The sequence below is a fragment of the Ochotona curzoniae genome, unplaced genomic scaffold, assembly GCF_017591425.1.
Source record: "Ochotona curzoniae isolate NIBS_2020 unplaced genomic scaffold, NIBS_Ocur_1.0 contig_2321, whole genome shotgun sequence".
In the NCBI taxonomy this organism is placed as follows: domain Eukaryota; kingdom Metazoa; phylum Chordata; class Mammalia; order Lagomorpha; family Ochotonidae; genus Ochotona; species Ochotona curzoniae.
The window spans coordinates 7,118,953-7,185,378 of record NW_024465421.1 but is presented as its reverse complement, the minus strand read 5'-3'; the positions used below and the strand labels follow the sequence as shown (position 1 = coordinate 7,185,378).

General features: G+C 57.0%; 7 protein-coding genes across 7 annotated transcripts in view; 2 read left to right on the top strand and 5 right to left on the bottom strand.

Annotated features, from left to right (window-relative positions):
* SERPINE1 (serpin family E member 1) overlaps positions 1 to 7,367 on the top strand; it is a 12,189-nt gene extending 4,822 nt beyond the window's left edge. The window contains exons 2-9 of the mRNA XM_040972874.1: positions 2,434 to 2,705; positions 3,204 to 3,437; positions 4,205 to 4,399; positions 5,001 to 5,199; positions 6,226 to 6,326; positions 6,439 to 6,525; positions 6,910 to 6,993; positions 7,237 to 7,367. Of these exons, the coding sequence (XP_040828808.1) occupies positions 2,434 to 2,705; positions 3,204 to 3,437; positions 4,205 to 4,399; positions 5,001 to 5,199; positions 6,226 to 6,326; positions 6,439 to 6,525; positions 6,910 to 6,993; positions 7,237 to 7,274 (1,210 nt within the window). The 3' untranslated portion in view covers positions 7,275 to 7,367. The remainder of the gene's footprint in view (positions 1 to 2,433; positions 2,706 to 3,203; positions 3,438 to 4,204; positions 4,400 to 5,000; positions 5,200 to 6,225; positions 6,327 to 6,438; positions 6,526 to 6,909; positions 6,994 to 7,236) is intronic.
* An 8,162-nt stretch (positions 7,368 to 15,529) lies between these two features.
* AP1S1 (adaptor related protein complex 1 subunit sigma 1) lies at positions 15,530 to 21,183 on the top strand. Its single transcript, XM_040972872.1, has 5 exons — positions 15,530 to 15,598; positions 17,099 to 17,277; positions 17,889 to 17,997; positions 19,334 to 19,471; positions 20,402 to 21,183. Exons 1-5 carry the CDS (start codon positions 15,596 to 15,598, stop codon positions 20,447 to 20,449), a joined length of 477 nt encoding a protein of 158 aa, XP_040828806.1. The 5' UTR covers positions 15,530 to 15,595; the 3' UTR covers positions 20,450 to 21,183.
* A 992-nt stretch (positions 21,184 to 22,175) lies between these two features.
* VGF (VGF nerve growth factor inducible) lies at positions 22,176 to 24,037 on the bottom strand. Its single transcript, XM_040973820.1, has one exon. It carries the CDS (start codon positions 24,018 to 24,020, stop codon positions 22,176 to 22,178), a length of 1,845 nt encoding a protein of 614 aa, XP_040829754.1. The 5' UTR covers positions 24,021 to 24,037.
* Positions 24,038 to 42,106: 18,069 nt separating this feature from the next.
* On the bottom strand, positions 42,107 to 44,907 carry LOC121151953 (2-acylglycerol O-acyltransferase 3-like). Its single transcript, XM_040973818.1, has 7 exons — positions 44,727 to 44,907; positions 44,092 to 44,199; positions 43,928 to 43,998; positions 43,475 to 43,679; positions 43,102 to 43,276; positions 42,415 to 42,617; positions 42,107 to 42,324 (listed from the first exon to the last, which is right to left on the bottom strand). The coding sequence occupies exons 1-7, from the start codon at positions 44,833 to 44,835 to the stop codon at positions 42,170 to 42,172; spliced, it is 1,026 nt and encodes a 341-aa protein (XP_040829752.1). The 5' UTR covers positions 44,836 to 44,907; the 3' UTR covers positions 42,107 to 42,169.
* Positions 44,908 to 49,835: 4,928 nt separating this feature from the next.
* Positions 49,836 to 52,444, bottom strand: LOC121151954 (2-acylglycerol O-acyltransferase 3-like). The gene is made up of 7 exons (XM_040973819.1): positions 52,264 to 52,444; positions 51,984 to 52,088; positions 51,834 to 51,904; positions 51,394 to 51,598; positions 50,993 to 51,167; positions 50,306 to 50,508; positions 49,836 to 50,215 (listed from the first exon to the last, which is right to left on the bottom strand). The coding sequence occupies exons 1-7, from the start codon at positions 52,370 to 52,372 to the stop codon at positions 50,061 to 50,063; spliced, it is 1,023 nt and encodes a 340-aa protein (XP_040829753.1). The 5' UTR covers positions 52,373 to 52,444; the 3' UTR covers positions 49,836 to 50,060.
* Positions 52,445 to 59,274: 6,830 nt separating this feature from the next.
* On the bottom strand, positions 59,275 to 61,666 carry LOC121151846 (2-acylglycerol O-acyltransferase 3-like). The gene is made up of 8 exons (XM_040973699.1): positions 61,558 to 61,666; positions 61,490 to 61,498; positions 61,286 to 61,384; positions 61,135 to 61,205; positions 60,683 to 60,887; positions 60,261 to 60,435; positions 59,523 to 59,723; positions 59,275 to 59,431 (listed from the first exon to the last, which is right to left on the bottom strand). The coding sequence occupies exons 1-8, from the start codon at positions 61,664 to 61,666 to the stop codon at positions 59,275 to 59,277; spliced, it is 1,026 nt and encodes a 341-aa protein (XP_040829633.1).
* A 2,084-nt stretch (positions 61,667 to 63,750) lies between these two features.
* On the bottom strand, positions 63,751 to 66,163 carry LOC121151845 (2-acylglycerol O-acyltransferase 3-like). Its single transcript, XM_040973698.1, has 7 exons — positions 66,055 to 66,163; positions 65,737 to 65,844; positions 65,586 to 65,656; positions 65,146 to 65,350; positions 64,723 to 64,897; positions 63,996 to 64,198; positions 63,751 to 63,905 (listed from the first exon to the last, which is right to left on the bottom strand). Exons 1-7 carry the CDS (start codon positions 66,161 to 66,163, stop codon positions 63,751 to 63,753), a joined length of 1,026 nt encoding a protein of 341 aa, XP_040829632.1.
* Positions 66,164 to 66,426: the final 263 nt, after the last annotated feature.

The following is a 66,426-nucleotide window of genomic DNA, read 5'->3' as shown; positions in this document are numbered from 1 at the left end:
GATCCTAGCTTCGGATCGGCATAGCACCAACCATTGTGGTCACTTGGGGAGTGTATCATCGGATGGAAGATTTTTTCCCTCTGTCTCTCCTTCTCCCTGTATATCTGACTTTCCAATTAAAAAAAAAATCTCTTAAAAAAAAGCTGTATTTATTTTTATTGGAAAGGCAGATCAGATTTACAGAGAGAAGAGACAAAGCTCCTCCATCTGCTGGTTGACTCCCCAAATGGCCACAATGTCCCGAGCTGAGTGGATCAGAAGCCAGAAGCCAGGAGCCAAGAGCTTCTTCCTGGTCCCCCATATGAGTACAGGGTCCTAAGGCTTTGGGCCATCCTTTACTGCTTTCCCAGGCCACAAGCAGGGAGCTGGATGGGAAGTGGAGCAGCTGGGACACAAACTGACATCTATGTGGGATTCTGGAGCTTGCAAGGTGAGGATTTAGCCATTGAACCATTGTCTGGGGCCCATCCAAGGCTCTTCTAAGCCTTGCCCAGTCCCTGTGCCCCTCGGCCCCAGAGGGTGGAGGGAGGGAGGGAGGCCTTGCAGGTGTTGCTGGGGGAGGAGCTGAGCTGGGGCTTCTGTCCTCCATCCTCTCCCTCACCGCACATCCACTCTTAGGAAAGACGAAACACAACCCTGACGGAGGGAAAAGACACGTGCCCTTGGCTGCTATGGGAGGTGCTGGCTCTCCTGTGTCACGCGGCAGCGGGAATATCCATGATCCCAACTTTCCAAGGAGGTTTCCCTCTCTTTCCCAGCCACGCCCCTCCCCGCCCCCACCCGGGTTAAACAAAGACAGGAGGCAGCCTCAAAAAAAAAAAAAAAAAACAAATCCTAGGAAAGCTGTGGGGCTGTGGTTACCTTGGTATCTGTTTACTGAACAAATCCAAAACAAACATCTCAACACCCACGGGTGCTTCCTGTGGCCGTCTCCATGGATACGCCCAGTGGAATCCCAGCACCGACACAAAGCACAGATGTGAGGACCCCCAGGTCAACAGCACCATGCCCTCTCCCATCCCCCTACACAGGAGCCTTTCAGCACACCCTCACATGCCCCTCAAGCTCCACTCCATTCACACTGGCCCCATTGCCCGGGACATACCTGATCCTGCCAGACCCCAAATGTCATGTGTGCTCACTGCCAACCAGCGGCCACCCTCTCCAGAGCTCAGGCCCCCACCAAGAACTCAGCCCTGGCAGGGCCACCACCCCACTCAGCACATCTCAAACCCCAGCCAGACAGGGCTGTGGGCAACGGAGAACCCTCAGAGGGCACTCAGGGAGCCTGAACGCCATGTGCCACACAGCCCCAGAGGGCAAGCCACCAGAAGACAGTGGCCCAGGAGGAGACAGTCAGCTCTGTGTTGGGCTGGCATCCGAGACAATCAAAACTCAGATGGTGGCATGGCACATTCCATGCCCTTGGGCTGGAGGTTGGAGGTGCGAGCTGAGCTGAGCTGAGCTGAGCATGAGGATCTGTTAGCCTGGACCCTGTGTGTTTGGTCAACCTGTCAACGTGCCGGGCAGGCAGGACCTCCTGCTGACAGGGCATCCAAAGACAGGCAAAGGTGATCGAATTGAGGGAGGGCCTCAATTGAGCAAACCCAGGGGGCATGCGGGAGGGAGGGGGGTGGCCTGACGTTCCCCGAGGCCTCTTGCACACGTACACACAGGCCTCCACAAGCCAGAGGAAGGAGGCGTCCCCCTCCCCCCGCAGGCAGGCGGGTGGGGTGGGGGGAGGCAGGGGCCGGCTGGCCGTTGCTCAGACACTTCCACAGCCAGCACGTGGGCGGGGCCACACCATGAGTTCATCTAACTTCCTGCCCGCATCTGGTATAAAGGCAGGCAGCTGGCCCCAGGAGCAGCACAGCTAGGGCTGGCTGCAAGGCCCAGAGCAGAGCACGGAGAGGACCAGGACTGAGGCAGCCACTCCCCCTAGTCTTCCAGCTTTGCCAAGACTCCCGGGACAGTCTGTTGCAGCAAGGCGACTTTGAGAACTTCAGGTAGGGGAAGAGCAAACTCCCATCTCTGACTTCTCTCCAGCATCTCCACTGTCTGTGAGATCCCTGCACCCCATTTTTTCCCTCTCCTTCCCTTCCTTGCAGGGAGCAGGTGGGACTAGGGTGGGAGCCTCAGGTACCAGGACTTCTGGTGACTCCTGCTTTTCCCATATTCCTTGAGTGACACACACGCTGTGGGAACGTTGCAAATCTTCATGCAAACCCACAGACGTGGGAGCGTCTATCTCCACTGAGGGAAGGGGGCTACACCTGGGCAGCTTCCAGCAGATGGAGATGGGATGGAGTGGACAGTGACTTCCGGAACCAGAGCCCGGGGGCACGGCCAGGGTGTGCTCTGCCCCGCTCTCCCTCCCCCTTGCTGCTCCTCCTAGAACCGACCTCACCTCAGACCCCTTCCCGCTTGCTCTAGGATGCAGATGTGTCCGGTGCTCGCCTGCCTGGCCCTGGGCTTGGCTGTCCTCTCTACTGAAGGAACCGCCTCACACTCACACCAGTCCCAGGTGGCTGAACTGGCAGCAGACTTCGGGGTGAAAGTGTTTCGGCAGGTGGCACAGGCCACTGAAGACCGCAACGTGGTTTTCTCACCCTATGGGGTGGCCTCGGTGCTGGCCATGCTGCAGCTGACCGCGGCGGGCGAAACCCAGCAGCAGCTCCAAGAGGCCATGGGATTCAAAGTTGATGGTGAGACATGGGGCAGGGCAGGAGGTGTGAAGTCACGTGGTCTTCAGAGAGCCGGCTGACTCAGGCTGTACTAGGTGAACCCCTGGCCCTATTGCAGGGGCCACCGCCTCTTCTCTCAGGTCCTCACAGGCTGTACCAGCCCACGGATTTGCCCCTTAATGCTTGTGTGACTTCAGTGCCAGTATAACTCAGTTTCTTCAGAACAGGGGCACACCCACACACACACAGCTACCCTAGGATGCTATGTGGAGAAGAAATAGAGAGATACATATAGGTGACAGGGGTGGGAGGGAGGACTTAAGGGCCCATCATTTCAGAACTGAGAAAACAATGGTTGAACCCAAAGAAAATGTCAAGAGTTGAGACTGTTGAGGGAAGCCTAGATGGGCAGGGAAGGGACAAGGGTTTGGAATCCAGGATGGGGAAGACTCATCATTGGGGGTGGGGTGAGCACGGCTGGGGGCCCTCATGTGACCCATCCTCCTTGCCCCTGTCCAGAGCAGAGCACGGCCCCCGCCCTGCGTCGCCTACACCAGGCGCTCATGGGCCCCTGGAACAAGGACGAGGTCAGCACCACAGACGCCATCTTTGTGCAGCGCGACCTGAAGTTGGTGCCGGGCTTCATGCGGCACTTCTTCAGGCTGTTCCGGACCACGGTCAAGCAGGTGGACTTTTCTGAAGTGTCGCGGGCCAGATTCATCATCAATGACTGGGTGAAGAGACACACGAAAGGTGAGCATGCTGGGAAAGCAGGTGCGTGTGCCCAAGGGCCTGTACTCCGAGGGGCACTTGGAAACAAATCCACATGCCGCAAACTCTTCCTTCCAACCTCCCTCCTCTGTAGAAGGCCAAGTGTACTTGGCCATAGTGGTTGGCATTAGGTGTTCTCCAAACCATCTCCAAGAAATGTTTTGAGATTAAAATATGTGTGTGTGGGGGGGGCTATTTACTATTTATGTGAAAAGCAGAGTTACAGAGGAAGACCAAATGGCCACGACAGCCCCAAGGCTGATCCAGGCCAAATCTAGGAACCTGCTACTCCATCTGGGTCTCCCACAAGGGGGCAGAGAGCCAAGCACTTGTGGCCATCTTCTGCTGCCTTCCCAGACACATTACCAAGGAGAGGGATTGGAAGTGGAGAAGCTAGAACTTGAACCAGCACCCATTTGGGATGCTGGTATGACAGGCAACAGCCTAACCTACAGTACCACTGTGCCTGCCCCACACTTAAAAACAATAGCAGTGAACAGGACCCTTAGAACAGCTCTTAGGACCCTTCAAGAATGCTTTTTTAAGGGGGCAAAGCCAGGGTGAGATTTCCAGCTCTGGTTCCAGACAGGGGCTGGAAGGTGCCCCGAGACCCTTGGTGGAGAGCAACTAGACTCACTTTGATCCCATCTGCGCCCTGCTGGATACCTCCCTCCTGCATCCCTTTGAGAACTGGGGGCTGGAGTTGTCACACATATCTGACCGCCCCTCCCTCCCTTGGTGCTCCCCAGGCATGATCAGTGACTTGCTCGGGGAAGGGGCTGTGGACCAGCTGACGCGCCTGGTGCTGGTGAACGCCCTCTACTTCAACGGCCAGTGGAAGATGCCCTTCCCGAAGGCTGGCACCCACCGCCGCCTCTTCCACAAGTCAGACGGCAGCACCGTCTCGGTGCCCATGATGGCGCAGACCAACAAGTTCAACTATAGTAAGTGCCAGCCCTCCCACCCCCGCCTTGTCCCTGGGGTCTCCTGGGGAACATCCAACCTGCTGCCCTCTGCACCACCAGCAAGTGGAGAGAGAGCAATCCTACAACACATCCTGGTTTCCCAAGGGGGAGAGTCCAGGCCAGGGGAGCAGAAGCAAGGAGCTTGATCTTCCTGCTGCCCCACCTCTGTCTGCCTGCTGGACCCTTTCCAGCACTATACTGGAAAGCACAATCCCCAGGCTGTGGTGAAAGCTGAGATACTGGAATACTTGGCATTGGCAGTGGGGGAGGCAAAAGGGCACAGGGTCTCCAGGACTTGGGCTGTCTTCTGCTGCTTTCCCAAGCCATAAACATGGAGTTGGATGGGAAGCGGAGCATTCAGGAGATGAACCGGCACCCATATAGTGTCCCGGCGCTTGAAGACAGAGGATTAGCCAGTTGAACCATGGTGCCATCCCCAAAGGGGGGGCCAAAGGGCATAGGGATGCCGGAGAGGGTTGGGGTTTGGGGCTCCCAGGCAGGGTAAGGAGGACCCAGGGCTGGGGTTCAAAGCTGCCAGTACCAGAGCTGCTTCTCATGTGCCACCTTGGTGTCCTGCCAGCCGAGTTCCTCACCCCGGATGGCCACTACTATGACATCCTGGAGCTGCCCTACCATGGGGATACCCTGAGCATGCTCATTGCCGTTCCCTACCAGAAAGAGGTGCCTCTCTCAGCCATCACCAACATCCTGACTGCCCAGCTCATCAGTCAATGGAAAGGCAACATGACCAGAGTGCCCCGCCTCCTGGTTCTGCCCAAGTAAGCCACACTCCCTTTGTGACACCCTCTCTCCCAGCTCCAACCTCAGGCATTGCCCTAGGGTTGAATTTTCCAGCTTTTGCAGTGACCCCTGCAGGGAGGGGTGTGTGTGTGTGTGTGTGTGTGTGTGTGTGTGTGTGTGTCTGTGTGTGTGTGTGTGAGAGAGAGAGAGAGAGAGAGAAAGAGAGAGCATGTACTCTGCCCTGGGTTTAATTAGCTTAATCACAATCATCCTTGTACCTGGAGAATTTTCTAGACAGACAACCCCTCTGCAGAATACTCCCCCACTTGGCGACAGGCAGAGGGGGGCAGCGACTCGTCCACATCCACACTCATACTTGCTTTGCCCTCCCACACTATCTCCCATCCCTGAACTGCAGTGACCCAAGGAATTGCTTTCGCGTGCGCCAGCCCCGCCCAAGGCTTCCAGCTGGGGCACCAACATTTTTGAGCAGCTATTAAAAATCTTGATACACACACACACACACACAATCAAAGGAGTGGATAAGGTATGGGTCATTGGAGGATTTCAGACACCCAAGGGTCCTGCTCCACTTACCCCCAAACTGGCAGAGGGCTTGGGAGAAGGGGAGGAGCTCAGCGGTTGGCTGCTCCACCCCACCTCTGCCATAAAGATGGAGGTAATTAGCTGGGCCCTGGGAGGAGGCAGACAGCCCCCCCCGAGCATCTCTTTCAGTGCTAGCTCTCAGACCCACCACCTACAGCCCAGAGATGTGTTCAATCTTCCCAGCAGGACAACATGCCCCCGGCCACACTGTATCCAATTATGCCAAAATGCCTGCCCCCTTCAAGGAGAGCAATTAGTCAGACTCCAGAAGTGGTGGGAGTGGACAGGGAGGACAGGGGAGGCTGCACACACATGCTTGTGAATGCTAGAAACTTCCAGCACAGAGAGACGCATTGCCAACAGATGTCACGGAAGCAGGCTGTAGGTCCCCGCCAGTGTCCTGTCCCCTGCAGGAGGCAGGCGCTGAGCTTTAGCTGTTTGCCCCCTGTTGTCTGCAGGTTCTCCCTGGAGAGTGAAGTGGACCTCAGGGGTGCCCTGCAGAACCTGGGCGTGACAGACATGTTCAGGCTGGGACAAGCAGACTTCACACGTCTTTCAGGTGAGAGAGAGGCCTTAGCCTGGGTGGCCATGGGCGGGGAGGAGGAGGGGACACCCAAGGCTGAGTCTCAAGGGCAGGACTTAACATCTTCCCGGATCCACCTCTATTTCAGACCAAGAGCCTCTCCACGTGTCCCAGGCTCTGCAGAAAGTCAAGATCGAAGTGAATGAGAGCGGCACTGTGGCGTCTTCCTCCACAGGTGAGTCCTCACTCCTGCCCAGGGCTTCCCAGAAGGGCCCCAAGCGGGCCCAGACCTGGCGTGGACACTGGCACCCTCCTGATCCACACCGGCCTCTCACTCCTGGGGTCAAGAACAAGAGCTGCACCCACCCCTACCCCTCCTGTTCCTCAGCTTTTGCTGGGGCCCTGGGGTTCCTGCATGGGAGCCCTGAGTTGCCCCCAGGGTGGGGAATGAGCCTGAATTTGCTTCCCAGCAAATCCCAATGACACTAGTGGTGAGGGATGGTTTCTGAGCTCTGAAGACACTCATCCTGGGGCCTCCTGAGGGCCAGCTATGGTCACTGCCCACTGGCCCTCCTCACCCACCAGGCCTTGGCCTCCGACACAATCCCTTCTCTTGCAGCCATCTTTGTCACAGCTCGCATGGCCCCCGAGGAGATCATCATGGACAGGCCCTTCCTGTTTGTGGTTCGGCATAATCCCACAGGTGAGCCCTGAACCCTGCCACGTTCCCTGGCCCCATGCCCATCTTTTCACCACCAGAGGACTCTGGGTAGGGACCCCGGACTCAGCCCCTGCCCACAGCATTCAGTGAGGAGGCACAGCTCCGTGATCCACGGCCAAGTCCCTGGCCAGCTTGTGCACAGGGGCAGCCGCCAAGACCTCAGTCAGCTGGCTCGTGCATATGCTCAGAGCTTTGCCACCTCACCCCTGGGTTTCCCTTTCACAGGCGCCATCCTTTTCCTGGGCCAAGTAATGGAACTCTGACGGGGGAAGAGGAGCCCTCGGCTGGGACAGAACTGGGGCTGCATCAGAGAAGACTTGCTGGAGCAGAGGCTGTTTGTTGAAGGACTCTTTCTGGGGAAAAAAAAAAAGCCAGGCGTCTCTCTTTAAAACAAAATGACAGCAACAACACGGAATCTTTTCCACCTGCTTCCCCAGGCCTCGGCCTCTGACAGCGGCGCAAGCCAGGCTTCCTGCTAGCAGCCTGGATGCCCGCCCCAAGCCCAAGTCCCTGAGTCTCCAAGGAGACCAGCAGGTGCAGGCGTATCGGCTCATCTCTGCCTGGGGGGGGGGGGGTTGTCAGGCCCCCGACAGGGTGGGATCTTGAAGCTTAGCAGCAGCAGCAGCCACAATTCGTGTTCTGGTCACGCTGCGGTCACTCTTACGCTGTTGCTACCAAGGAGGCTGGCGACCGGCCAGACGAGACCAAAACGGGAGACACCCTTTCATCTCAAGCTCCATGTTGGCGTCAGCCACCTTCCCAGCTCAGCAGGGCTGTGGACTGGCGGGGCCAACACACAATGCCTACTGCCACCACCACCATCCCTGCCTCCCAACAGGGCCCCGTCCCTCCTCGAAAACTATATGCATACTGCTATCTTGGAGTGTAGGTGACTGTTTACTGGTAGAAGCAGGTATCTGCTTCCCACAACCCTGATTTGCACAAAGACAGGAACAGAGGTTAAATGTGTGCCTGGCTCCTGCTCCCCAGCCTCCTGCTGGGGTGGGATGCCAGAGGTGTGCTTGCTGACTATTTATCATATCCTTACCCTTGTGTGCTTGCTAGAGAGAAAGAGAGAACGATCAAAGATAATGTATTATTTAAATGTCTGCCTCGGATTCCCTCATGGTCTGTGGCCTCGCCCTTCAGGAGTCTGGCCGCTGGACCGCCCATGTGGTGGGGGTCCACACTGCCACCTGGTGGCTGCTGTAGTTCCAGCATGCCTCCCTTTTTCCACTCCTTGGCTGAGCCATGCCACATCCCCCCATCTCCCCTAGCTGGGGGTGCGGTAGGGAGGACAAGATGACCTGACTTCAGGTCATCTCAGGGACCAAGAGGATGGACTTGGGTGAGAAAGAGAGGTGGTGGGGGGGGGGCAGAGTGGCTTGAGAGCTTCCCAACAGATGCAGGGGCAGACATTGCAAGGGGCAGGAGCACCTGCCGGGACAGAACTTTCCCCAATTACAGAGTGACTCACTGCCACATTTGGTGACTCACTCCAGTGTGTCATTTCCGGCTGCTGAGTGCGAGCGGGGGACACGTGAGGGCGGGAAGGGAGGGGGGAAGGGGCGAGGAAGGAGGCAGGCAAAGCAAGCTCGGGGCTCAACCCCCTGAGTTCTCGGGTGAGCCCTAGGGAGAGGCATCCAGCCTGCAGGCCAGCTCACGCACTGCCGCCCCCCTCCCCATGTGGCGCCAACCCCCACGGAGGCCTCGTCACCTCCTCCCCGAGAGACCCTCACCCTTTGCCTTCAGTTGTTGTTTTGATTTTGTTCCCCCGTTTTTCAGGATGCACTGGACTGGTCCCCTCGGGGGTCCCTGAATGTTGTTCAGCTTCAACTGTTCTTGACACTGTGTGGAATTATGTGCCTTTTTTTTTTCACTTTTGATATATAAACATGGAAAATGTTCCTAAAAATAATATAATAAATTATAAATAATATGCAGAAACACGCTCTCTCTTTTCTTTCACACGGCCAAGGACATGCATTTCTTTCTTCTCTCATGCAGTGGGGGCCTGCCTCTGCCATTCACACCATTTCCTTCTGCCCCTCCCAGCCCCCAGCCTCCATGTTCCATTTCTCCAAGCCCAGACCCAGGTCCATGCCCACCACCAAGGCTCTCCTTGTGAATCCGGCCCACAGCCTGGCTTCTGGCTCCATCTGGTTGTGTTTCTGTGTCCTGGCATGCAGTGGCACCTGTACTCACATGTGTGTCATTTTCCCCAACCCCACCTGGCTCCCAGCTACATGAAAACAAGGCTTTTCTATGAGGTATACTGTCTGTGTCGTCCTGGCCAAGGGCACAGGTCCTCGAATTGGTCCCCATTCCTACCCTCAAAAATGACTTTTTTTCAACCAGAAACCAGTGGAGTTTATTTGCACTCTTTAGTTGCACTCTCCAGGACCCTAATGATAGCACTGAAAGATACAGCTCTCTGGGTATCCAGCACATTCCTTTAGAAACAACAAGATTTATTTATGTGAAAGGCAGAGAGAATCTTCCATCTGCTGTTTCATTTCTCAAATGGCCACAACAGCCAGGGCTGGACCTGGCCAAAGCCAGGAGCCAAGAACTCCGAGTCTCCCCCTGGGGGGAAGTGACCCAAGCACTGAGGTTTCACTTGCTGCGTCCCGGGGAGTTGGATGGGAAGCTCAGGAGCTGGGACCCGAACCCAGGTCCTCTGGCGTGGGAAGTGAGAGTCCCAAGGTTGGTGCCTGCCCCTGCCTGTCACATTTCTGAGAGCAAATCCAGGACGGTGCTCAGACACCTCAGACATGGTTCACCTTAAACGTCCAGCTAAAGGCCCCGCCCCTCCCATGTCCCTCTCCAGGGCCACATTCCTGGCTATCTCTCATGTCACACACCAGTCTCAGGGTGTTGGTTGTAGAACTTTTCCCACATATAGCCTGTCTTTAGATTCATAAAAGGAGGGCACTTCAAAGTCCAGTCTAGCCTGGAAATGAGAACCCCTCCCTTCGAAAAGCCTGCCAGAGCCTGGACTTGGGGCAGGGGTGGGGTGGGAGTGCGCGTTTCTGTATTATTTCTGTACTCGGTGCATATGCATCTCTCCTCTGCCAGCCTCACTCAGCAACTGGCTAGTGTGGAAGACCAAGATTTGGCTGTGGAACTAGCTTTGAGACCACCCAGCCTGCAGCAGCCGGCTGAGCCCAGAGACAAGAGCTACTGCAGGCCCCTCGCCGGGATGGGACCTTCAGCTGCCGGTGAAACATCCCTCTTCTTGGCTGGCTCTTGTGGGCTCCCGGAGGGGGGCTGGGGTCACAGAGACAACGGGGACATGGGGACCTAGATACAGCCTTTGATTTCCTTCTGTCCTAAAAATAACAACAATGGCAAGGCCCCAGGCTAGTGGCTGGAGATTCGCCCAGGTGTAACAGATTGGCTTAGAAGCCTCCTTCCACACAGAACACCATCACAAAGCGGGTGCGAGTTAGCCCTGATTCTGTGTGTACGGTGTGCAGTTCAGAGCGCCCACACACCTGCTGGGAGGGCACCAGGGATGACACAGTTCTTCAAATGCCCCCCTCGCCCCCAGAGAAGGGGGCTCCAGGCAGTGCCGCCCCTCTTCCCAGCACTCACGTATTGATGTGGACAAAGACAGCCCACCCTCCCAGCAGGAGGTCTCTGGGCCGTGACCTCGCCTGGGCCCCCTTCTGGGACCGTTCCCACTTTCTCTGGCGTTCTCTTTTTCTTGAAAGATGAAACACTAAACCCAATATGCCTCCAGCCAACTACGGCTGCACATTTCTTGTCAAAACCTCGCTTGGAGAAACGACTGATCTCTCCCTGTGCGTGCGTGGTGTGGGGTTGGGGGAGAGGTGGTTGGCAGGCAGTGTGAGCGTTGGAAATGTCTCGATGTGAAAAATAAGCTGGTGATTTCCTCTCTCACTACGACTCTGTCTTTCTAAATAAATACATAATAGGGCTGGCCTTGCAGTACAGCCAACCACCTGCAATACCAGCATCTCATAGTGATGCCAGTTCAAGTCCTGGCGGCTCCACTTCCCACCTAGCTCCTTGCTGATGCACCTGGGAAAGCAGAAGCCTGGCCCGAGTCCTGGGGCCTGGGTTACCCACCCCTGGGAGACCCTAGCGGAGTTCCAGGCTCCTGGCTATGGCTCCAGTTATAGCCACTGCAGCTCTTTTGGGCATGGGGGTGAAACAGCAGATGGAAGATCTCTTTCTGTCTCTTCTAACTCTGGATTTTACATAAATTAAAAAAATCAATGCTATTGGAATGACATAAATCAGGGATAAATTTATTTTCCCAACCATCTTTTTTTTTAAGATTTATTTTATTGAAAAGGCAGATGTACAGAGAGGAGGAGAAGATCTTCTATCCGATGATTCACTCCCCAAGTGGCCTCAACCCGATCCGAAGCCAGGAGCCAGGAACTGGTGCAGGGTCCCAAGGCTTCAGGCTGTCCTCAACTGCTTTCCCAGGCCACAGGCAGGCAGGCAGGGACCTGGATGGAATCTTGGCATGTTCAAGGTGAGGACTTTAACCATTACGCTATAGCGCCAGGTCCAATTCCCAACCACCTCTAACATGCAGTTCCTGGGATGAGCCCGGTTGTGGCAGCGGCAGCACGAGGGGAGGCAGCCACTGAAACGGAAGCTTAAAGAATGTGGGCAGCCTGCTGCTGACCCCTGCCTGAGGCCCTGTTTCCTCCCCATGCTCCTTGTCTCTCTTCCAGAACTGGAAAGAGTCTGCCCTGAGCACCTTTGGTGTTGTTGGTCCAGGCCCCCCACGTGTCAGGCACTTCCTGGAGGGAACCATTTGTCCCCCAGCCACCAGAGGTCGCTCTGATGCCAAAGGAAAGCACCTCCCAGAACCAAACCCAGGCCCCTTCTGAATGTCCTTCAGTTGAACAAGTATTGCTTTACAGGCTGAAGTTTATGCTGGTTGAGACATTTTTTTTTTAGAAGATGGTGTATATATATTTGAAAGTCATAGAGAGAATATCTATTTGCTGATTCATGCTCCCAAAGGCTTCGATGATAGAGGTTGGGTCTGGAACTCCTTTAGCGTCTCCTGTGTGGGTGCAGGGGCCCAAGAATTGGGCATCTCTGCTGCTTTTTCCTAGGAGCATTAGTACGGAGCCAAATGGGAAGTGTTAGCAGCTGAGACTCGAACTCATGTTGTAACACTCTATGCTCCTGTCACAGGCAGCGGCTTAACCCACTGTGCCACCACTCCAGCCTCATGAACGCTAAGAAGGTATCTGGCACCCACGGAGACAGTGATGAGCTGAAGATTATGCAAGGTGCTGCAGAAAACCACTGAAAGGAACGTTCTAGAAATGAGCACTATATATGGTCTACACCAGAACCTAAAGGCCCATTGGAGGAACGGCTGTTTGATGGGAACCTTTGAGATAAAGTAGGACGGACCTGGGTCTGGAGGGAGGGAGCCACAGGGCACGCCAGGAAAGAGCGTGCACAAACCAAAGAAGGGGACATCACAGTGAAAGGCAAAGTGCAAACTTGAGGACCAAGCCCCACATGGCTCTCCCTGCCTTCCCCCACCTCCTCCACACATGCTCTCCTCATCTACTTAGCAGGTGCTTTTTTAAAGCTTTGTTTTCATTTGAAAGGCAGACATTACAAAGAGAGGAGAGAGACAAAAAGAGGTCTTTCATCTGCTGGTTCACCCCCCAGATGGCTGAGCTGATCTGAAGCCAGGTGCCAAGCGCTTCTTGCTGGGTCTCCCATGTGGATGCAGGAGCCTAAAGACTTGGGTCATCCTTCACCGCCTTTCCAGGCCATAAGGAAAGAGCTGGATTGGAAGTGGAGCAGCCACACACACACACACACCAGTGTCCATATGGGTTGCTGGTGGAGGATCAGCCCGCTGTGACATTGCGTCAGCTCTTTATTAGGCAAGCATTACTGATATCCCTTAAAAACCCAAGCTTTCACAGTGCCCTTCCTGTCCCAGGAAAAGACGATGACATGAACCACACAATGGGAAACCAAGAGATGGGAAGGGCTCAGGGGGAGTAAGGAGGAAGTAGTAACCTTCTTTTGCAACATCTGAAATACGGAATTTTCCAATGGGAAAGGAGTATTTCACAAACCCCGAGGCAGTGTCTGGAACCTGCAAAGTTGGCAAAAGAAGGTTGTTTATCAGCTATCAGCAATAGCAAGGAGGAAATGGGTAACACAAAGCATGACACTAAAGAGTAGGCCAGGACACCATTCATATGCTGCAGTAGCTGGCTTTAGTCGTCAGTTCCTGACCCTGGCAGGCAATGGTGACATTCAGGTAGTCCGGTTCCCGGAACCCACATGGGAGACCCGAAGCAGGTTCCTGCCTCCGATATCAGCAGGCCCAGGCCCAACCACTGTGGGCCTGGGAGTGGCCCAGCAGACGGAGTGGACTAGCAGATGGGAGCGAGAACACAGCGTAGTTGGGAAGAGATGGAGGATGCAGTCATCTGTTTGAGTTTATTTACTGTGACTGTAATAGAGTACCGAGATTAGATAATTTAAAAAAAAATGTATGTGTGAGAGAGGTTAATGTTTTGTTCCTGGCTCGGAGGTCCTCTGCCTGCATGTGCTCTGTGAGAGCGGAAGGGTGAGCAGGCATGAGAAAGAGAGAGAGAGAGGAGCATGGATCCCTCCTAGCGACCTCCCAACTCTACCACAGTGAAGAACTGAGTTTCCAATGCATGAACTTTTGGGCGGTACACAATAACCAGTGCAAGCACGCCTGGGTCACAGCTGACGCCAGCCAGCTCGCTGAGTGCCATCTGGAGAGTGAACAAGCAGATGCAAGATCTTTCCTTCTATGTCTCTCCCTCTCTTTGTAAATCTGCCCTTCTAATAAAAATGATCGCATCTTTTTTAAAACAGAGAGAGAATCCAGGGGGAGAGACAGAGGCTGAGTCACACGGTCAGTGGACACCATGGCTGGATCCTTAAATCAGCTGGGCAGAATTCCTGCTGACAGGTGACAGGAACACACTCCAGCTGGCAGAACACAGACAGAAAGAGGGGTGAGTGGGGGCACACAGGAAATTATTGGGACAGACTGAGAACCAGGTAGGAGGGAGGACTCATCTGTGAACAATGCCCCCCATTGCATCTGTGCCCTTCACGCCCGGCTCTGCTGGGTGTAACTGCTGCTGTCCTGGGAACTGAGTCAACATCAGACCTTACCCTCTAATATGTCCCACTCAGCCCATTCCCTCCCAGACCCAAACCCATGAAGGCGGCAGGCGTGGCTGGACACAGCTCTGCACACATGTCCTCTTTCCCGTGGCCACCAAGAAGGCTGCGGAAGGGAGGCTCCACAGGGCGGTGGCGGCTAGGAGAGGGTGCCTCTCCTCCTAGCCAGGTAAGGCGGGGGATCCCCAAACTCTAAGCTGGGGGGCTGAGAGAGCCTAGGAGGTGAAAAAGAATGACAAACGCCCACCACGCAGAAAGCACTCGAATGTTCGGGCCTCTGAGGAACAGCACATGATAAGTTCCCGTGGATTGCTTAGGCAAAAATAAAAGATCTAAAAAAAAAGAAAGAAAAAGAAAAAAAGAAGATGACTACGAATGACACTACCCACTCATGGGTTAGTCATGTAATAGCTGTCTCGGTTATGAGCCTCATGGTCCCACCGGTGCGGGGCCCTGAAAGGCACGCACAGTGCTCAGGGCCACTTCCTCCTGTTTCCATTTGTCCACTTTGCTGAGTGTTCCTCACGCCTTCCTGTGCCCAGCTTAGAACTTCATCACAGCCAGGTGGGTCTGAGGAAAGGACGCAGCGCACACAGAGGACTTCACCTTAGTAGGGGTACTATTCTAGAAAATGAAGGGTCCCTAGGCTAATATGTCATCCCTCGCCTCCAAGGTCTCTGAGCCTGCCCTTGGTGAACACACACACACACACACACACACACCTGTTACAATGTGCGCCTCCTCCGAGTTTTCACCTGATAACTTTCTAATGCGCACCCAACCCAGGCTTTATGGTCTTTTCCCTGGATCCCGAAGGAGCGCGCCCCGCCGCCCCCTGGGTGGGCCCCTTGGGTTGACTTCTCACTTCACAGCCTTTCCCACGCGTATTTCTCGCATGTGTAGAGGGCCACAGCTAGCAGCTGCGCTCCCACCTGCCTGTCACTGCCCCGTCCTCCCCACACCTAATGGCCACCCTGGCCCTCACGCCCACTCTCCTGCCTCCTCGGCCGCTCCAGGGTCGTCCCACCCACCTGTCACCCCTCTTCCCGCCTTTTCCCCCCTCTACTCCTACCCCCTTCAAGCCTCCAAAGAGTCAGTAAGGACCAAGCTGGCCTCTTTCCCCCATCCTCCCACCAGCCCACAGGGCAGCCTTGTTACCATGACGACCGAGCTTCTGGAAGCCCAAGTCAAGGACCTGGTTGCCATGGCAGCCGATTCTCCGCCTCCAGCCCCGTCCGCGCGGCCCGCGGCGACGGCGCGTGCGCAGACCGGCCGCGCGGTGGCCCTTCGGGGGCGGGGCTTGGACCGAGAAGGAGGGAGGGAAGGAGGAGAAGGGAGTGGAACCGGCGCCTACGGTGGCCGACGAGGGACGTGCCGAGCCGGAGGCTGCAGGATGGTAGGCTGGGCGAAGAGGGAGGGGAGGGGGGACCCGAGGAGGGTGGGCTGCACCTGCGGGGGTCCTCGGGGGCCGCCCTCGGAGCCGAGCCCTCCTGCTTCCCTCCGGTCCACAGGGCGGGTGGGCGAGCCGGCCCGGGAGCGGAGAGCTGGACATGGCCCTCGGGAGGGGACGCGTGCCTGAGAGAGGGGTGGCGGGATCGTCGGCAGCCGGGAGGAGCCCCGCAGGCTCGGTGCCAGGGTCCGGACCTCCGCCTGAGGGGGCGAGGCTGAGGGGGCGCGGGCGGCCGTTTGCGCGCGCCAGGGAGCCCGTGGGACGCGCGCGGAGTGGGCGGAGGGAGTAGTTTCCGGGTCCGGCCGTGAACGTCCTGCCTCGCTGCTTGGCCACGCTTGTCCGGGAGCCTCGGTTGAGGCGGAGAAGCCCGGTGGGCTGAGAGCTCTAGCTGGGAGGGGGACGGGGCGGGACCCCAGGTTGTGGCAATTTCCCAGTTCTGGCAACTGTTTGCTCTCCATCCTCCACCCCATTCCACTCTTTTTCCGGATCCCAGGCCTTCCGTCTTCCTGCTCATTTCTCCACCTGTATGTCTTAGCCACACACTATCCCCTTCCCCAAAACACCCAGGTCTGATTTTTGGCTCACAGAGCTAGTACTTGGCTGCACACACTTAGGGGTCCCAGAGCCGGTCGTGACCAGGGGGAGAGAAGATCCCAGGATGTGGCCCTAGACTGCCTTCCACCCGGAGTGCCTGGGTGCTGAGAGCCCTATTGGCCACCCCTGAGGGACCTAAGCTTTCCTCTGGGCTACACACCAAGTAGGGGACAAGTGCCAGCAGGAAGCATCTGGTGGCTGCAAAGAGGGGAGCCAAGGAGCTGAGCACCTCAGCACCAAGTGGGCTAGTGGGTGTACTGTCTCTTGGGCATAGACACAGACCTGGCACCAGAGGCAGGGGCTTGGGACAGCAACAAGGAGAGGGATGGAGAATGGAGCTGGCTTTTGGAGGCCCTGAACAGCCGGGTGTGGATGGCAGCAGCAGCAGGCCAGAGCGCGTGCCCTTGCCATCAGCCGGAGGCTCCATTTGTCATTGTCATGTTGCATTTTACTTTGAGAATTGAGGTTAGCAAATGGGGAGGCCAGGAAGTCACAGTCACTAACGTCCAGCCCATTATCCTGCCCACCGTGTGCCAGTCACCATAGGTGCTGATGAGTCTGCTGAATCCCTGCAGACAGCTCTGTAAGCCAAGGGCCATCTCAGGGTTGAGACTTAAAGTCATTTGTCCAAGGCCATCGCCGACCTGTAGGGCCGGGACAGAATGACAACTTCTGTACCCACTGCTTAGAGGGGCTCTCCTCCCACCCCACCCCCGCCATTGCAAATTGACAGCAACCGTGGGGTGAGGAGTGGTACCGGGCTGTGGAAGGAAGTTGCAAGCTGTATGTGTTTATGGAGGAAAAAGACGTGGGAAGCCAATCTCTGCTCTGGTTCTCCCTCTCCGCCCCCAGATGCGATTCATGCTGCTGTTCAGCCGGCAGGGAAAGCTGCGGCTGCAGAAGTGGTACCTGGCCACGTCGGACAAGGAGAGGAAGAAGATGGTTCGGGAGCTCATGCAGGTGGTGCTGGCTCGCAAGCCCAAGATGTGCAGCTTCCTGGAATGGCGGGACCTCAAAGTCGTCTATAAGAGGTGACGTCCCACCTGTCGCCACACCTGCCCAGATCCTGCCAGGCTGAGAAACAGGTTGCCTTCTTGGTCAGGCAGAGCCAGGAGCTAAACACCGATGACTGGCAGCAGCCTTTCCAGCAGTTCGCATTCCACATGGCATCTTGCTCCAGACGCCATCTTTCCACTATAGCTAAACATCTTAGAGTCCACTCTTCTCCAACATGCATACAGACACACATGCACGCTCACACACAGGGGCCACTCTTCTGCAATGGGTACACACACATGGGGTACACACACACAAGGTCCTCTCCAACATGTACGCACATAGACACACACACACACACACGCCCACACATACACTCATACCTGCGCCTGCTGGAGCAGGTTGTTAGTTGGCTCGGGTTTTTGCTGCGTCAAACCAAGCAGGTCAGAGGGCGAGAGGGAAGGAGAGCAGAGAACATGTGCCTTTGCCGCTTGCCAAGAAGTGAGGGAGGTAGTTATTCTTTGCATGCCCTGGGGCCATCGTGTTCCATCAGAGCAGAGACCCCAGGCTGGTGGGTAGCTGGAGCCCACGCGCCAGTGTCCCAGAGCCAGCTACCCGCTGAGTCTCCTCCCATGCCGCTCCCCAGATATGCCAGTCTCTACTTCTGCTGTGCCATCGAGGGCCAAGACAATGAGCTCATCACGCTGGAGCTGATCCACCGGTACGTGGAGCTCCTGGACAAATACTTTGGCAGTGTAAGTTTTTCCCCCTCTACTCCTCTACCCCACCCCATTTCCCTACCCAGCAGTTACTGCCACCCCCACCGCTCCCTGCGGAGAAGTCTCTGGGCGGAAGTGAAGCTGGTAGCACTAAGAACCAATTAATCTCCCTTTTAAAACTCTAAGCCTATTAGCAATGGCTTAATCAGCCCTCAAGCTGAGAGGTGGGGTGGGGTGGGGGGGAGGAAGCATTTGAATGGGGTATGGGATCTGGGCGCCCAGTAACTCTGCCGCCTCACGCTTCTCACCCAAAGACACAGACCTTACCTTGTCTTTGGCTTTGCACTGTAGAGGTTTATTTTAAAAGAAGTAGGTAGATAGCAAGGCTCCTAGCCCAGCTGCATCCCAGAGACTCCAAATTAGTTTATCAGGGAGAGTGGGGCTGCTCCCATCTCAGGTGGGGAACTGCAGTAGGTGTATCCCACCCCACCGTGGACCAGCTGCCCTTGCGTTCTCTTGCTTGTACCCTTAGTCTGTCCTGTAAGTAAACCCCCTGCTCTGGGCTGAGGCATCTAGTGCCGTGAACAGCCGAGCCGAGCGTGGAATGGGTATCCATCAGCCCTCTGCGGATGTGGGATCTGTTTGTGCCCTATCCCCAGTGCCTGGGCAGGGATGCCAGCTCAGCCTCCAGTGGGAGCAATGTCATGGATTTAGTGGGAGGAAGAGGGGGTAGATTAGGACAAGGAATGTTTCATAGCCTCGAGAGAAGAAGGCTTAGAGGAGGAAGAGAAAAAACAGTCAAGGCTTAAGAGACGGACAGGAGGACAGGAGGATATAACGCCTGTGGGCAGAACTCCAAGCTGTAGGAGACAGGGCAGCTACAGAGAGAGAGAGAGAGAAACAGGCCTGTTCTCAGCAGCCAGACCCTCAACATTCCAGAAGATCCCAACTTGTTCTGAAAGGACACACAAGACCCCAACCATGAGTCCACCTGCTAGGAGAGAAGAAGCTTGCAGTCAATGAAGGGTGGGGACATGGAGCCATCTGACCTGGCTGTGCACCATCGAAGTGGGATCATCCGTGACTCCCTTACAGAGCAGTAGCTGTGTGTGCCCCCTTGCCTGTCAGTATTCAGGAGAACAAATCCTGTGTTGAAATGCACCATTCCTGGGGGTGGAAACGCATCCCTGGCTGGTTGGGATGTCAGGCAGGTGAGTTCATCCTTGAAGGAGGCCACCCTGACCTTGATCACGACAGGTTCTTTTGGACGAGGAGGTCATGAGAATGACCCGCCAGGATCTCGGGGACATAGGCATGGCATCGCCTTCCTCGTGATGTCCCGCTTCAGTTCTGCCTTGTCTGTATCCCCCAGGTATGTGAGCTGGACATCATCTTCAACTTTGAGAAGGCCTACTTCATCCTGGATGAGTTCTTGATGGGCGGAGATGTCCAGGACACCTCGAAGAAGAGTGTACTGAAGGCTATCGAGCAGGCTGACCTGCTACAGGAGGTAGGGGCAGGGACAGGGAGGAGGAACTCCAGAACCCATGGGGGCTGCCTGCCATCCTGTGTTGTCTGGCCTCCCCCTTGCTGGGCTGTCCAGCTTCCCCTCCGATCCCTGGGGCGAGGTAGGCTGAAGGGTCAACCATCAGCCCACCTGTGCCAGTTTTCCACACCCCTTGGGCTGTGTGCCCCACGCTTCTTAGAGAGTCTGAGAAGGGGCCCATGCTTGATCCCCAGTGCCACCGCTTCTGGGTAGCAAAGACTGTGGGTGTTGGAGGTTGGGGGTGCAGTGCCACAGCGAAGGCTGCCCGGATGTTGGTTCTCCCTGCTGGCCAGTACCCCCATCCTCACCCCGTGTCTGCCAGCCCCCTCTCGCTGCTGTGCCACTGCTGAGCGTTGGTGCAGGGGGATGAGTCACCGGAATCTGCAGTGATGAGCATGCCGGCCTGAGCTGGCTCTGAGGAGGGGGAGTGGTGGGGGGCAGGGGCAGGTCCCTGCAGAGCTGAACTTGGCCTGGCTTTTCCTGGTGGTGTGCATTTGTGCATGAGTGTTCACACACACACACACACACACCTGTGTACCCATATACACACCTGCAAACACAGTCACACATACACACACACTGGGAGTAGGGCCTAGCTGTCTGCACACCTCTGCCCCCCACCAGCATGCCCCCCATGCCCCTGAAAAGCTTGCGTCCTCTCCTGCAGCCCTGAGGTGCTGAGGTGAAGCTCCCTTGCTCATGCATCTCCTGGCTTTGAGAGTCCTTGGGTGGCCATGGACTCGAGTCTGGCTGGGGGGTCTGGGCTGGGGGTGGCCCCAGGAAGCCCTGGGCTCACATTGATTTCTCACCCACGGTCTTTCCCTCTGCCTCCCTCTCTCTGTCCTGCCTCCTGGCTGCTGCCCACCGGGTCTGCGTCACCCTCATCACTGTCAGGAGGATGAGTCTCCACGCAGTGTGCTGGAGGAGATGGGCCTGGCCTAGCCCCTGCCGGACAGGGCCCTGAGGAGCCAAGGAGGAGCAGACCGCTGCTGCCGCCTCTTCCACACCTCTCCCAGGGTCCTTCTTGCTGGGGCCCCCTTCCTCAGCCCCGGCGCCCCCTTCCTCAGCCCCGGCGGCCCTTCCTCTTCTGGAATGAGCTGTGGGCTCTGGCCCTTTGCACATTCCCTCCCTCTGCCCCACTGGCCTCCTGCTCCCCCAAACCCCCATGTTCTACCGAAGGTTCCAGAGACAGGAAGATGTGACCAGGATGGGGTGCTATCTGGCTTGCATTCCCATCCTTTGAAGAACTAACAAGGACAACATCACCCAAATTTCCTCCTGTCCCTTCTCACTGTAAATATATAAATATGCCTGGTTCTGGGGGAGGGGTTTTCAGGGCTCCTGGCTCCCCCGTGCCCCACAACCTACCTCCATCCCAACCCCAACCAGCCAGGGCAGCCACTCTGCCTGAGGTGGGGAGGGCTTTTTCCTTGCACCCCCCCCCCCACTTCCTCCTGGGCCATACTGGGGCCTCCTCCAGTCCAGTGTCCAGGGGAGGAGGAGGAGGAACAAAGTTAATTTTTTTCTAACCTTGCCACTTGGAGGGAAAGAAGGGTGGGGGGAGGGCGGGCTTTCTGGGACACCAGCCCCCACCCCCTCCTTCGCTCCACTGTTCTGGGGGAGGCGGAGGGAGGCACTGGCCTTTCTTCTGAAATAAAAGGACAAACATTTCTGCACTTTGGCTGCCGAGGCCTTGTTCTATTGAGGGGAGGCTGGGCTGCGGGCACCGGTCTGGGGGCCCTGGATCTCCCCTGGAAAGGTACCCTAGATGGGCCCCTCAGGCTGTCTGCGCCCCCAACCCCAGGGTCCCCATTTCTCAGATTTCTCCCTGGAAGACTGCATTCATGGGTTTTGTGTTTTTACGGGAAAGAATTGGGCACTCTCCTTGTGCTTAGAACTAAGAGCCGCACAGCCCAGCCCTTGTGCACCTGCAAAGCCGCCCTCTGGCTGTAGGTCTATATAAATACCTGAGGATTGGGGTGGGGCTGGGGCACCTGGCCTCCAGCTCAGGGATCTGGGTGGGGGGAGGGCACCCAGTGCTTTTAGCTATCAGGTGCAAGGATCACTGCTGTAAAGCCCGCCACCCCCAAGCCCGCAGTGGAATGCTGAGTCCTTGCTTAGGTGCGGCCTTGGGGCAGCTGCTTCCATCACCGCCCCTTGCAAAGGCCCAAGGCAGGCCCAAGGGGACGGGTGAATAAGGGAGAACAAAGTCCTAATAAAATAGTCACTTTTATTTCTTAGCAAAACTATTTCCTCCGTGGGGGTTATTTACAGCAGAGAAAGGAGGGGGGCGTGAGTTCACAGCGACCCCGGAGAAGGGCTGGGGGAGGCATGAAGGGCAGGAGACAGACACTTTTTTTGTTTTTTTTTTTTTTTGGTCACACAATTAACTGGAACTGGTTTCCCGTTTCGGACTGAGATGTCCCGAGAGAGGAACTTGATGAGGACAGGGTCCCGCGCGGCAGGGGAGGCAGGAACCGGCGCAAAGTCACCTGCCCGACTGCACTGGCCCGGGTATCCATGCCCCTCTACGCCGCCGCAAGTGACTTGGGAGAGTCGGGGCCTCGGACCGGCAGGTGCCAGGTGCCGGGACGGGGCAGGGCGGGGCGCATGCAAGCCCCGGGGGGGAAGGGACGGGCGACACGGAGGGGGGCGGGGCGGGGGCGGGTCACGGGCGCCGGAGCAGCACGTGCTCGATGTAGTTCTCTAGCTCCTCCTGTTCCTGCAGCCGGCGCTCCTCGGCCTCCGCCTCCCCCTGCGCGCGCCGCGCCTGAGCCTCGCGGCCGGCGGAGTAGCGCGAGGGCGGCAGCGCGTGGTGGTAGTGGCGGCGGCGGGGCGGCTGCAGTGTCCGCGGCCGGATGTAGTTGGGGAAGGGGTGGTAGGGCCCGGGGGGGAACACCTCGTCCTCCTCCCGATCCCAGGGCGGGAGCACGTCGTTCCAGTCCGGCAGCTCTTCTCGCGCGGGGGCGGGGGGCGGGGGCTGCGGGGAGCGCGCGGGCGCGGCGGCCCGGGGGGCCGGCATGGGCTCGGGAGGGGCGTTCTTCTTCCGCTTCCGCTTCTCCTCTACCTCCTCGATGATGCTGACCACGTCGTCGGCCGGCAGGTGCAGCTTGGTGGACAGCTCGATGAGGCTGTCGATGGTCTGCGGGTCCATTTCTTCGTCGTCGTCCGCCTCCTCCCCGCCCTCCTCCGCCCCCTCGGCATCCTTGCGCCGGTGGCCCGGCGTTTCCTCCTGGGAGCGCTTGTCCTCCGCTCCGGCTTCCCCGTCCTCCTCCTCCTCCTCCGCGAACAGGAGCGCGTTCTGCCGCGCCCTCTCTGCCTCCTCCGCCTCCGCCTCCGCCTCGGCCGCCTCCTCGTCCTCTTCCCCCACCCTCTCCTCCCCACCGCGGCGCTCTTGCTCCGCCTCTGCCTCCTCCCTCTCGCTCTCTCGCTCCTCCTGCGTCTCCTGCAGCCCCCGGCTCCCCAGTCCGCGCTGCCGGGCCCCGCCCTGCAGCAAATACTGGAGGAGCAGGTCGGAGGCCAAGTCGGCCAGCCGCTCCTCCTGCGCTGCTGCCTGCCGCGTGGCCTCCGCCTGCCGCCGCCCGGCCTCCACCTGAGCCAGCCCTTGCTGCAGCAGGCGCTCCCCCGCATCGGAGCCGCTCAGAAGGGAGCTCTCCGGGCGGCGAGCCTTGGGGAAAGGCGCGCCCAATCCTTGGTACGCCTTGGCCAGGGGTGCCAAGGCCTCGCCTAGGTGTGTTTTGGGGGAGGACACTCCTTCCCCGAACTGGCGGGTTTCGGAGAGAGGCCCGCTTTCGGGCACACGCGCCTGGAACTGCGAAGGGACAGAGGGTGGCAGGGGCGCGCGCTCCGGGACGCGCGCCTGGAACTCTCCCCAGGAGGCGCGCCACACGCGCTCCGGCCCGGGGCTCTCCAGATTGACGCGGGTCAGCGTGTGCGTGCGGGTTTCAGTCTCCGCTGCGGCGGTCTCTTGCTGGCGCTTGGCGTTACTGGGGCTGAAATCTCGCAGTTCTTGGAGCAGAGCCGCTAGCGCCTCTAGCTCCTCGGAGGGGTCCCCCGCCTCGGGACTGCTCTCCGAAGTCTGGGGGCGAGACGCTGTCGCTGGCGCCTGGGGCTCTGGTGCCGGGAGGCTGTGGGTCTGGCTGCGCACAGTCTCGGTCAGTAGGGCTTCCGCGGCTTCGTCCGCCGGCCCCTGTGGGGAACCGCCCGGCGCCGCCGCTGCTGGAGGCGAGGCGGGGCGGTCCAGAGCCTGCAGCAGCACCGCGGCCAGCGCCCGGGGATCCACGCCCTGGAACAGCTCTCCCTCGTCCTGCGGCTCGGAATTGCGAGCTGCTCGGACCTCGGGAGCGCTGCCATCCTTGGGCTCGGTCCCCGCTTCCCCAGCCACGGGCTCTTTATGCTCAGAGCTGAAGGGAGGGGGCTGCGCCTCAGGGCGCCCCGGGGGTGCTGCTCCTAATCCCTGGAGGAGTAGGAAGAAGCAGAGGAGGGCAGACGCCGGTAACTGGATGGGTGTCATGACCACAGGGAGCTGCCAGAAACTGGAAAACAGAGGAGAGCCAAAAAAAAAATTTTTTTTTTTTTTTCTGTAAGGATTCCGATCGTGACACTTACCTTCCCCACCTCTAAGCAGGACATCCCCGGTTTCCCTGAATTCTCCTAGCCTTACCCAGAAGAGGGACGTTTGGGAGGACGATGCGGAGCCGACCTCTGGAGCCGTGTAAATGGGGCGAGGGCGCCCGCCACCCCTGCTCACTCAGCGCCTCCTCGCCCCCTTCCCTGAGCAATCTCACTGCCAGCGCCCACGTACTAAGCAGCGAGGAGAGGAGGGGAACCCTCCGCTCCCGCCCCACAGGACTCCCTGGATGACGCGTGGGCGACTTAGACGGCAACAGAAAAACCTGTGACTTCCCCGCACGCCCGAGTCCCGGGGACCCTCACTGGTGGGAGCGCCCCGCTAAGCTCTCCGCATTGCCCATCTGAAGGAGCCACCCTCGCAACGCCCACGGGGGGCGAGGGGGCGAGGGCGCTAGGGGAGGACGGCCGAGTATTTACCAGCTGGTGTCAGGATGCGGGAGGGTCGGGGTGGGGTGAGGACAGGGCAGGATCGGGACGCGTCCGCCGGGGCTCCGAGCGCTGGTCGAGGGCTTTGGCGTCCCGAGGGCTTGGCGCGGCTCCGGGCAGCTCGCTCGCTCCGGCTTCAGCACGCTGGACAGCGCCCGCGACTCGGCCGCCTTATAAAGAGGAGGGCGCCGGGTCACGTGGGAGCGCCCCGCCCCATTGACGTCAAGGTTCATTCATGGAGAAGCGGGGCGGGCGTCTGGAGCCGGGAGTGCGCCCCGCGATTGGAGGGTGCGCGCCGCTCCCGGCCTGCGCCTGCGCGCTGGAGCTCTCGGGCGGAGGGGCGTGCGCGAGCCAGAGCTCCGGGAAATGAATGAATGAATGAATGAATGAAACGCCGGGGCGGGCGGGGCCGGGGGGCTATGAATGAATGAATGAATGAAGGGGGGGGACGAGGAGGAAAGGATGAATGAATGAATGGGAGAATGAATGGAGGGTGGAGGAGCACAGCCGCTGTCAGATGCGAGAGTCCGTGTTGCTGAGCGGCACGGGAAGGGGGCACCCCCAGCGACCGACTGGGGTGCCGGGCACGGGGAGCGAGGATGTGGACACCGGCGAGGAGGCCCGGCTCCCCAGTCCGCGATCGCATCGCCCATGGGGAACACGCCAAGGACGGCGTGAACCTGAGACAGGACGATCTGCGCGCCCGCGGACGCCAGCCGCTAAGCCGCGGGGCGGGGTGCGGGCCTGGGCTGGGGCAGAGGCGTGGAGCTTGCAGTTTGGTTAATCCCTTCGCGGAAGGGTCCGTGTCGGCAGAGAAAGGGGGCAGATGGAGGACATGTCTGTTCACGACCGGTGCGTGTGTGTTCACGACCGGTGCGTGTCTGGAGAAAAAGGTGTGTCTTTCTGTCCAGCGGATTCTGGCGCAAATGTCGGGGTCTCAGCGGTACCCACCTTGCATCCCACCTCTCCCCTTGCTCCTCCGGCTTCTTACCTGGCCTCTGCTACCCCCTCGAAGGACGTTTGGAGGGCGAGGCCGGACCAGGTGGGGAGGGGGTTGCGCAGGTGGGGGCTGAGTCAACCCCGGCTCCCTCCACCCTCCAAGAGGAGGAAGGTTGAAACGACGGTGGCGCAAGGAGGGAGGGTATGCAACGTCAGAGATAGCCCCTCTCTACCACCAGACCCCCTCGACCGCATCTCCTGCCTGAGAGGTTGGGGCTGGGGGCTTGGGCAGCTAGAGGTTCTGGAGGGTGGGGGGCGATGACGCACAGATTGCGCAAAGAAAATCCATCAGCCAGCCGAGTCCGGTGAAGGGAGACCAGCCGTGGGCGGGAGGGGGGGGACGGAAATGGGGAGGGGGTAGGAGAAAGGGGAGGGTAGCAGGGAGCAGCCACTGCAGGAATGAAGGGGAGGGAGGCTGGAGGGGGCTGCGGTGCAGGCAGAGAGCAGTGCGGGGGCGTGGGCAGGGAAGGGGGGAGTGACAATGACACACAGCAGACACACAAGAACTGCGGACACAGGGTGCTCATGGGCGCATGCAGGACACCCACCCTGGGCCTCTGGGTGCCGGCATCTGGGCTGGAGATTCCTTCCCGGCCAATCCTCACCCCCTCCTCACCTCTTCCAAGGACGGACCCTCATTGTCAACCCCTTCTCTCTCACCCCCGCTCTCTAACATACACACACACACTCACACTCACGTGCTTTCTCTCCCAGAGCCAGCAGTGGCTTCTCGCTTCCATCAATGGCTTGACTTTCCCAGAAGAAAGCCCATCAGCTCTGCAGGGAAAGAGGTGGTGAGAGAGTGGGGGCAGGGCAAGGAAAGGAGGAACCTGGAGCAGGTAGAAGGAGGGAAAAAAAGCCACCCTTGAAACACAAGGTGACTATGGGGATTCCAAAGAAATGACGGAGGAGAAAGGGGCAGGAGACCCTCAAGCAGGTGGCTTGCCGCTCCCCACAGGGTTCCCCCGCTCCCCCCTCCAGACCCCGCCACTTCTCCGCTCCCTCTTCCCATCTTCCCTGGTTACAGGGAGCAGTGGGGAGGGGTCACATTACCTTTCAGAGGAGGATGAATCAGAGAGATGGCTCAGACATCTGGAGAGGGGGAGGGGAAAGCATCGGAGGGAGAAGGAAGGGGAGAGGGAAGGAGCGTGTGGCTGGGGTTGAGGGGTGAAGAATGAGGGGGACCGACTAAGCGGCTGGTGGAGTTAAGAGACCAAGAAAGAGGAGGGGTACACGGGTACTCAAGAGAAATGGTGGCTATGCTGATTGTATGTGTGTGTGCAGAGATGGATGAGATTCGTGGCAGGCGGAGGAAGGAAATGGCAAGGCCAGCTGTGTATTCAGTCACATCAAGAGTGGGTGGGCATAGTGGCATTTCCAAATTAAATAGATGTGGTCTTCTCTCCCAATTTGTGTGGCTAAATGGTTGCGTGGGTCTCTGAGCTCTCTCGAATGCCTAAACAGCTTCCGGTCTCTGCATCCAGTTGTGAGCACCTGGTGGTTGCTGTTTGGGTCGGTGGTACATAAGGTGTGTGAGTGTCCCCATGCTTCCTGGGCTTTGTGCCTCCCCCTACTCACCGCTGTGCCAGGGTGTTTGTGCAGCAGAAGTTCAGAATGCCAGCCAGTCACCTGCAGCCCCCATGAGCTGGGTCCTCGCCTCTTACCTTCACAGGGTTCTCCTACTTCCCCATTTCCCGCTGGTCCCTCAGCCTCCCCATCTGTTCCTCCACTTGAGCTTGGAAACCCAGGGGAATTTCAGAGCTTCAGTCCTGGGCTGGGGGAGGGGAGCCAGGTGGAAACTGGGGTGGGCAGGGGGCATCCAAGACAACGGAATCTGGTGGTTTCCCCACCTGGGTCTCCATCCCTCATGTTTGTGTGGGTTCTGGGCTGCTTGGCCTCTCTTCAGTTCATTACCTGGGCTGATGTGCATGTAAACACATACACACACACACCTTTCTCAGGATGAACCATGCCCTTTATTCTCTGCTGCCTCTAGGGGCTTTGGGAGAAGCTGGACTTGGGACAGGTGCCTGAATTCGGGTGAGGAGGGAGTTGGCAGGGAAGATATAGGAATGGGGGAACGCTACAAGAGGCAGATCTGAAATGGGGACCTGCGGCGGGGCTGTCTGGTGTGGGTTCTGAGTTGTTTGTGTGATTTCATCTCTCTTTGTTTCTGAGTCTCCCCCACACTCCCCATGACGGGAGCAGGAGAAGATGGGGTCCCCAAGAGTAGTGATCCAGACTGAAGATTTGGAAATCCAGGGGAGGGGAGCCGAGCACTGAGTCGTTCCCCTGAGAACCAAGAGGCAGGGGGCTGGGGCTTCTGCAGCTCGGTCCCCCACCCCTCCCCCCACCCGTGAGTCACCTCTGCAGCCTTCCGTTGCGTCAGCCATGGTGGGGGTGCAGGCAGGGAGGGGGCACATTTGGAGTGGGGCAGGGGTCTCTACAATGAACTGAAAACAGCCGCTGCAGACCCCTCCTTCCTGAAAATCGCCTTGCAGAGAACACACAGTTAGGCTGCCCCCTACTTATCCCCCGGGAGGGTGGGGGTGGGTAATTATGGGAAGGGGAATGGGGAGAGGGTTGGGGTTCACTGGGGGATCTGCAATGAAGAGTTGTGGGGAAGGGGTGCCCAGTTTGGTTTTCAGACCTAGGGTCCCATCCCCTCAGACCCCCTCCCACTCCTGAGTGGGGGAAGGGAGACCTCACAAGCCGGGGGAGGGCACCACCGCAGAGATGAGTCACCCAGAAAGAGAGAGAAAGAGATGAAGATGGAGAGAGTGTGAGAAGTCCTGGAGAGACCGAGAAAGGGATTCGCACACACACATGCATGCACACATGCACAGGGACACATCCCAGGAAGGAGCTGCCCACCAATGGAAAGGAACTGTGTGCACTTCCCCAGAGGTCACCAACCCCCTTCTAAACCCACCTGCCAGGCTCACCCAGCAGGGCACTCAGCTCTGGGACTGAGACACACCCACTAACAGCAGCATAGAGGAGGCAGGCTGAGCAGGGGTGGCACCCACACACCCACAAGTGGCCAAGGCCAAGGAGCGAGGAGCAGCCGGGTTCTCACTCCCTTCTCCAGAGCCTTGGAAGGAGGGGGTCTAGATGCCCTCCCCAGAGAGCCCCAATGGGGTCTCCACCTCGCAGAGGCTACATCGTGCACACTCCGAGCCACACCATTTGCCTGCCTCCTATCCACATACACAGTACACATCAACCCTTATTCTTAGAGGGTCACCTCGGGGGTGCCTGTTTCTGGGGATGGGGTACCCTAACCATGCTGTCCGGAGTACATCCTGCCCAGACACCCTCCCGGCTCCCACATACGTGTACAGAAACGCAGACACACAAAGACGCCCATGGACACACTCACGCGGACCAAAACCACCTTGCGCCGCCTCGCCCGCGTCCGCTCACGTCCTGGCGCCCCCGCGCGTTACTTGTCGGGATCGCAGTCTCCGCCGTCCCCAGCTCGGTTCCCGGGGGGCGGTGCCCAGGATCCTTGCCACCTCCTTCCACCCTACTCCCTTCCCCCAATGCGTCGCCCACCTCTGAAACGGGGCTAGCGAGCGCGGTGGGCCACAAACCGGGAGTAACACACGCCTGGATCCCGGGGCTCGGGTTGGGGGTGGGAACTTGGGAGAACTCGCCAAAGGTGGGCAGCAGGTCCAGGAGGACTGCCAGGCTCCGGGGCGAGTCCGCAGCGCCGCTGCCTTCCCAGGTTCTGAGCCGCGGCTGCTTGGCAGAGGTGGGAGTCGGGGCGCGCCAGGGCCAGCCGCCCTCCCCCGACCCCACCCTTAGCAAGTCATTAGCCTTATTGCCACAGGGCTTAGAGATCCTCTCTAATACAGGCTGCTGGGGAAGAAAGGAGGGGGGATATGTCTCATCCTTCGCCCCCGGAGAAGTGAGACAGACGCTGAAGATGGGCACAAGGTCCACTTAACTGTCCAAAAGATAAGAAGGTGGCAATTGCAGGGCGCAGGAGACAGAGCAGCTAGCACCTTGGACAGCGGCTGTTGTTCCCCCTCACCCCCTCCTGGTACCCTCTCCCGTCCACATCTTGGATCCCATTTCCTGCCAGTCCTCTGCTTGCGGTCAGCATTCTCCTAGCCAGAGGTTCCAGCTCACACCAGCACACACAGTGAGGTTCTGGGATGGACTTTGGGTTTGGACTACCTGGGTTCTAGCCCCCAGGAGCAGCTCAGCTACTGGGCACAGCTTGGAAGAAGCCCCGTGCTTCTTTTCTGAGTCTGTCTCCTTCCTTTGGTGGATGGGATCCCGGGTGGGACACGCGGTGGCGTCACTGATGCAGCTGTTACTACTTGCGCCTAAATAGATGACTTGCAAAGTCCAGAAAGCACAAACGATCCCAAGCAAGGCAGCTCCATCCAAAAATACTGCAAGTGGGAGTTCCAGTGTTATAGCAGAAAGCAGCTTGTTGGAAACAGTAGATTGCCAGGCTGGTGGGTGGTGATGGTGGTGGGGTGGAGGGGGAACCTATGCTGCACCACCCCAAATTCTGCAGCCAAAGCACACTGGGGGAAAATGGGGAGGGGGTGCGACTTGCGAAATAGCATCTTGGAGAAAAAGTGGAGGAAAACCAGCCAGAGAAGTCAGGCTCCAAGAAGTGCAGCACCCGAGGTGCACAGGAGCTCCCCCGGAGGGGGAACGTTACAAATGCATTCCCTTGTTGGGGTCTCTCTTTCTTGGTATTGGGGGAACAGGAAGATAGGCCTTGAAGGATAGCGATCCAGGAGGTTCCAGGAGCTGGGGGTGAGAGGGACAGAAAGGTATGGGGGGCATGGCACGGGTCTGGCTGAGAGGTGGCGAGGGGCTGAGCGCTTTGCTCACTGGCTGAAGGACAAAGAGAAACTGTGAGTAGGTAGCCACGCCCCGGCCCAGGCTGCCACCAGGTCGCGGCAGGGTTAAGCCAGGCCAGCGAGGTGCTGCGCCCCATCCGTGGGGCAGGGAGAACAAAGCGGTTCCTTGTGAGGGACATCTCCCTCAAATTAGGTAGACCCAATCAGGGCATGGGCACTAGGGGAGTTTGGGGATACTTGGGGCAAGACGGCAGGGAGAGCAAGCACCGGTTGCAAGTGAGCTTCCCAGCCAGAGGTGAGGGACCAGGGCTGGCTGGGGCTCCATGGGCAGAAGGTCTCAGAGACCCTGTCCAGCTGGAGTCCTAGGCCCGCCTGGCAGAATCAGCCAGTGGTGGTCGAAAGAGCTGGCACGTGGAGTGGAGCCGGCGAGGCACGGGACCCAGCGTCCCAGATCCTTGGGCAGCTGGCTGGCTCTGCACCTGCGCCGCATCACCACTGCAGGGAAGGTGTCAACGGAGAGCTCGCCATGCGGTGCCATCGCCGCGTCGCTGCCCAGAAGGAAGAAGGGGTGAGCATGTCGCATCGGCAGAGGTGCACAGTCCAGTGTGCCTGCACGGGCCCAGGTGCTCCTTCCTCTTCTTCCTCACCTGCCTGATGATGAGGGCTATCTCTCCACGTTGCGGGGACTCTGTGAGTCATTCTTACACAGGGCTTCTGGGCACCACGCGAAGTCTCTCCACCTGCTCCATCTCTCCAGTTCACCAACTCCAGTGCCAGCTGCAGACTGAGGCCGTGAGGGGGGCCTCTTTGCCATCTCCACCCCATCAGGCACACCGGGGTCATCTTGGTGCAGGAGGCAGTGCCAGGTCACAGGGCTCCAAGGGGCCCAGGGAGTGCTCAGCATGCGCGCATGCGCACTTCCCAATACCTCTGGGTTGCTCCACCTGCTCCTCTGCCGAATCCGAGGGCTCATCATCACAGCCCCTTTCATTGGCTCCACCCCGATGCGCTCACCACGCCCCTTGGCACCTTACAGCCCTGCCTCCTCTGAGCCAGCCCCAGCTTGTTCTATCGCTCCAGTTTCCCAGCTCTGTCACTCGAGGGTCTTATTCCTACCCCTGCTCCCACTCTTTTCGAGCTTTCCTCCACTAGACGCACTCTAGTGGATTTCAAAGGCTCCGGCTCTTGGTAGTCCTCCACGGCCACCCTTCACCAGGATTTGCCTGTGCCCAACTACTCGATCCCGGACAGAGGCCTGGGTCATCTCCTCTGAGACCTGTGCATGTAGACGCTGCTCCTCACCCTCACTCCCATCCCTGGGCACCTGGGCCTTGGCTCTCACCTCTCCTCTGAGTGCCTGGATGAGGGGAGAGGTAGTCTACACTCCTGCAGAATGTGCCACAGGCAGCCAGCACCTCCTTGGACTCCCATTCCTTGGCTGATACCAAGTCCATTGGCTCAGCCTGTGCCTGGGACCCTCACCCCGTCTCAGGCTGAGTCCCAATAACTCATACCTCAGCCCTTAGTCATGGTCCAGTTCTGGACCTGGCCTGTCTGGACCGGGCCTGGAGCTCAGAGTTGGGCTCTGTATGTGGCAAGACTTCTGATTAGGGTTGAAGGGCATTATCCAGTTTCATGATTCTGCAGAAAGAAGAGAAAGAATCTGAGGGGTGCTAGGAGCATGCAGGCCCCAATACCAGGGTGTCTGCTTCCAGCCCTGGCCCACTCTCTCCTCTTCCAGTTCCCTGCTAATGTGTGCCATGGGAGGCAGCAAGTGGTAGCTCAGGTGCTTGGGGTCCCTGGTAGCCATGTGGGAGGCTCAAATGAAGCTCTTGGCTCTAGGTTCCACCTGGCTCAGCCCCAGCTACTGCGTGCATTTGGGGAGGGAGCCAGTGCACAGAAGATCCTCTCCTCCACCCCACCCCATATCCCTCTCTTCCTGTAACTTTGCTTTATAAATAAGTAACTATCTAGAGAGCCACATCTTTTAAAGAGAGAGAGAATTCAACCCAGGGTCTCTGCTCTGTGCCTATATACACCCTGCCTTGCCTCCCTCCTTGTATCCCCTCCAAGCTGTCCTACACAGACACTTGTCTTACCTGTCACACAGGAGCTTAGAGAGGAGAAGGCCTTGGGGGACATGGAGGGGGGTTTCTTCCTCGGCCTCATCCTGCCTACAGGAGGGCTACCCAGAAAGGAGCAGAAACCTGGGCCCAACCTTTTTGCTGCCAAGGCCCCAGATCACCCCAGGGCATATGTCAGGGGTGGGGAAGAAGGGACCCAGGATCCCCTCTGTACAGCCATGCTAGCATTCCCCCCCCCCAAAAAAAACCCCACAAGCCTGAGCAGGAGATGTGGGCCCTGGTCTCACCATCATTGAATACCCAGGTTTTCCTTTTGGACCACCCTGAGACCTCTTTTCTCTCCTGTGTTCTGGTTCATCCCCCTTCCCTATGAGCAGGCTCAGCTGCAGGGCTTGGAAAGTCATCTGACCACTACGAGGTGTCAGCCTACAACTTCCCTCCTTGAGTCTCAGGGAGAGGCAGATGAGGGGTGGAGAGCTCTGGAGGGCCCCAGGGAAGAGGAGAGACTGTGCCCACTCACCCCATCTTTGCTTCTCTGGAGCTCCTTCCTCTTCCATACCCCTTGATGGAGGACACGGGGACATAGACTGGGTTCCAGGATCCTCAAACCCTTGGGGAGGTGAGACAGGGTCCAAGGCAGGTCACAGGTGGGCCTTGTCCCTTCCCTGCCAGTCCAGCAGCCTCCAGTCAGGCCCTTGGGAAGCTCAGATGCACTCTGGGTGGGCCCTGTGCAGTGGAGTTCAGGCTCTTCCCTGGACCAACCCTAGCCCTAGGAGCAGGCTCCCTACCCCACCCTGGTCCCCAACTGGAAGGATAGCTCTGGGGAGCAGGGGCATTGGGAGTTCATGTCCCCACCCTACTGGCACTGCCCTTCATGGGGGCCGCCTGGAGCCTAGGGTTGGGGCCAGGGAGCTGGAAAGGGAGAGAGAGGAGCTGAGAGCAGAGGGGTGGAGACAAAGAGGCCATGGCACAAAGCGCCTGTGGACCAGGAAGATTCGGACCAGGAACAGAACGCAGGAGTAGAGGAGACAAAGCTACCCTGGTCATGGGAAATGAGCGAGCCGGGCCGGGTTGGGCTGGGCCAGGCTGAGCGGGGAACACCACAAAGATCACACCACACAGCCCCGCCCCAGGGGCGCCAAAAACAAAGCGGGCAACACACCCCCTTTCCCGAGGGGAGGAGAGGAGGAAAGGGGAGACACCCAGGATTGGAGGTGAGTAGGGGTTCCTACCTCGTGCGAGGTGCGTGGGTCCAGTGATGGTGACACGTGGGAAGCCGTTTGGGCTCTCAGCTCCGCATTCACACTGGACTCAGCGGTGCTGCTTGTGGGCTCCCAGGGAGTGGAGAAGGCAGTGAGACAGTGGAAATCCGGGGAGGATCTGCAGGGGTCTGGAGTGGGTGGCGGTGGGGGGCTGCAGGCAGGCCTGGGGTTACACTCTCGGGTGGCATTGGCTGGACTTTGGTGCAAGAGGAATTGGCGGTTTTATCTCTTTCCTGCCCATTCACTCCCTTACAAGTATGTTCAATCTGGGGCTTGTCAGTTCTGGGGAAGTGGATAAGGGTGGACCTGGAATTCCAGTGAGCGCAGCATTTCTACGGCCTAATGTGTGGGCACCTGGTGAAGGGCTCCCACCCCACCCACAGGGGAGGATGCACACCTGTGGTTGCACCTGCTCAAGAGCCAGGACAGTGACAGGTACAGCCCTCTCCCAACTGTGCAGTGCTGGGAGGGTGGCAGAGATAGGGGAGGCTCCTGAGATCCATCCAGGACCTCCTGTGCAGGCTACCCGGCTCTCACCTGTCCTCAGCCCCTTCTCCCCTGACAGTGCATCCTTCTGCCATCTGATTCTAGGTCCACAGACCCATATGCAGGTGGCTGATCCTGCTGGGGATGGTCCTGTGATGGGGTGGGAGTTGCGGGTTCATGTCCTGGAGGCTCCCATATGGCCACAGCATGGGTCACAGGCATGGAAGCCGAAGGAGATGTGGCCAGAAGGCACGGACCAGTCTCTCAGCCTATTCTTGTGTCATGTCTCCCCTTCTCTGACTTTGGGAGTGACCACACTCCACCTTTCACCCGAGTGAGGGTGGAGTGGGTAGTGCAGCCCTAGGGAAAGCACTCACCAAGTTCCAGATTCCCAGGGAAAGTCTATTGGCCAAAGGGAGAGGCAATCAGCTTGTGATCCCGCCCCTTGCACCAGAACCCTCACCTTTTGCCTCCAGATTGTCTTGGATTGGTCAAACGTTTCTTCACCTCCAGGTCCTCCAGACAATCAGAAAGTAAAGCTGCCCAACGTTCCCACCCATCTGGGATCCAAGCCACTCAGAAGGAAGATGTGACTATGTGTCCTGCCCCAGAAATGCTCCTGGGCCAATGGAAACCCTCCCAGTCTGCACCCTCAGACACCTGGGGTAGCCAGCTTCGCTCCCACCCTGGCTTCCCCAGGAAAGGGGGTGGGCAGTGCTGAGGTCAAAGGTGGCTTTGGTGTCTCAGCTGTCCCTCCCCAGAGAGGAGGCTCAGCAGGCAGGGATGCTCACCTGTGCTCTGATCTGGCGATGGGAGAGGGAGGACGCCTGGCTTTGTGCCCCAGTTTCTGTGCCCCCTGTACCCACAGGACTCTCTGGTATGTCTCCTCCGTCCCGGAGTGGCAGAGTTGTGTGGTCACAGGTGGGGCAGGAGACCCCCAGTGACCCAGGAGAGACCCCAGAGGTGGAAAGGACTCGAGCCTGGGAACCCACTCTGCAAATTTCACATGGTGGGACAAGGGGTCGGTGTGACCGTTGGGGGAGACATGCTTTAGTGCTGGTCCTCTGCTGCCTGCCCCCCATCCCCCGCTCCCTGCGTCTGTATTCTAGAGGAGCCCAGGGTCTGTCTCCTCCCTAGGTGTGTGTGTGTGGGGGGGCGTTGTTTCTGCATCTGGGAACTCAGGGGACTTGGATTTGTTCCTTGCTCCTGAGGTTCTAGGCCTCCTCATCTCTGCTCCCTCCTTCCTCTGACTCCCTCGGCCTCACAGGTTTCATCACCAGAATCCAAGGGTGTAAGTGCTGGTGTAAAGTTATGGAGCTGGAAGAGCTTCCAGGATCCCACCCCCTGCTGCTTCACCCAGTCTCTTCCCTCCTCAGGACCTGCTCCTAACTTCCAATAAACAGGGAGAAGCCCCTTTGTGTAGGGTTCCCAACATGGCATTTCTGGTCTAGAAATCAGATTCATGGAAGGTTGGATGCTCTGACCAGCTGAGGGTGGTGGCTCTCACTTGGAGGGGGCGTCATTGTCCCTATACCCCAATCCATGCGCCACTGAAGCCTCTCCAGCATCCTGCAGCCAGCCTCTGAGGACAGGAAGTGGGCGTGCCACCGAGCTTGCCCTTGAACTCTTCAGGCACAGGATGTCTCTCGTTCTCAGCTGAGCTCTCTGCACACAAGTACAAGCTCATCTGCCTCTCTGGACTCATGCTAAAACACTGGAGACTGATTCTTGGGAAAGAAATAGCTGGTTTCAACCTATAATTTGAAGGTTACAGTTTAGGGTCATGTGGCAAGCCCCCAGTGACCTGCAGGCCTTCCCCAGCTGCTCCCCTGGCCACCCCAGCTAGGTCACCTCTCACCACCAGCCTTGCAGATGTGGGAGTTTAGGTGTTACCATGAATCCTGTTCAGACTAGATTGGGCATTTGCCCAAGATTGCCAAATTGGCAGAAGAAAACCAGACCATCACCCAAATTAATAGGCAGCCCAAGCCCACATGTGTCCAAACAATGTGACACAGCAGGGTAAGTGGCTGCCTGTGATTGTCAGCACACCCTAGGAGTGCCGGTTCAAGTCCCAGCTGCTCCACTTCCCTTCCAACTCCCTGCGAAGGTGTTAAGGGAAAGCAGTGGAGGATGGTGCATGCTGAATTGGCCTGGCTCTACAACCATCTGGGGAGTGAACTGAACAGTAGATAGAAGATCTCTTTCTCTCTTGCTCTCACATTGTCACTGTCCCTTTCAAATGCTTGAATAAAAAGTCACCTGTGTGACCCTTCTGAAGGGGTGCACCTGAATTCCTACAGTCTCCCCATCAGCAGGGCCCTGTCCCAGTTCAGTGAGACCAATGCTGTCTGTCGCATCCTCTCCTGGCTGTTTTACTCTGAAAACCACAGTGGCCCCTTGAAGGATCTAACCAATGTCCCATCTGCTTTCCAGGAGCTCACCCTAGCTGATCATTGGAAATGAACCTTTGTGTGTGGGCTCTGGCCTACGAGTTAGGCCTTCATAGCATCCCGAGGTCTGGGCTTCTCGTGTGGCTCCAGCCTATATATCCTGCTTCCTGCTGATGCACATCTTGGAAGGCAGTTGAGCTGCCGAGACACCAAAAGGACAGTAGGGTTGAGGTCCTGGCTCCTGGCCCATTCATTGCTGGGTTAAACAGCACTTTGAGATGCGGGCATCTCTTATCAGAGCCCTCCCTGGCTGCTTCATTTCTTCTTTTAAGAAGATTGATATATTTAATTGAGAGGCAGAGTTACAGAGAGAGAGAAAGGAGAGAGAGAGAAAGGAGAGAGAGAGAGAGAGAGAGAGAGAGAGAGAGGAGACGGATCTTCCATCCATTTGTTCACTCCCCAAGTGGCCACAACCACTGAGGTTGGGCCCAGGCTGAAACCAGGAACCTTGAGCCAGGAACAATTTATGGATCTCCCATGAGGGTTTAAGCACTTGGACCATCTTTTTCTACTTTCCCAGACACATTAGCAGAAAGCTGCATTGGAAGTGGAGCAGCTGGGACTCAAACTGGCAACCGCAAGGGATGCCTGAATTTCAGGCAAAGGAGTAGCCTGTTGAGCCACCCCTGCTTCACTTCGGATCAGGCAGCAGATGATGGCTTACGGACTTCAGTCCACCACTAGGGGGAGACTGGCTCCTGATGCTGCTGGAGCCATTGGGGAGAACCTAGCAGGTTAAAGACTGCTTTTCTCTGTATCTCTGTGCTTCCACCTCAATCTCTGTCACTGAGCCTTTCAAATAAACAAATACATAATAAAAAACACATATAACATTATCATTTCACATCCAAGGTATAATGTTTAGTTCATGTGTTAACAATTTCAGAAGCAGGGGAAATACCGCATAAGGGACATTTAACATTTTTAAATCTCCTGTTGGTGCTGTAGCATAGTGGGTAAAGTCACCACCTGAGATGCCGGCATCCCATCTGGGTGCCTGTTGGAGTCCTGGCTGTTACAGATCCAATCTAGCTCCCTGTTACTGCATCTGGAAAGCAGCAGAAGATGGCCCAAGTCCTTGGGTGGTCCTTCATTCCATGTGGGAGACCAGGATGAAGCTCCTAGCTCCTGGCTTTGGATCTGCTCAACTCCAGTCATTGAAAAGTGAGCCAGCAGGCCTGACGCAGTAGCCTAGCTGATAAAGTCCTGGCCTTGCACTCACTAAGATCCCATATGGGCACTGGTTCTAATCCCAGCCGCCCCCGCTTCGCATCCAGCTCCCCTGCTTGTGGCCTGGGAAAGCAGTCAAGGACGGCCCAAAGCTTTGGGACCCTGCACCCGCGTGGGAGACCTGGAAGAGGCTCCAGGCCCCTGGCTTTGGATTGGCTCGGCTCCTGCTGTTGCGGTGACTTGGGGAGTGAATCAGCAGATGAAAGATCTTCCTGTCTCTCCTCCTGTCTGCATATCTGCCTTTCCAATAAAAATAAAAAATAAATCTTAAAAAAATGAACCAGCAGGTGAAAGAGCTTTCTGTGTCTGCCTTTCCCTGTAACTCTGACTTTTACATAAACAAATAAATGCTTAAAACTAACACACACAGAGACGCTGTGGGGTAGGTAGCTCCCTGTTGCCAGGGGGAGAACTGAGCCTGGGAGCTGTGAAGTGACTGGATCCAGGTTGTGGTCAGTGAGCTAGGGGGCAGACTCAGCTCCAGGTCAGTGGGGCTTGCACACAGGTGGGCTGGCGTGCGGCGGTCCTTGCTGAGACGGTTCTCAGGCCCCGCGCCGGTCTCCCACCTTGGTTTTTGTGTCATGCCTCCACACAAGGATTTGCACCTACCTCCTCTGGTTCTGATTCTGGTCAGTTGTTCCAGTGGCCAGATAGCTGGAGGCCCAGGATAAGTGAGACGCCAAGCCCGGGAGGCAAGAACAGGATGAGCTGGGTCTCATGCCCTGACTCCTGGCACAGCCTCACGTTATGGCTCACATTTTTTTTTTTAAGGTGGAGGAACAGAGGCCAGCAAGACGAGCTCCCCCATTTTCTCCCGTACCCACCAACTGTCTGCAATAGTGGGGGTGGACTAGGCCACATCTGGGGGCCCAGATTCCTATTGGGGGCTCCCACAAAAGGTGGCAGGTGCCCAGATCTTGACATTGGGGGACAGTTGGAAATTGACAGCATTCTGAAATGCAGGGACGAATCCCAGGCTGGAACTTGGTGGCTGTGAACAATGCTCACCCCAGGTTGTGGTCTCCAATCCCACTGGGGGTCCCATCAGTGTTGCCCAGAGTGGAAGGCCTGGTCTTGCCCACAAACCAAGTGACACCAATTGACCAACCAACCAGGCATGGTTGCCAGCCTGGCTGCCGGCCCTGCCTCTTCCCTCCCTCCTCTGCCTCTTTGAGGGCCTCCCCCCGGGATTGCAATCCCAGGGTTAGAGTCCTCTGATCCCAGCGCTGTGATGAAGGGGACCGTGCCCCCAGTCTGGTGAATGTGAACCATGAGGCATTGGGGCAGGAATCCATTGAGGTCTCTTACAGTCTGAACAGAGCTCTACCCAGCACCCTCTGGCATCACCCTCACCAGTCACAGGGCACCTGCTACTTGCCTACCTGGTCCTTAAACCCCCACAGGCACACATGCACAAGCGCCAGTCCCTGATCTGACCTCCTCCACCTTCCTACTTCCTGCCCACTTCCTGGTCTACTCCTCTCACAACTGCCCACAGCTTCCACAAAGACTGGCTCCCTCCTAGTCCTGCTCCTCTGTCCACTCACATCCTGGATGAACTTGTCCAGCTGTGAGCCTGAATGGGCCTCAAGGTCAACTCTGCTCCCTCCTCCACCATGTTCTCCTGGCTTCTCTCTCCCTCCTGGGCTACCTGCCATCTGGACCTCTCCCCACCTAAGGACAGGCCCAGCCCCACTCCCACACCCCACCCCTGTGGACATGGACTTCACACAGAGGCATGATGGGAAGGGAAGTCCCTTCCACACTCCCCCAATTCTCACCTGACCCCCTCCACTCCCAGGGAGAGAGGAAGACAGGCCTGGAGGGAATCTAACCCATCCCCAGGGCTTGCTCACAGCTTCTTCCTGAACTCTGCCCCTTGGGCAAGAACCCGGAGCTTAGGTACAAAGCAGAGAAGCTCTGGGGATAACTTGGGGAGGCGAGAGCCCTGCCTCCACATGGCAAGGCCACCTGGACAGGATCAGCAGCCATGCTGCAGGTTCAAGAACTCCAGCAGCCCAGCCTTTGGGGCAAGTACCCAGCAAGAATATGCAGTGTCTGCTCTGTGGCCAGCCTTGTTCCCACAGCAGGAACAACTTGGGAAGGACTGGGAGCAAATCTAATCCCCAGGAGGCTCCAGGCCACAGACATCTGGGCTGTGCCCACCTTAGAAGGACAAAGAGACTCCCATAGAGGAGCCCAGCAGGTGCACAGAACCAAGCCTGTCTGGGATTTCTGAATGGTCTGGCTGAAATTCTGAATTTCTGGCTGGTGTGTGGCGTTCCTTCTTCCCAGCCCTGAGAGCTTGGACTAATAGCTGCTCTGGCCCCACCCAGCTCTCTGTAGCAAGTCAGGGCAGCAGGCATGACCCCCAGGACTGGGTTGCTGTCACCCACCTGGTAGACCTGGGTTGAGTTCCCAGGTCGTGGTGGTGGCAATGAAACCTTCATGGGCCTTTGGGGGTGGGTGGGAGCGCTCCATAGCTCTGTCTTAATCTCAGTGCCTCTCAAACAGAGAGCAAGGATATTTCTACAAAGAAAACCAAAGACATAAGAGGGAGATCCAGTTGAAGCTCCTGACCCCTAGCTTCAACCTGGCCCAGTCCTGGCCGTGGCAGGCATCTGGCAAGTGAACCAGCGATGGAAGATCTCTCTGTTTCTATGTAACTGCCTTCCAAAATCAATTTAACAAAGACAAACATTGGCAGCTAGAGATGTGGTTTCCCAGGAGCACAGAGCTCCACGTCATAGGCACATTGAGGACAAGATCTTCTGCAAGGGGGGCCACACCAGCCCTGTCATCCTTACCCCTGACTACTCCCCGCCTCCCGGACTTCCACTTTTGGATCCAGTCAGAGGGCGGGCAGTGGTGGGAGTGGGTGAGCTCCGAGAGGCAGCCCTTACTAGCACAAGAGAAATTTCAGTCCTGGACCAAGACTGGAGTGCGGTTTTGAAAGAAATCACTCCATGAACCAATGTACAGCGAATTGCAGAGTTTTATTTCGGGGGAGGCACCCAGAGGAGTCATCAGTCGGCTCCAGAGAGGAGAGAAAAATCTTCCACTGAAAGAATATGTTAGACAGTGGAAGGCAGGGTTGCCTTCTCAGGGTTTTCCTGTCGGTTCTGGTTTCTGGCCTCGGTGCTAACAAAAACCAAGGGGGTCACCATGAGCTGGCAGAGGCCAAGGGATGCTCTGCTGTGTTTTTTTTTTTTTTTCCTGTGGTTTGAGTTTCCTTAAACAACTTGCTGTGTTGTGGTCAGCCCAGGGGCAGTGTTTGGAGGCAGGGCCTGGGGAGAAGGGTGCTGAGTTGATTGGCTGGGCCTTAAAGGCTCAGTTGCAGTTGTCTTTGTGATCCTGGTTGGATGGAACTGCCATCCACCCGTGTGCAAGGAATTACAATCACAACTTGAGCTGATAAAGGTGCTGTGGGTTTGGCCTGCAACACTTTGAGTTGAAACAAGCTCCTGGTGCTCTCAGCCTGTGTTGGGCCATTGGTTACAGTATAATGCTGATGAAGACAAACTCTGGGAATATGAGTGTCTCTGCTCCCCTCACCAGTACTATCCTGCAATGAGGACCACAGTGAGGAGTGTGGCAACATCTTCCTGGCTCGTGTCCTGAGCCCAACTCTGTCCTAAGCACCTTTGGACTGCTTTCATGGAATGTCCAGAACAGTCTGGGAGGTTGAGCTGAGTGCTGGACTTGCAGGAACAAGAAATGCTGGGAAGAGTCTGTCTTGCACCCAGGCAGTCCACCAGTCTCAGGAACTCCCATAAGAGGGACAGGTGCAGGAGCAAGCACTGTACTGAGCTCTGTGTGCTCTGGGTCTGGGTTCCTCCCTTCCCTGCCTCTTGCAGGGCCCTGACCAGGCTCAGCTCCTGCCCCGTGGGTCCCCATCACCTTCACTGCACCTCCTCCATCCTGCTCACCTTTTGATGATGAATACCCCACCCACAGCTCCCCTCCCCAATCCATACAACCCTTGGGGGTGCCTGGCTAAGCAGATGCTTTCCTTCACAGAGGGAGAGGGAGAGGCTTGTCCCAGGTCCTGTGGTAGAGTCCTTTCTCCCTGGTGGGAGAATCAGGGTCCTGAGCCTCAATCCTAGGTACAACTCTGCAGCACAACCGGACAGGACAGGACTGGATGGGAGGGTTGGGCAGGGTGCAGTGCCCGGTCTCATGCTCACTTCCACCACAGCCTTTATTGGAGGGCAGAGGAGGGCAGCAGATGGGGGGCCACCAGGGAAAGGTGAGGGCAGGCCTAGCAGAGGATGAGGCGGGTGGAGGCAGGGATACCACAGCTTTCCTTGTGCTCCTCAAACAGTCGCTCCAGGGCCTCCATGTAGAGCCTGTGGTAGTGGTCAACCTGATCCTCAGTGGGTACACTGAGCTGGGGCACGAGGATGGGGGCGCCCACTGCAAGGGAGAGAGACATAGGTGAGTCAGAGGCTGCCATTGCAAGCACTGTGCCCATGGCTGCTCCCTCCAGTGCAGGTGGGCACTCACCGACGGTGGTGATGGGCCTGGCCAGGGGCAGCAGACCCCAGGAGTTGGATGAGAAGAGATTGCGGCCCCAGAAGATGCAGGGAGTAAAACCAAAGATTTTTTTGAAGATGACCTGACACAGGTACTGCCAGGAGTTTTTGGGAAACGTCTTAGTTTTGAAAGTGTCATTCTCCCCAAAGGAGTACACAGGCACCAGGGATGCCCTGCAGAGACAAATGCCATAGTCAGGTCCTGGACTGACCCCCATAATGGGCACTGGGTTTGGGGGCACTGCACATCCCTCCCCCAGCTCAACTGATACCACAACTGATCCCAGGCCTTTGGGAATGCACAATTATGTCTGCATAGAATGTTCTGGAAGGAAGTCTTATTTGTGTTGAGAAAGACCTGTGCAGTGGCCTCTCCACAGGTGCCTTCACACTCAGTGTTTGCACCTGCAGCCTTGGGGCAAGGCAGACCCAACCTTGTGAAGAGTGAAAGGTCAGGCCCCAGGGCTGACCTTTGTGTGGGCTTGGGAAGAGAACCCAGGACTGCTAGGACAGGGCCTGTGTCAGTTTGGGCCCCACCTCCCCACAGGGAAGGGCTGACAGGTGCAGCCAGGTGCAGGAGGCATAGTGCTCCCCCGCAAGGACATGGATGGCTGGATTAAGAGGGATGGCCCAGCCTGGGGAGCTGTGTGCCACTCACCCATGCCTTAGCGCCAGTCGAACGAAGCCTTTGCGATTCTGGAGTTCGAGGCAGTTTTGCCCTGGGGCTGCATACAGAGCCTCTTGTGCACCCCCAGGCACGATGACCACCACCTGGCCGAGCTTGGGGGGAGACAGGATGAAGTCCAGGCTGGCACGGCTCACAGGTCGCATTCCTGTGTCATGAGTAGAGATGGGGGGGCAGTCACCACACCATGTAGGACTATCTGTTTTCTCCCCTCACCCTTCAGCTTGGGACGTGTGAGTTTCACACCTTGTTCCCTCAAACCACAACAGTAGTTAGGGCAGGTCCCTGGGTCCTGTTGGGAGGATGGGGTCAAGCATTCGTTCCTCCCCATTCACCGTGTGCTCACCGCCACCCATGATGTAGTCCCGGTACACGGGTACGTAGAAGAGGCCGGCTAGTGTACAAAACCAGGACTGCAGCCCCGGGAAGCGCTGAGAGAAGTCATTGCACTCGGTGAGAAAGTTACAGAAGGCTCCTATGGACAGAATCCCATGGGGGTGGGCCCCCAGCACGTAGTTCTTGTTTGGGGGCAGCTCTGCCGTCTTCACCAGCTTGGCACAGTTGGGTAGAAGGACAGGAGTGAGGTATAGAAGATAGGTCATTGCTGGAGGTGCTGTCCTGTGCCCCAGCAGACCTCAGAGCTCAGGGTCCTGGGATGGGCTCAGGGTTCACCCCTCCACCCCCTGCTCCTGCGTCTTTGGGCAGCAGGGCTCAGGCTGCAGGACAGGGAAGGGTGAATAGCTGCAGGGGAGGGGCTGGTGGAGAGGAGGAAGCATCTCAAGCGAGGGTGACCCATCACCTTGATAGGAAAATAATCTCTTTGGTGTTTCCACATCCACCAGTTCCTATGAAATTGAGCCCATCTTCCTCCTGCGGGCAGAGATCTGGTTGGCTAAATGCCTAAGGCAACTTCTCCACCTCCCTGCCTCCCCCCCCCCCCACTGGAGCCCTGCCTGAGCTCACCTTGGCTGGGGGTGTCCCGGTCCAGGTAGAGCCACATCAGGTAGAGAATGGACAGAAACCAGAGTGGTGTGTAGAGCAGAAAGAAGAGAAGAAACGAGGAAAAAGGGCCTGGGGAAAGGTGAGAAAGAAGAGTGAGTTCCTTGGTCCATCATTGTGGCGTAGTGGTTTGATCTGCTGCCTGCTACACTGGCATCCCATTTGCACATTGCTTCATTCTGGGCTGTTCTGTTTTCCATCCAGCTCCCTGCTCATGTGCTTCGGGAAGCAGCTAAATAATGCCTATTGCCTGATTCTTGCCATCTGGGTCTCATGGGAGACCTGGATGAAGTGCCTAGCTCTTGTCTTTGGTCTCACCCAGCCCCATCTTCTACCACTATTTGGTGAGTGAACCGGGGGATGACAGACCTCTTAATTGTCTTTCTTCCTTTCACCTGTGAATCTGCCTTTCTAATAATTAGGAATCCTTTCTCCATGGAATCACACAGCTCTTCATCCCATCTCCTGCCTCCCCTCCGCCCCCTCCAAACTCCTTGCGGGATAATTCCCAGGTCTTGACCTTGTCTCTTTATCCAGGGGTACATTCCAGCACTACAGCCAATCTCCCTGCAGTCCCTCTTCCTGACTCCCACTCTCACCTAAGAACATCACAGCCAGCACATAGTGGAGAACGCTCAGGGCTTCTAGCCACTGCTTCCGCAGGGTTTTCATTGGATGAGAGGGAGGTAGAGCTGGGGGGGAATCCATCCCAGCAGCTCCCTTACCCTCAGGTGGCGTCACAGGTGTCCCCTGTCCCAGTGTCCAGTGTGTGGCTGAGGAGCTGCCTGCATATAGTCCCAGAGTCTCCAGGCAACTCCAAGACGGATCTCGAAGAATCCTGGCTGGGTGTCAGGCTGGGCTGGTCCTGGGAGGAGCTGGACTGGGGGTGGGATATGCAGGGGAGGGGCAGCACCTGGGTGTCCAGGGACTATGCAGGGAAGGAACAGAGGCTGGCCAGTCCGCTCACAGGGCCCCAGGCGCTGTTGGGCTGGTGCCCTAGAGCCCTCAGGGACTGGGCTGTGGAGGCGCCTGAGTGCTGAGCTCTTTGCAGATGTCTGTGAATGTTGGGGCTCCCTGGGCAGCCATTGTGGGCCTTGGTGGCAGTGCGGGCCGAGTCCACCAGTGTGGCCCTGGGCACAGGTGGCCTCTCCTTGTGCACAGGCCCCTGCACTGCCACAGCCTCTCCCAGCCTGCACCACTGCACTCTGTGTACTGTGTAGTTCCAGAAGGGCCTTGTGAAGGGTGAGAAGGCCGGCTCCCAGGGCAGGACGTGGTGCTGGGCTGCAGGGACTTGGAGTTGCTCAGCACTCCCATGGGTCTGTGGGTGCCCAGGGTGCTCTCCTGGCTCTGCTGCTCAGCACCGCGGCTTGCACTGGGGTGGAACAGCCAAGCTCGAATAACCTGGGCTGCTCTGGTTGGCAGCAGTGACCAGGACAGAGTTCACGGCTGGATGACCTAGTTGTCCAAGAGGCTCACAGTGGCAGGAATGGGGGTGGGACTGTGGTGTTTCAGGTAGAGACCCAGAGCAAGGAGGTCTAGCCCCAAGAAGGACAGTAGGACCCACACTGGTCTGAGGAGACAACTGTCAAGGTCACCAGCCAGGGAAGAGTTGGGTGGGGAGAGCACACAGCATGTGGGAGGTTCAGCCCCATGGTTTCTTTACTCCTGGGCTTATCCACGACCCCAGGCAGCCTGGACCAATTGTTTCCGGGTGCTGGGAAAGGCAAGCCTCAAGCTGGGTGTTCCCTGGAGACCCCAGCAACGCCCCCCCCAGCACCTAAGGGGTGAAGGGATAGCCCATAGACTGGAAGTCACCTGAGCTTCCCACTGGCCCTGTTTGTTTCCCTGGAGCTCTTGTCTCTCCCATTCCCTGTTACAGGGGGACACTCTGGTTCCAGGGTCCTCAAGCTCCCCAAGTGAGGCAACTTACAGGTGGGGTTGGCTCTTCCTTCCCAGTGCAGCGGCCTCCAGCTGAGCTCATGGAAGCACTCGTGCCCTTGGAGGAGGTGGACACTGAGGCTAAGGCCCAGGCCAACACACAAAGTATCCCCAGAGGCAAGGAAAAGGGCAGATCCAGAGGGCAGGGGACAAAGGCACACAGGGCAGTGCCGCAAGGGGTGGGGGTGGGGGTGAAGGAAGAGGCGTCTTGGGGAGTCCCAGATAGGACACCTCGTGACTCTGGATCTCAGCAGATCCTGGCCTGCAACACCTTCCCCCACCCCTGGGGATGCCATAAACAAAAAGCAGGAGACATGCTGCTCTGTTCTCCTGGGGAGGGAGAAAGGCAGAGTGGACCCAGAAGGAGGGGATGCGGGGGGAGGGTGGCACAGGAGGTGGGGCTGGCAGGAGGCTATGGCATCATCGTGTCGGCCCAACCCCTGCTGTGTCTGACGTCTCCCTCTCTTTGTGCATGACCTGCACCTGTCACCTGCTGGAATGGAGAGTGCTGGGTGCAGAAATTTCACTGCTGGTGGGGCCACCTGCTGGCCAACGGGAGTGGCCGTAAGCACAGTGAGGTTTGTTTGCTGGGAGTTGGTTTGGCAGTGGAGCAGCAGGGGCTCGATTGGTGCCTAGAAGGATAACCATAGTCCTGGCAGAGGCTGAACCCCAATAGGTCACCACGCCACTCCCACACTGAACTCTTTGGATGTCTCGGCTATCTTCCTACCTCTTGTTCTTACCCAATGAGCGTGTCATGGAAGAAAGAGGGTCTCTACATTTGGCCCATGTGTTCATTTGCATTTTGATATTTTCAATATCTGAGAGGAGATTCTTGGGAAAGAAAAGGCTAATTTCAGCCTACAATCTTGGTGGGGGGGGGTCATAGTTCACCTGGGCAGGTGTTGGTCGTGGTAGATGAGGAAGGATGATCATAAGAAAGATATAGGAAGCAGAGAGAAGACAGAGATGGAGATGCAGAAGACAGAGACAGAGGTAGAGATGGACATAGGGAGATTGATATAGACAAGCAAAGCAGAATTTGAACTCCAATTCTAATGAGCCCTCCCATGAGAACTGTCCCCCCAGGACAAACCCCCAGGGAGGTACAGACCTCCCCAGCCCCATCACACACCAGGGTTTCGTGCCTAGCCCATCTGTCAGTCACACAAAGGCATCAGATTTAACTGTCAGGAGCTTCACGGAGGCAAGTCCTCCTCAACCCCGTAACAGGGATAGTGACATCAGACTTGTCATTTATCCAAGGATACCCAAGAAGACTGAGTAAGTAAAACCAAGTTCCTGTTCACCCTGCCCTCCGCTAACACACAGCCCAGCCTCACACTCTTCATTTTTTAAAGTATTCCTTTATTTTAAAGACAGAGGGAGATACACACAGAGAGATGTGTCATCTACCCATTCACTCCCCCAAAAGGCAACAACAGCTGGGGCTGGATCAAGCTGATGCCAGGAGCCAGCAACTTCTTTCAGGTCTCCCATGTAGGTACAGAGGCCCAAGCTCTTGAGCCATCTTCTGTTGCTACCCCAACCCTGTTATCAGGGAGCTGCATGCATGTGGAGCATCTGGGACTCCAACCAGCGCCCATGCGGAATGCTAGCATTGCAGGCAACAGATTAATGTGTTGTGCCACAGCAAAGGTCCCAGGTACAGTGTGACCGCTCTGCAGGGACACACCTGAATCTCTACCTCATGCCTCGCCCCAGCAGCAGGTTCTAGTTCACAGAGACCAGCAGTGGCTGCCCTAGCCTCTCAGCCAAATCCTTGGCTGCCCATGCCCCTTCTAGGCATGCTTTTGCAATGCCTAGAAGGGGCCTGGTCGACTCTACTTCTGTTCTCAAGTAGTTCAGCAGAGTTGACCTTCACCAACACCCATGGAGTGGCCTCTGGCCTATCGGGCAGGACTCCCCTGAGCATGCTCGAGTCCCACAGTTGCAGTGCCTGGGTCTGAGACGCATCCCCACCTCCCGACTCCAGCATCCACTCAATGCACATCCTAGAAGGCAGAGGTGAGAGCCCATGTCACTGAATCTCTGGCATCCACACAAAGGACAGGATTGAGTTTCCAGCTCACGATTTCAGCCCTGGCCCAGGCCTCTGTTCAGTTGCCAGTTGGCATCCTGGCATTACATATCCCAGTCCTGGCTCCTGGGCAGGTAGGTGACTGTTAATAGTGCAAGTGATATCCTGCCACCCATGAGGGAGGGTAGGGATGTAATTCCTGGCTCCTGGCTTGGGTCTTCCCCACACATCTGGAGTGAATGACTAGATCAAAGGGCTCTCTCTCCTGGCGCTTGATGGTTACCCTGGTAACTGGAGAAGGGCTAAGCTTGCTCCAGAGCCCACTGTCAGGCTGCAGCAGGGAAGCACGGAATTCTGGCAGGCCCCAGAGGCAGCGGAATCACCGCGAAGGATTGAAGCCACCCCCTCTTCAGCTACCATGTCAGGGGGAGTTTAAAAGCCCTTTGCACCTCTCTTCCTGGCTCTTCTTCCTCTGTATCCCATGCCTTCATATTTCTCTTTCTGATACACGGGGAAGGGAAGCCCTTGACCGTGGTTAGCTGGAATAGAGGCCATCTAAATTAGTTTTCTTTTCCTGGTGATCGGCGCATCTTACAGCACTCTGTCACCCTCTGCCTCTCATATGCACAAATAAATACATGTCAAAAATAAACTTATATGTAACCATAAAACCCTTATCATAGGAAACATAACTTGTAGTTCTATAATATTAGCAAAGTTCTTGGGTTACAGTATCAAAAGCAGTAAAGTGTTCCCACACACTTAAGGGCAGTTAGTAAGTGTTATTTATCTGACGGGGGCACATATAGCATAATTACAGACAAGTTTGTCTCCAAAGCAGGGCCTGGTCTGACTCCCCAGACCCAGTACCCTTGTGGGTTCTGAGGGAGTCTCCCCGCCAAACCTGCTACTTTCAGAGAAAGCTCCTAACCTAACATGCGTTCCCTACCCCTTCACCTCTGACCCCGCCACTTTCTAATCAACCTCACAAGATCAGGTGAGGCTGTTGGCCTCCAGGGTCAGTTCTACTTCCTCTACCAGGTTCCCCCAGCTCCACAAAGAAGTCCCACCACATCCCCAGAGAGGGCCCCAGGAACCCCAAACTCCAGTGCTTATCACAGCGCCCCCTTGACCTTGGTGCCTCTAACCCAACGGAAGAACTGAGAGAGGCTTACAGGACAGTGACCCTGACAGTCACAATGACTTTGATGACACAGACCTTGTGCTGACCCTGACAGGTGCAGGAGCGAGAGATTAATGTTAAAGAACCTGCCAAAAAAATCCTTGGAGTGTGAGGGGGTTTCCCAGTTGGGATATGGTCCTACCATTATCTCATTAAGGGAGGCCTTCATTCTGCATCTGCTTTCATGGATGTCCAGAGCAGCCTGGGAGGTTGAGCTGAGTGCTGGACTTGCAGGAACAAGAAATGCTGGGAAGAGTCTGTCTTGCACCCAGGCAGTCCACTAGTCTCAGGAACTCCCGTAAGAGGGACAGGTGCAGGAGCAAGCCTGTACTGAGCTCTGTGTGCTCTGGGTCTGGGTTCCTCCCTTCCCTGCCTCTTGCAGGGCCCTGACCAGGCTCAGCTCCTGCCCCGTGGGTCCCCATCACCTTCACTGCACCTCCTCCATCCTGCTCACCTTTTGATGATGAATACCCCACCCACAGCTCCCCTCCCCAATCCATACAACCCTTGGGGGTGTCTGGCTAAGCAGATGCTTTCCTTCACAGAGGGAGAGGGAGAGGCTTGTCCCAGGTCCTGTGGTAGAGTCCTTTCTCCCTGGTGGGAGAATCAGGGTCCTGAGCCCCAATCCTAGGTACAACTCTGCAGCACGACTGGACAGGACAGGACTGGATGGGAGGGTTGGGCAGGGTGCAGTGCCTGGTCTCATGCTCACTTCCACCACAGCCTTTATTGGAGGGCAGAGGAGGGCAGCAGGGAAAGGTGAGGCCAGGTCTAGCAGAGGATGAGGCGGGTGGAGGCAGGGATACCACAGCTTTCCTTGTGCTCCTCAAACAGTCGCTCCAGGGCCTCCATGTAGAGCCTGTGGTAGTGGTCAACCTGCTCCTCAGTGGGTGCACTGAGCTGGGGCACAGGGATGGGGGCGCCCACTGCAAAGGAGGAAAACACAGGTGAGTCAGAGGCTGCCATTGCAAGCACTGTGCCCATGGCTGCTCCCTCCAGTGCAGGTGAGCACTCACCGACGGTGGTGATGGGCCTGGCCAGGGGCAGCAGACCCCAGGAGTTGGATGAGAAGAGATTGCGGCCCCAGAAGATGCAGGGAGATATTCTAGTGAATTTCTTGAAGGTGACCTGACACAGGTACTGCCAGGAGTTTTTGGGAAACGTCTTAGTTTTGAAAGTGTCATTCTCCCCAAAGGAGTACACAGGCACCAGGGATGCCCTGCAGAGACAAATGCCATAGTCAGGTCCTGGACTGACCCCCATAATGGGCACTGGGGTTGGGGGCACTGCACATCCCTCCCCCAGCTCAACTGATACCACAACTGATCCCAGGCCTTTGGGAATGCACAATTATGTCTGCATAGAATGTTCTGGAAGGAAGTCTTATTTGTGTTGAGAAAGACCTGTGCAGTGGCCTCTCCACAGGTGCCTTCACACTCAGTGTTTGCACCTGCAGCCTTGGGGCAAGGCAGACCCAACCTTGTGAAGAGTGAAAGGTCAGGCCCCAGGGCTGACCTTTGTGTGGGCTTGGGAAGAGAACCCAGGACTGCTAGGACAGGGCCTGTGTCAGTTTGGGCCCCACCTCCCCACAGGGAAGGGCTGACAGGTGCAGCCAGGTGCAGGAGGCATAGTGCTCCCCCGCAAGGACATGGATGGCTGGATTAAGAGGGATGGCCCAGCCTGGGGAGCTGTGTCCCACTCACCCATGCCTTAGCGCCAGTCGAACGAAGCCTTTGCGATTCTGGAGTTCGAGGCAGTTTTGCCCTGGGGCTGCATACAGAGCCTCTTGCGCACCCCCAGGCACGATGACCACTGCCAGGCCAAGCTGGTCCTGAGACAGGATGAAGTCCAGGCTGGCACGGCTCACAGGTCGCAGTCCTGTGTCATAAGCAGAGAGCAGGGGTGCAGTCAGTACTGTCTTAGCTCCCTGTTTCCTCACTGCACCCTGTAGCAGGGGAAGAGGGGTCCCAGGTCTCAGTCCTCATCTGCCCATTGCAAAGCCAGTTTATTGCTCAGGATGATTCAGTATCCTCAATAGGGGTCGTGATGCGGGTTGGGTACACTTTGACCAAGGGCTGTTTCCTCCCATTCAGTTGAGGCTCACCTAGAAGTATAATAAATTCCCGGAACCCTGGAATGTAGAAGAAACCATTCATCATGGCTATCCAGGGCTGAATCCCTGGGAAGCGTTGGGAGAAGTTGTTGCTTTCAGTGAGGAAATTACAGAAGAGTCCAGTGCACGTGATCCCATGGGGATGGGCCCCTAGCACGTAGTTCTGATTGGGGGACAGTTCTGCCGTCTTCACCAGCTTGACACGGTTGAGCAGAAGGAGAGGAGGGAGGCATAGAGGACAGGTCACTGCTGGAGCTGCTGCCCTGTGCCCCTGCAGACCTCAGAGCTTGGTCTACCCCTCCACCCCCTGCCCCTCTGTGTCCTTAGGCAGCAGGGTTTAAGCTGCAGGATAGGGAAGGGTGAGCAGGGGCAATGGCAGGGCATCGGGAGGGAGAAATTTGGAAGAGTTCCTGGGAAGGGTGACCCATCACCTTGATAGGAAAATAATCTCTTTGATGTTTCCATATCCGCCAGGTCCTTAACCACTCCCACCGTCTTCCCCCTGCGGGCAGAGATCTGGGTGGCTGAATGCCTGAGGCAGCCTCCCCATCTCTCCCACCTGGAGTACTGCCTGAGCTCACCTCGGCTGGGGGTGTCCCGGTCCAGGTAGAGCCACATCAAGTAGAGAACAGTTAGGGACCAGAGCCGCGTGAAGAGGAGGTAGATGAGAAGGATGGACCAAGGGCCTACGTGGAAGTGAGAAAGAAGAGTGGGTTTTCTAGGATTTTCAGCCTAGCCAGTCCTGGCTCCCACCTGCAGGGCATGTTGGAGCAGGGCATCTCCTTGGGTGCTGCCCCAGCTCCCCTTTGCCCAGGAGTCCCCTGCACTCGATTTTCTTGGCATTCTTGCCTGCTCTCTCACCTAAGAACAACACAGCCAGCACATAGTAGGCAGAGACCAGGGCTTCTAGCCACTGCTTCCGCAGGGTTTTCATTGGATGAGAGGGAGGTAGAGCTGGGGGGGAATCCATCCCAGCAGCTCCCTTACCCTCAGGTGGCGTCACAGGTGTCCCCTGTCCCAGTGTCCAGTGTGTGGCTGAGGAGCTGCCTGCATATAGTCCCAGAGTCTCCAGGCAACTCCAAGACGGATCTCGAAGAATCCTGGCTGGGTGTCAGGCTGGGCTGGTCCTGGGAGGAGCTGGACTGGGGGTGGGATATGCAGGGGAGGGGCAGCACCTGGGTGTCCAGGGACTATGCAGGGAGGGAACAGAGGCTGGCCAGTCCGCTCACAGGGCCCCAGGCGCTGTTGGGCTGGTGCCCTAGAGCCCTCAGGGACTGGGCTATGGAGGCGCCTGAGTGCTGAGCTCTTTGCAGATGTCTGTGAATGTTGGGGCTCCCTGGGCAGCCATTGTGGGCCTTGGTGGCAGTGCGGGCCGAGTCCACCAGTGTGGCCCTGGGCACAGGTGGCCTCTCCTTGTGCACAGGCCCCTGCACTGCCACAGCCTCTCCCAGCCTGCACCACTGCACTCTGTGTACTGTGTAGTTCCAGAAGGGCCTTGTGAAGGGTGAGAAGGCCGGCTCCCAGGGCAGGACGTGGTGCTGGGCTGCAGGGACTTGGAGTTGCTCAGCACTCCCATGGGTCTGTGGGTGCCCAGGGTGCTCTCCTGGCTCTGCTGCTCAGCACCGCGGCTTGCACTGGGGTGGAACAGCCAAGCTCGAATGACCTGGGCTGCTCTGGCTGGCAGCAGTGACCAGGACACAGTCAGGGCTCGGGTAATAAGGGGGAGGTGTCCCGTCCAACAGGACAGTCAACGGGGGTCGCAACCACCTAGGAGAGATTGGGGGACAAGAGACACAAAGAGTGGACAGCAAGACAGGATGTCTGATCAAGCTGTCAGTTTATTGATTTTAGTTGAGGGTTTTTATATTCTTCAGTAACTAAGGCTCAGGGAGGAAAGGAGAAACTAGGACGCAAGCCATGGTCTCCAGACCAATTGTTCCTGAGCAGCCACCATATCCACAATAGTAACCAGCATATCAACAATATCATAGGTAATCAGTAACAAGATGTCGGCAGGTACAGCATAAATCACATTCTAAAACAGTTGCTAGAAACAATTGAAGCTAAGCGTGTGATTAGTTTCACAACTTCTTTCCCAAGCATCTAGCCAGCCGGGGATTTTCCACTGGCCCATAGTTCTATATTCAAAATGGCTTCAGTGTGGCTATAGTACACGGCTCCTGACAGGGAGGGAGACTGAGCAGAAGATATCAGTTGAGAGAAGTGGGTCTAGGGTTGGAGGCTCAACTCTTACACAGCTCGGAGCTTGGAAACACCCCACCCTGGGCAAATTGTGGCCCAGGGACTCACCGAGGGTCTGTTGTTGGGTGGCCCTCTAGGGCAGCAGGAAGCCTTGGGGCATTGCCTCAGTGGCTGGAGCCCCAAATTGTGGGAACTTGGGGGCAGAGCAGCTGGAACCAGTGAAGCCTTGCCCTTGGCCTCGCTGCTCCTCACCCTGCTATGTCGGTGCTTGGGACCCTGGGGCTGGACAGCAGAGAGATAAACCTGGCCTTGGCATAGGAGAGCAGACCTCTGAGACTCCTATCTGGGCATGGGGAGATGAGAGGGGAAGTCCCTGCCCCATAGATAGGAAGATGGAGACAGAGAGATGATGGTATTGAAGCTCGGCAGAACCAAGTTAAAGGGCTTTGAGATAGGATCTGAACTAGAGACTGGATTCTGGGCCCAGGTCCCCCATTCCTTTCAGTCTGAATATGCCTCACTAAGGGTGAGTGCTGAGGGCCACTAGGAGGGGAGGAGAAATAGGGACAGGGGAGGGATCAAGGCATCTCCGGCTGCATGCCAAGAGTAGTGACCTGCTCTGGGAATCCACAACGCCACCTGCAGGCACTCGGCTGAGTGGCCACAGAGAGAACAGGCCAGCATCCATACCTGCATGTCCACTTACCCATGCCTCAGCACCAGGTGTACAAAACCTTTGTGATTCAGGAGTTAGAGGCAGCGCTGCCAGGGGGAGGTAGAAAAAAGGTCCTGGCCTCCTCCAGTGACAACCACTGCCTGGCCAAGCTGGGACTGAGACAAAGTCCAGGCTGGGGCGGCTCACGGGATGCAGTCCTGTGACAAGAGTGGGGTGGGGAGGAGCAGTCATAACCTTCCCTATTCCCTCATGAGAAGCAAGAGCTCAACCCTCTGTTCTGCCTCTACTGGCCATTGCAGAATGGGACCAAAGGTCCAGGAAGATTCAGTGTTCTTGATGGGGTGGGGATCCTGATGGTAGGGGCAACACTTGGCCAAGGGCTGTTTCCTCCCGATCAACATGAGGCTTGGCTATAAGCATGATATAATAATCTTGGGACAGGGGGACACAAAAGATGCCAGCCAGGATGGTCATCTAGGGCTGCAGCCCCAAAAAGCACTGGGAGAAATTTTTGCACTTGACGAGAAAGTTATAGAAGGGTGTGGTGCTTGTGATTCTGTTGGGGTGTGATCCTAGTAAGTAGTTCTGGTTGGTAGGCAGCTCTGCCGTCTTCACCAGCTTGGCACAGTTGGGCAGGAGGAGAGAAGGAAAGCATAGAGGACAGGACACAGCTGGAGGTTCTGCCTTCTGCCCCAGCAGACTTCACAGCTCAGGATTCTGGGATGGGCTCAGAGTCTACTTCTCTACCCCCTGCCCTTCTGTGTCCTTGGGCAGCAGGGTTCAGGCTGCAGGACAGGGAAGGGTGAGCAAGGGACAGGGCAGGGAAGAGAGGAGGGTAAGGGGAGGCATCTCTGGGAATGGTGACCCATCACCTTGATAGGCAAATAATCTCTTTGCTGTTCCCTCTTGGACAGTATATTAGCCACTCCCACTTGTCTTCCCCTTGTAGGCAGAGATCCGGGTGGTGGAATGCCTGAGGCAGCCACCTCAAGTCTCCCCTGCCTGAGCTCACCTTGGCTTGAGTGTCCCAGGCCATGTTGATCCACATCAAGTAGAGAACAGACAGAAACCACAAGTGCTGTGGTCCTTTTGCCTTCCCAAGATGTGGGGGTCACTCTTCCTGCCAGAGACTCTTCTGGGTGGATATCAACAGTCTGAAATGGAGACAGTTCTGACCTCAGCAGACAGAGCGAACTCTGCTGGGGCGTTCAGTCAACAAAGTAGCAAGTGGTCAAAGACCACGGCCTCGTGGCAGGTGTAAGAGAAAGATCCTTGGGAGGGCAGCCTGAAATCCTGTCCTCCTCCTTCCTCTGGCCAGGATGCTCTCCAGGGTTGCTGGGCAGGCTCAGGATCTGGTCTGCAATGAGAAGGAGGTGGAGAGGTGCCTTTAGCGATTGCCCCATCAGTAGAGAAATTAGATACTCAGAAAACTGCTGGGACCAGCTTCCTCTTCTTCCCCATACCCATAAAATCCATGCTTAGTGTCTCTGCCCCTCTTATATCTAGTGTATCCTCTCCTTCTTCACCCTGACTCATGCTTGTAGGGCTAGGCAGTGATGGTTACCATGGTAACCATAGTAGGGTGGAGTTTGCCTCCAACCCGGTCCCAGGTGGCAATCGGAATGGAGGGGAGAATTCTGGCAGGTGCCTGGGGCCGTGAAATCACCGTTGCACCAATAAGGGACACAAACCCATATCCCCCCTCCAAATAAGGGCCGAGGACCCCCATTTCGGCCTCCGTGTGAAGAGGGGTTTGCACATCTCTTCCTGGCTTTTCCATCTTCTGTGGCTCGGTCTGACTTTCTGCCGCACGGGGAGGTGAAGCCCGTGACCACAGTTCCCTGAAATAAAACTGTTTAAATTCTTATTTGGCTGATATATACTTTCCTTGGTGGTTGGCAAATCAAACAGGCAGGACCCCAAGAAGGAGGAGACCCACTGAGAGACAAGAGGGAGGGGCTGTGCACAGGGGCACCCACAGCTCTGAGCAGCCCCCCTCTTGGCCTCACCCACTGGCTCTGGTCCCACCTTCATGTCTAACATCTTTGCTGCCCTGCACAGAAGACCCACCAAGGAAGGGAGGGGTCACAGGAACCCCAGAAATGATCAGGGGCTGGAGTGAAGTCCAACCCAAGGGAAGGTCTGAACTGTGCGCATGGGGAGAGAGTTAGCAGGTAGGGGAACAGGGCTCTGGTAAAGTGGATCTTAGGATGGGATGGTGGAAGTCACCCAGGCACTCTGAAAGCCCTGTCATTCCTCTGCACCCCACATTCCTGCAGTATTGGTGGCCTGTAGCCTAAGGCATTGGGTTGAGACGAGGGTGAGAATCAAAGGGAGGGATTGAAAGCAGGTGACCTTACTCAGAGGTAGAGTCCACATTTCTAGCTCACAGACTCTCCCCAGGAGTCCATTCAAGCAAAGCAGGTGGGACAAAGTGGGGACAAGAGAGAGTCAGAAAAGGAGACTGAAAGTCAGACAGGGAGGCAGAGTGATCAAGGAAGGAAAAGAGAGCAGGGGAGCCTGGAGGTGTACACAGGGATGCCCTGGGACAATCTACCCACGATGTGGGGATGGGGACCATAGCAGGAGCAGGCGGCAGAGCAGCAGAGCGCCACAGGAAGCTGCGCGTAGGCGTCGCAGGGGAGGGGAATGGTTGAGAGCAGGACTGAGACTCATAACAGCACCGCCACAGACCCAAGGTGGTCTTGGCCCAGAGGTGGCCTCGCTGCGGAACGTCCAGTTCGGCTTGCAGTTCAGTGGGGATTCCAGTGCCCTGTAGGTGGAGCTTTGGGCAGCAGAGAAGAGTCCCAGGACTCAGGGGCAGCGACAAGGGTGGCTGAATCCCTGGCTGGTGTCATCATTGCCTGTTCCCACCAACAGCAATGCTATTCTCACATGGGGGCTGCTCCCATTGTCAGGAAATGGAGTCTGGATGTTGGGGAGGGTGCACCCTGCATTTTGCCTGGTCAGGAGTCAGGACTGTGCCAGGGCCACAGATGGTCACAGCGTGGGTCCAGGGCATGGAAGCCAGAGAAGGAGGCGTTCTAGGTCCAGGTGGGCTTAGATGTTGGACAGCCCGGTGAGGTTTATGGTCAGCAGGTGGTGCTATTGATGCATGAAAGCCCAAAGCCTTTACAACAGGAGCTGTGTAGGGAAAGCCTGCAACTGTCCTTACTCCCACAGCAGAAACAACATGGGAAGGACTGAGAGCAGACCCAGTCCCCAGTGGGCTCCAGGCCACAGACATCTGGGCTGTCCCCACCTTAGAAAGACAAGGAAACTCTCACAGAAGAGCCCAGCAGGTGTACAGGCAGAACCAAGTCTGGGCCTGACGCTGGCTGATGTGTGAGAGTCCTTCTTCCCAGCCCAGAGAACTTGGACTAATAGCTGCTCTGGCCCCACCCAGCTCCCTGTCTGTAGCAAGTCTGGGTAAAGCAGGCAAGACACCCAGGATTGGGTTGCTGTCACCCACCTGGTACCTGGGTTGAGTTCCCAGGTCATGGTGGTGGCAATGAAGCCTTCATGGGCCTTTGGGGGTGACCCAGAGGGTGGGAGCGCCCCGTGTCTCTGTCTCAGTCTCAGTGCCTCTCAAACAGAGAGCAAGGATATTTCCACAGAGAAAACCAAAGACTGCCATCAGGCCAAGCAGCTCTGAGCTGCCCAGTGACCTCCCAGGGACCAGATCCCAGGCTGGGATCCCAAGGGTAAGGAGTGTGAGCTGGTGCATCTCTCCCATCCCGGTCACTTCTGGAGGAATGAACCCTAATGTCTCATTTTTATCCCACACTATCCCCATCGGGTTTGCCAACGGTCAGGGCAAGGACAGGGCAGGAGGAGGTCACCCTTGGTCGCCCTCCCCTAGCATCCCTACCCCAGGCCCAAGCCCCTGCAGCCTCCATCACCAGTATGGGGGACTTCACATCCTCAGGCCAAGAAGGGGAAGGGACATGATTCCAAGGGCAACCTCTAGTGACCACAGTGCACTGCACCAGGTGTGACCCAGGAGCTGGCAGGGCCAGAGTCAGCTCCCGGGATGAGGGAGCATCCTGGCCTGGATACTGCACAAGGAGGCTCCAGGAGCACCCTGGGGTGTTCCCACTAGGTCTTCCTCCCCCAGTCCTGGAGCAGTACTGCGCCAAGGAGCAAGGGGTGCCACCAGAGTCAGACAATGCTGAGCTGAGCTTCCCATATGGTTTGGAGCCCCTTAAACACCATGTGTGGGCATCAGTCCCCAGGGTGGCATCATTGCATGGAGTGAATGTGGAGCGCTGAGAACCAGGCCCTGTGCCAGGAGCTACCTAGGGGATTTAGAAGGGGCTGTGGGACACAAATTATTCTTCTCTGTGGTTTGGAGGTGATTTTTCTTTTTAATGGTTTTTGATTCATATTGAAAATCACAGTTACAGAGAAAGTGAGAGCTCTTCCATTCGCTGAATCGTTATCCCAGATGACTGCACCAGGCTAAGCCAGCTAAGCCTAGCAGTCACGACCTCCATCCGAGTCTCCCATGTCCATGCAAGGACCCAAACACTTGGGCCATTTGCTGCTGCTTTCCCAGGGAACTGTGTGATCCAGATCCTGATGGGACTCGATCCCCCATTCGCCATGAAGGTGTGAACAGAACCTGAGCTGACACAAGAGCCATGACCTTGAACCTGCAACGGGATTTCTCCAAGAGCCTGTGCCAGGTGCTGTCAGAGAGAGAGCAGAGCTGATGAGACAGATGTGCAACCATTAGTCTCTCCCATCTGAGCAAGTAACCCTGGAGTGATGACAGCAGCAGGAGTGTCCCCTGGCTCTTGTCCTGAGCCTGACTCTGTCCTAAGGCTTCCAGTCTTCATTCACTGAATCTCCACAGCAGCCTAGGAAGTTGGGCCCACAGCTGGGCTAACAGGAGCTCTTCATGCTGATAAAAGGCACCCTGGAGTCAATACTGGAGGATAGAAAAAAGGCAAGAGCTGGAGTAAGGCTCAGGATTCCCCAGGATGCCAGTCCTAGCGGAAGGTGAGGTGGCTTGAGGTCGGAACGCCACAGCTTTCCTCGTGCTCCTCAAACAGTCGCTCCAGGGCCTCCATGTAGAGCCTGTGGTAGTGGTCAACCTGCTTCTCAGTGGGTGTGCTGAGCTGGGGCACGGGGATGGGGGCGCCCACTGCAGGAGAGGGAGACACAGGTGAGTCAGAGGCTGCCATTACAAGCACTGCTCCCCCATGATCGCTCGCTCCTGTGCAGGTGGGCAATCACCATGGTGGTAATGGGCGTGGAAAGGGGCAGCAGACCCCAGGAGTTGGATGAGAAGAGACTTTGACCCCAGAAGACACAGGGTGGAAAACCAATGATCTTCTTGAAGATGACCTGGAACACATACTGCCAGGAGCCTTTGGTGAAAGTCATGCTATTGAAGACGTCATTCTCCCCAAAGGAGTACACAGGCACCAGGGATGCCCTGCAGACAGCAGAGTTATGGTCAAGTCCTGGACTGCCTGAAACTGGCACGTTGGGGGTTCTACATTTCTGCTCTGACTTCCTGTTAGCCTCTCCCTAAGGCATTTGGAAGCTCATGACTATGTGTGTACACAAATTTCTGGAAGGATGCCTCACCTGTGTTGAGAAATGCCTGTGCAGTAGACTTTCCTTCGCACTCAGGGTTTGCACCTGCAGCCCTGGGGCAAGGCTGGCACAGCGTTGGGTAGAGGTAAAGGTCAAGTCCTAGAATTTTTCTCTGAGACAGGAGTTGAGAGCCCTGGGTTTCAGCACAGGGGGCTTTACTCTGCTTAACTGACCCTGCCTGGGTCAGGAGGCTAGAAGCCTGGGGAATCAGGAATGCACAAGGTATTTAGTAAGGCCAAGAGGGGCCTAAAATAAGTCCAATGCGTGATGTGAGTGTGATGCTCAGTTCTGGACACTCCAGCATCACCTGCAGGCATTCAGAGGGGTGGACACACAGAGCACAGCCCAGCGTGGGGTCTCACAATCCACTCACCCATGCCTCAGTGCCAGGCGAACAAAGCCTTTGTGTCTCTTGAGTGCAAGGCAGTGTTGTCCTGGGATTGTGTACAGGGATTCCTGGGCACCCCCGGTGACAATGACCACTGCCTGGCCCAGCTGGGGCTGAGACAGGACAAAGTCCAGGCTGTGACGGCTCACGGGTCGCAGTCCTGTGGCAAGAGCAGGTGGGAGCAGTCAGCACTGCACCTGGGGTTCCTAGTCTTTCTCCCAACCCTATAGCATGGAAAGGGGGGCCCCTTCTCCCTCCTCCCACCACCCACTATCACCCCTCCTCTGCTCCTGCAGAGTAGGCTCAGTGTTCAGGACAGGTGCCCTGTCCCCCTCCCACATGAGTTTCAGATTCCTGGAAGGAGCACACTGGACAGGGATGTTCCCCCCATTAACTTTGCGGCTCACCAGCAGCCATGATGTAGTCCCGGAAGACTGGTAGGTGGAAGAGGCCGGCCAGAGTGGCTAGCCAGGGCTGTATTCCTGGGAATTGCTGGGAGAAGCCGTTGCAATTAGTGAGGAAATTACAGAAGACTCCAGTGCACATGATTCCATGGGGGTGAGATCCCAGCACATAGTTCTGGTTAGGGGGCAGTTCTGCCGTCTTCACCAGCTTTGCACAGTTGAGCAAGAGGAGAGAAGGAAGACATAGAGAACAGGACACAGCTGGAGGTGCTGCCCTCTGTCCCTGCAGACCTAAGAGCTCAGTGTTCTGGGATGGGCTCAGGGTCCACCTCTCCACCCCTGCCCCTCTGTTCCTTGGGCAGCAGGGCTCAGGCTGCAGGACAGGGAAGGGTGAGCAGGTGCAGGGGTGGAGGTAGAGGAGGGGACAAAGCATTTCATGGGAGGGTAGCCATCACCTTGATAGGAAAATAATCCCTTTGCTGTTTCCAGACTTCCCAGTGCCTTGTGCTATCGTACTGTCGTCCCCCTGCGGGCAGAGATCCGGGTGGCCGAATGCCTTAGGCAGCCTGCTCATCTCTCCCCACCTGGAGCCCTGCCTGAGCTCACCTTGGCTGGGGGTGTCCCGGTCCAGGTAGAGCCACATCAGGTAGATAACAGTCAGAGGCCAGAGCCGGGTGAAGAGCAGGTAGTATAGTAAAAGGGCAACTGAATTTCTCAGCCCATTCCTCCTCCTGCATTCACGTAGCACCTGGCTGGAGCATCTCCTTTGACCTTGTCCCTGTCCCTTGGTCCAGGTGTCCCAGCCACCACACAGCCATCCTCCCTGCAGTCCTCTCCCTGGGCTGTCCCCAGGCACCCCAGCCTCCCCCTCCTCTCACCTAGAAACAGGAAAGCCAGCACATAGTGGAGGGCGCCAAGTGCTTCTAGCCATTGCTTCTGCAGGGTCTTGGTGGGGTGAGAGGGTGGAGGTGCTGTGTGGATGTCCATCCCAGCAGCTCCCTCTTCCTGGAGGGTCAGGGTGGGTCTCAGGTGTCCCCTGTGTCAGTGTCCAGCATGTGGCATGGGAGCAGGCTTTTCTTGAGCCCCCCAAATCTGTAATCTCTTCTGGAACTGATCTTGAATGTGCTGCATTTGTCAATCTGGGCTTGCCCCTGGGAGGAGCAGGGCAGGGGTGAATGTGTGCAGGGGGAGGGGGTGGTACGTGATGCCCTGCACTAGATACTGGGAGGGGACAAGTAGCTTGCCAGTATGCTTGTGGTCTCCAGGTGCAGGCAGGCAGCAGGAACCAAACTGGAGACTGCAATGAGTAGGATGTTGAATAGTGACTTCTCGACTCTCCTTAGGAGCCACTGCTGGCTTTGAGGCCAGAGTGTCTTCCCACTGATCACAGAAATGCACTAATGCCATATGATCATCCCCTCCTGATGGTTGCCCAATGGCTGTCATGTGCCTAAGTGAGAGCCACTAGCACATGGACAGAAACAACCTAGCACACTTTTACTCCTTGAGCTGCTAAAGAAATCGCTCCCCATGGAGTGTGGGCAGTGCGTCCATCTGTGCCAGCTGTACCCTGCTGCTCTGGGGTGGCCACCTATCTGCCAGTAAAACAGCACAGCAGAACCCACTCCTACAGCCCAGAGCTGGACATCCGTGCTCCACAGGACCCTCACAGTCAGAAACCCCAGTGGTCAGGGACCATGCTCAGCTGGTACTCAGGGCTCCCACACGCAGCCCAGCCCTGCCTGCTGTGTCCCAGAGCAGCTGGAGGCTCTAGCTCTCCTGGAAGGAAAAGATGGGGATCAAGGATGCCCTGGGGGATCCCAGGTGGCAGAATGCCTGAGACAGCTCACCCATTCAGCTCAGGTGCACCCCGACACGGCTTCCCTTCACCCCTGTTCCAACAATGACTCACCGATTCCTTCTGAGAGTGGACCTGCTGGCTCAGGGCTCCGTGTCCAGCCTCGCTCAACCAGCACAACCCCCTGACAGCCCCAGGTTTGCACAGCAGACAGGCAGCTGGGTTTTGAAGGCAAGAGCAAGGAGGGCACTGTGCAGGCAGTGCTGGGACCAGAAGTTGTTTCCTGACCCCATCCATGTAGGAGGAGGGTGAGGCTTTCACCCCTGCCCATGAGCAGAGGTGAAGGTGGAGGTGGGATCATCAGCAGAGAGTAGAGACAGGCACAGCCCCAGGCCAGGCCCAGGTGGGAGAAGCCCCAGGCCAGGGGCCTTTTGCATCAGGACCACGTGGGGGCAGCAGTGTAAGAGGAGGGTCCAGAAGGATGCCACTGAGCTGAGGGTGCCCACCCCTGCTGTTCGGGACTGTGGCTGTTGGAGGTAGCCCCCAGTCTTCATCGAAGCCCCATCCCTCCCAGCACAGTGACCTCAGAATGATTCCTGTGGTGGCCATATCACCACGAAAATGTGTCTAGAGCACCCTGTGAGTGTCTTCTTGCTGAAGATTCTAGCCCAGCCAAGGATGCAGACCAGGGCTAGTGGGTACGGAGTGTGCACCTCTCAGAGATACGGTTCAGGAGCAGAACTGGGGCCATGGACAGGGATTTGGAGGGTGCTGTGAGACCCCAACTATCTGGTAAACCTGGTACTCAGTTTTTGTTTAAAAGATTTGTTTAATTATTTTGAAAATTAAGGCTACAGATATAGAGAGATCTTCCATCTGCTGAATCAGTGCACAAGTGACCGTATGAGTCAGGGTCAGCTAAATCCAGCAGCAAGGACCACCATCCTACTCACATTTCAAGGCCTGCTCCTCAGCTTTCCTTACCACTCTGTGCTGACCCTGGAGGGCCTGTGGCTAAGCAGGAGCCTTTCTTCATAGAGGGAAAGCCTATGCCCAGGTCCTGTGGCAGAGTCCTCTCTCCCCGGTGGGAGAATCAGGGTCCTGAGTGCCAATCCCATGTGCGACTCTGTAGCATGAGAGGACAGGAAGGTTGGGTAGGGCAATGTCTCTAGAGGTGCTCACTTCCGCCACAGTCTTTATTAGAGGGTGGGGCAGAGCAGGAGCTGGGGGACTCAGGGCACAGGTTCAGGACTCCAGGAAGGTGAGGGCAGGCCTAGAGGAAGGTGAGGTGGCTGGAGGCAGAGATGCCACAGCTTTCCTTGTGTTCCTCAAACAGTCGCTCCAGGGCCTCCATGTAGAGCCTATGGTAGTGGTCAACCTGCTTCTCAGTGGGTGTGCTGAGCTGGGGCACAGGGATGGGGGCGCCCACTGCAGGAGAGGGAGACACAGGTAAGCGCAAGGTTGCCGTTGTCCACTCTGCCCCCATGATCGCTCGCTCCTGTGCAGGTGGGCACTCACCAACAGTGGTGATGGGCGTGGAAAGGGGCAGCAGACCCCAGGAGTTGGGTGAGAAGAGACTCCGACCCCAGAAGACACAGGGTGGAAAACCAATGATCTTCTTGAAGATGACCTGGAACACATACTGCCAGGAGCCTTCTGGAAAAACCTTACTATTGAAGGTGTCATTCTCCCCAAAGGAGTACACAGGCACCAGGGATGCCCTGCAGAGAGATTGGGATGGTTGGGTCCTGCATTGACCCCCCTCAATGAACACTTTATGGATTCAGATCTCTCTTCAGTTCTCACTTGGAAGCTCATGATCATGTCTGTACAAAATGTTCTGGAGACGCCTCTCCTGTGTTGAGAAATGCCTGTACAGTGGGCTTTGCACATGCACCTTCTCACTCAGGGTTTGCACCTGCAGCCCTGGGGCAAGGCCGGCACCAGCCTTGTATTCAGGGAAAAGTCAAATGCAAGGGTTTGCTTTTGAGGCAGAATCAGAAAGAGAACCCAGAATTTCTGGTCCCACAGTCCTTGTTCTAATAAGTTCTAATAAGTGCTGAGAGTGGAGGGAGCCTGGGACTTTGGCACCACAGAGGCCAGACACCAGACCCTGAGGTGCTTCCAGGTGCTTCCAGGTGTGGAGTGTGATGCTCAGTTCTGGACACTCCAGCATCACCTGCAGGCATTCAGAGGGGTGGACACACAGAGCACAGCCCAGCGTGGGGTCTCACAATCCACTCACCCATGCCTCAGTGCCAGGCGAACAAAGCCTTTGTGTCTCTTGAGTGCAAGGCAGTGTTGTCCTGGGGTTGTGTACAGGGATTCCTGGGCACCCCCGGTGACAATGACCACTGCCTGGCCCAGCTGGGGCTGAGACAGGACAAAGTCCAGGCTGTGACGGCTCACGGGTCGCAGTCCTGTGGCAAGAGCAGGTGGGGAGCAGTCAGCACTGCACCTGGGGTTCCTAGTCTTTCTCCCAACCCTATAGCATGGAAAGGGGGGCCCCTTCTCCCTCCTCCCACCACCCACTATCACCCCTCCCCTGCTCCTGCAGAGTAGGCTCAGTGTTCAGGACAGGTGCCCTGGTCCCCCTCTCACATGAGTTTCAGATTCCTGGAGGGAGCACACTGGACAGGGATGTTCCCCCATTAACTTTGCGGCTCACCAGCAGCCATGATGTAGTCCCGGAAGACTGGTAGGTGGAAGAGGCCAGCCAGAGTGGCTAGCCAGGGCTGTATTCCTGGGAATTGCTGGGAGAAGCCGTTGCAATTAGTGAGGAAATTACAGAAGACTCCAGTGCACATGATTCCATGGGGGTGAGATCCCAGCACATAGTTCTGGTTAGGGGGCAGCTCTGCCGTCTTCACCAGCTTTGCACAGATGAGCAAGAGGACAGAAGGAAGACATAGTTGGAAGTGCTGCCCTCTGTCCCTGCAGACCTAAGAGCTCAGTGTTCTGGGATGGGCTCAGGGTCCACCTCTCCACCCCTGCCCCTCTGTTCCTTGGGCAGCAGGGCTCAGGCTGCAGGACAGGGAAGGGTGAGCAGGGGCAGGGGTGGGGATGGGACAGGAGGGAAGAGGTGAATCTGGGGTGGGTAGCCATCACCTTGATAGGAAAATAATCCCTCTGATGTTTCCAAATCAACCAGGTCTTTAACCACTTCCACTGTCGTCCCCCTGCGGGCAGAGATCCGGGTGGCCGAATGCCTTAGGCAGCCTCCTCATCTCTCCCCACCTGGAGCCCTGCCTGAGCTCACCTTGGCTGGGGGTGTCCCGGTCCAGGTAGAGCCACATCAGGTAGATAACAGTCAGAGGCCAGAGCCGCGTGAAGAGGAGGTAGTATAGTAGAAGGGCAGCACAAGGGACTGGGGTAGGGGAGGAAGAAGCATGAGTCTCCCAGAACTGGATTTCTCAGCCCATTCCTCCTCCTGCATTCACGTAGCACCTGGCTGGAGCATCTCCTTTGACCTTGTCCCTGTCCCTTGGTCCAGGTGTTCCGGCCACCACACAGCCATCCTCCCTGCAGTCCTCTCCCTGGGCTGTCCCCAGGCACCCCAGCCTCCCCCTCCTCTCACCTAGAAACAGGAAAGCCAGCACATAGTGGAGGGCGCCAAGTGCTTCTAGCCATTGCTTCTGCAGGGTCTTGGTGGGGTGAGAGGGTGGAGGTGCTGTGTGGATGTCCATTCCAGCAGCTCCCTCTTCCTGGAGGGTCAGGGTGGGTCTCAGGTGTCCCCTGTGTCAGTGTCCAGCATGTGGCATGGGAGTTGCCTGGATGGAACCCCAGATTCTCCAGGCTTTTCTGAGGTTAAATTTGAACTGATCTTGGGTCTGTGAGTCTCAGCCAGCCCCTGGGAGAAGCAGGGCGGAGTTGGGGGTGTGCAGGGAGAGGGGCGGTACCTGGGTCCTAGCAACTGTGCAGGGAGGGTACATGCAACTCTCAGCCCGCC

Excerpts from the sequence above, each read along its gene's own strand:
- AP1S1 (XM_040972872.1), top strand. Across the intron at positions 17,278-17,888 it reads CTCAAAGTCGTCTATAAGAG|ATATGCCAGTCTCTACTTCT; the intron begins GTGACGTCCCAC and ends GCCGCTCCCCAG. Across the intron at positions 19,472-20,401 it reads AGGCTGACCTGCTACAGGAG|GAGGATGAGTCTCCACGCAG; the intron begins GTAGGGGCAGGG and ends CATCACTGTCAG.
- VGF (XM_040973820.1), bottom strand. The coding sequence starts at position 24,020 with ATGACACCCATCCAGTTACCGGCGTCTGCCCTCCTCTGCTTCTTCCTA.
- LOC121151953 (XM_040973818.1), bottom strand. The coding sequence starts at position 44,835 with ATGGATTCCCCCCCAGCTCTACCTCCCTCTCATCCAATGAAAACCCTG. Across the intron at positions 43,277-43,474 it reads GGACTACATCATGGGTGGCG|GAATGCGACCTGTGAGCCGT; the intron begins GTGAGCACACGG and ends CTCATGACACAG. Across the intron at positions 42,618-43,101 it reads CGACTGGCGCTAAGGCATGG|GGCATCCCTGGTGCCTGTGT; the intron begins GTGAGTGGCACA and ends TTGTCTCTGCAG.
- LOC121151954 (XM_040973819.1), bottom strand. The coding sequence starts at position 52,372 with ATGGATTCCCCCCCAGCTCTACCTCCCTCTCATCCAATGAAAACCCTG. Across the intron at positions 52,089-52,263 it reads GCTGGCTGTGTTGTTCTTAG|GCCCTTGGTCCATCCTTCTC; the intron begins GTGAGAGAGCAG and ends ACTTCCACGTAG. Across the intron at positions 51,168-51,393 it reads GGAATTTATTATACTTCTAG|GACTGCGACCTGTGAGCCGT; the intron begins GTGAGCCTCAAC and ends CTTATGACACAG.
- LOC121151846 (XM_040973699.1), bottom strand. The coding sequence starts at position 61,666 with ATGGACATCCACACAGCACCTCCACCCTCTCACCCCACCAAGACCCTG. Across the intron at positions 60,436-60,682 it reads GGACTACATCATGGCTGCTG|GACTGCGACCCGTGAGCCGT; the intron begins GTGAGCCGCAAA and ends CTCTTGCCACAG. Across the intron at positions 59,432-59,522 it reads TCCACGCCCATTACCACCAT|AGTGGGCGCCCCCATCCCCG; the intron begins GGTGATTGCCCA and ends TCCCTCTCCTGC.
- LOC121151845 (XM_040973698.1), bottom strand. The coding sequence starts at position 66,163 with ATGGACATCCACACAGCACCTCCACCCTCTCACCCCACCAAGACCCTG. Across the intron at positions 65,657-65,736 it reads CCGGGACACCCCCAGCCAAG|GGGGACGACAGTGGAAGTGG; the intron begins GTGAGCTCAGGC and ends CTCTGCCCGCAG. Across the intron at positions 65,351-65,585 it reads GGGATTATTTTCCTATCAAG|CTGGTGAAGACGGCAGAGCT; the intron begins GTGATGGCTACC and ends ATCTGTGCAAAG.